Raw genomic sequence first — 72089 nt, forward strand, 5'->3', positions numbered from 1 at the left:
ATTTTGAAACTTTGTTTCAGGGTATCTAAGGAGTTGTATGCTCCAGCACTTGGTGGGATCATGTTGTCAATTGGGATTAAACTTTCTATTCATGATTTTGCTCCTGCAATTAAACGGTATACGTTTTTTTCTCGTTAATTTAATTCCTTTCTTTGAACTGTTGAATGTATTATGTCAATTTGCAAAATTTAGAATCAAGTTCTTTATTTTTTCCATCTGTTGCAGACCTTTACCACTATCTGTTGGGTTTATCGCACAGTATGTGCTCAAACCAGGCCTTGGAGTATTAATTGCAAAGGCATTTGGGATGTCTCAGATGTTCTTTGCGGGTTTTGTCTTAACATCTTGTGTTGCAGGAGCTCAGTTATCCAGCTATGCTAGTTTCTTGAGTAAAGGGGATGTAGCCTTGAGCATTCTCCTTACTAGCTCCACTACCATTGCATCAGTCCTTTTCACACCTCTTTTAACTGGTCTTCTCATTGGCTCTGTAGTTCCTGTTGATGCCATTGCCATGTCAAAGTCAATCTTGCAGGTAATGAGAGCTCTTTACTAACTGATATGTTTTTAGATTCACTATTTTATTTCTCCTCCCTCAAGTTTAACATTAGATTCCCTTTTTTAAGGTTGTCCTTATTCCAGTCGCCCTCGGCCTCGTACTAAATACCTATGCAAAGGAAGTTGTAAATTTACTGAATCCTGTCATGCCATTTGTTGCTATGGTGTGCACTTCACTTTGTATTGGGAGTCCACTAGCAATAAATAGAAGTCAGATTCTTTCCAAAGAGGGTCTCTGGTTGATTTTTCCAGTATTGACATTTCATGCCGTGGCATTCACTTTGGGATATTGGGTCTCAAAAATTCCAGCTTTGAGGTAATTTCATAAATGCATTTTGGGTCGAGTGCATTTTGCAGTTTTAAAATTTAGAATTGATAAAAACCAGTCCTCATTGCCATTTGTCCTGTTTTGTGACCCCGCTTGTTGTGATCCTCATGCAATAGTTGTTCAAGTGATGTTCCCAGTCCCACTGTTATGAACTCCTCCTTTGGTTACTGTGCCAAAGCTATATACACCAATGGACTTGGTGATGGTTATGCTTATGTGGATGTTTGCAAATGTAATTTATTCTGGAAACCTCATATGACCATCTGACCTTCCCCACTGTCAGATTTCACACATTGTTGGTTATTATACTGTTGCTTATTTCTTTCCATTTCTACTGCTTATGTTGGATTTTCAACCCATTCTGCTACATCATTCTGTTTTTCTGAACTTTTTCTTACGAGTGAATATTTTAGAAGCTGAAGTCCCTTAGTGAGAGTTCAACTCATGACCCCCTGCTTTACACGGGAGGCTAATACCAGTTGAACCAAAGGCCAATTGATGTTCCAATGAACTTATAACCTGCCTTTTCCAGTCGCTGCCTCATGCCTTGAGATAATTCAACTTAACTTGAAATTTCTGAGAAGCTATTTGGTCCTGTGTGCTCTACGCAGACGTCGACTAATTCCTGGTAGAAAATTAGAGCAATGTTGGACTCCAGTTATTCTGATTTCTATCTCCTCTTTTGCCAGTTATAGCAACTCCCCTGACCTTTTGTGAATTCCTCAATAAGATGTTTGCTTTTAATATTGGCAATGCTCCTCAGAATAGGCTGAATGAAGGTTTGTGTAACAATCTAGAGCAGTTTATTTGCCCTTTAAAGCAGATTCTAGCAAATGCATGATTGGTTTTTGTTTTTTCATCTTCCTGTACGAACGAGTTAGAATTTTGTATGAAAGGGGATAAGAAGTTAACTTTTGTGGTTATTGTCACAGGCAAGAGGAAGAAGCCAGCAGGACAATTTCATTATGTACAGGAATGCAAAGCTCCACCTTGGCTGGACTTCTAGCTACCCATTTCCTTGGGAGCACACAGGCTGTCCCACCAGCATGCTCTGTAGTTGCCATGGCGATCATGGGTCTTTGTCTTGCCTCTTTCTGGGGTAATGGCTACAGGATAAGAGATATACCATCCTACCTTATCCCTCAATTTGGTTCTGCTGTCAAGGTTTAACATAGCAATTCCCAGGAGTGCTCTGTGGACTATGTGGACTAGGTGGAGCTAATTTCGCACATAAAGAGCACTGAAGGACCCCTGGTACTGATGATTGAACCATCTAAACAAGGTGAAAAATAGCAAGATAGTATACAGGAGCGGGGAGGTGGGTATAGATAGCGATACTGGCAGTGCCTGGTGTTGTATAGTTTAAAAGCTTTTTTCACCAGCTGCATCTTAAAGTTGCTACTATTGTATATATCAGAGGTATATAGATTACAAAATGTAGCGAATGCTTGAGATGCTCTATCTTTCTCTATAGCAATGGTTTGCTCCCTTGACTTTTTTGAGTTTGAATTTAAAAATCAGCATTTAAAGGAATTTATAGGAGGCCGATCTTGGCAACAAACCCTATGATCGTCGAGAAAGTAAAGTTGAACATCTGTTGATGAATAAACTGGTACTTGGCATGTTACCTCGCTTGAAGCCTAAACTTTGACCAAAATATGCAAGGTGTTTGATAGTCTAGGCTGGTCCTACATCCAACGAAAATAATCATCACAATTACCTTGTCCGAAGAAGTGGGGTCCTGAAGTATCGCGAACCAGAAAGAAGGTTGAAAAGATGATAATCATCACAATTAAACACATGGGTGGGCCAAGCCAAATCACTGAAACTATTCTCACAACAGACCATGAATTGCTATAATATGTTTTTATTTTTAGGTTTTTATTTTTTATTATTATTACTACATAGCTAGTTGCTTTCTTTGGGTTGGAAACCATTAGAGAAACTCTCTAAAATGTATGGAAAAACATTGTAGATTTTCTTATAAAATATCATGAATTGCTATAGTGTTTTTTTATATAATTTTTTTTTTAGGTTTTGTTATTATTATTATATTATTGCTACACTATAGCTAGTTGCCCGGGCTTGGAAAGCATTATACTTTCATAAGCAAGATCATGATGGTGCAATAATGCTTTGACAATTTACCAGTGTCTTTTCTTTCTCTGCAATTGAGTCTTTTCTTTTTCTATGCAGTTGAGAGCAAAGTTTTTAAACCCAACCCAGTGGTCGACCCGTCTCAAGTGCTGGGTTCCAGGTTTTGACCGGGTCAATTCTGATTTTTTTAAAAAATCAAAACGACGTCGTTTATTAAAAAAATAAAAGTCAATAGGTTGCAATCGAGTTTTTGACCGGGTCTTGTTGGGTTGCCGGGTCAACCCATCAGGTCAGTCAGGTCACCCCGGGTTTTTACTTCCTCTATTTTTTTAAAACCCGACCCAATTCCAGTCTTGAATCGACCCGTCGGGCCAGGTTTCAAAACAATGGTTAAGAGAGTTGCTTTTCCTGTAGGCTTAGAAAGACTTTGGATTTTCTGAATTCTTAGAGAGGCTTGAAAAAATAGATCACCAGCTTGAAAATAATTAAAGAAACAAGTCAAGAGACAATGAGCTTGCACAACTAATTTTCACGTCTTGGGAGCTGTGTTCAGCAGCGGTTTGGGCATGAGGATAAAATATATGCATAGCTAGCTACCCTGCTTTTCCTTTGGGCTTGGAAAGCATTTGACTTGTACATGCATTGATTTTGATCTTGGCTTTGCTATGGAGTTTGTATCAGGGATTGCGTGTCTATTAAGAATCATTGTGCATTAAATGATTGTGACAGTGACATCATTATACACACATACTTGCCCTCACCTTGGTTTTCTCTGCAGCATTAAAAGGGCTGCTGCCATTTATTTGGGGGCTAACATGAAATTCGTTTGTAACAGGGAATTGCAATGTCACATTTTCCTCTACTATCGTCTAGGTTGTAACCAAACTTCATTATTTCCTGTTCTATTTTGGTTAGTATAGTTGACAAGTCTTTTTTGTTTGTTTTTCATTATATCATTGTATTGGGTGGTGCTCTTCTGGGGTTTTTTTAGTAATTCAATTCTGTCAGCTCCCAACTCCCTCTTCATCGTATATGATAATTTAAGGTTTTTTTGTGCAACTTTTGTTTTTTAGGTTGGGTTAGCTTTTTTTTCGTCATATTTTACACTCTTTCAGAATCAACTGCCCTTGCTATATTTTGTTGCACCAATTTAGTCATCTTTTTTTCGTTGCGTTACCTGTCATGTTTTTCCTTTGTGAGCCTTCTGATTCCCTTATTTTATTTTTTGCATTATGTGGTTCAGGTTGTCTTGGCTTTTGGATTGTTTGGCTGCCTTTGTTGGTGTGTGTTTTTTGGCTTCTGTTGAGGTGAGTTGGACTTTTTATCTTCGTTATTTTTTTGTTTTTTCATGCATAATTGTCATTGTTCATTGAATGAACATGGATGCCCTGCACCAACAAGTAGCGTTTGTTGAGGGTTCAGATGGAATGTGTTTTTTTTAGCATTGAATTCTTTCCATTTATGTCTGCCAGGTTGCGTCTGATTACTTTAATTTTTTCAGCCTTCTGTTTTGCCTTGAGCTTTTCATACTTCTCTCTCAGCTTTTACTTTTTTTTTTCAGTGCAAGCCAGCCATAATTTGTCATGCTTTCCTGTTTTTCATCAGGTCTTTATATTTTTTTCAGGGTTGTCTTTAGCTTCATCTGCTATTTATTTCTCTGCTTTGGATCAACGACTTTACTGTCTCTTTTTGTTGCTACATGTAAGTACCTTTTGCTTTAAAATAAAGCTTTTTTTGTTGCTTGGCTGGCTATCATTATAGTCTATAATTTCTTCCCTTTCAGTGCACTTCAAGGATTTTCATTGGTGATGCTTTTCTTTTAGTTTGCCTTAGTGTTTGGCTCTTTTTTTTTTATTGATCTGCAAATGGACCATCATTGATAGTACCCACTCATTGATTGTTTATAGGATTGCATGTCATCTCTTTTCTCTGATTTTCTAACAAGTTTTTTTAGTTTTTGCCAAGTATTTTGGTTTCTTTGTGATTTTTTAAACTCATTTAGAATTTTTTTTTCATTGCATTGTCATTTTGCTTTCCTATTTCAATAGCTTTTCTTAATTTTAGAATGCAACTGTTCCTTCAGCTAGCCCTATTGTGTGTGCTTATTTTTGTCTTGAAGGGTGCACATGCGTTGTATATTCTGCAACTTCTTGATTTTTTTAACATGATCATGCCTTTTAGGTCCATTCTCTTTCCTTTTCGAGCAATTCCTTGCCATGTTTTTATATGCTTTTCTCTGGTTGCAAGCTTTCCTTTGTTGGTTTCTCATGTTATTATTTGCGTTCGTTTCTCATGCCATTATTTGAGTAGTGATTTTTGTTGATGTCTTGATTTATAACTTGCATGATTTTTTTGTTCAATTTCTTTAGTGTAGTTTTGTGCTTTTGTGATATGGTTATCCAAAGGTAGATTTTGGAGTAATTGGCTGAAATATTTTGCTTTCTTTTTACCATGCATTAGTTCCCAGGTTCTTCATCGTTTCTTCTTTTTTATTTCACTCATAATTGCATATTGGTTTGTTGTCGGTTTTATACATTAGTTTTTTTTTCATTTTCCTATTATTTAGCATCGACTTTTCTTGGTTGCTGCAATTCTTCATTTTCTCCATCAGATTATCTTTCAGGAGAGGACTTAGACTTCAAGGTTAGAACATACCTCTATTTGTTGCTTCTAAGATTGTTGTGAGAAACTATTGTATTCATGTTGTTGTCTGCATCTCAAATTATTGTACATGGGTGGGATGAGAGGGCACATTGTCGCGTTTTGTTTCCATAATACTTGACATGTGGCTTTTGACTTTTAGCAGATAGAAGCTACTGGCTAACTATTTGTTTAACACATGAGGCAATTGTTATGACATGCAAATGTTGCAAGGATTTTATCCTGCCCAGAAAATGTTGGCCGTTTCTTTTGCCCGGTACTGAATCTAGACCATTTATTAGACGTGGGGAAAATAAAGTGACCAATAAAAATTGTTTATTTTAATTATTAAGCCAATATTGATACCATATTTCTATTCTATTTTACAATTTCTGTAATCTAGATATATAAGAACTCGAGTTTTGAGAGTTTCATCATAGTGTCAAAAAAATGAAATAGATTAGAATATACCATGTGATGCTGAGATATATCAAGAATTGAGATACAATAAAATTATACCAACACTATTAAAAAATAAATAAACTGTAGCAATCAAAATAGGATAGAAAAAATTGTCTGCCAAATCAAGACAATCCCCAATAAGAAAAAAATTTGAGTTGCTCTGTATTTTTTAAACCTTTAATTTTAGTCTTCAAGATTTTAATTGCTCTGTATTTTTTAATTTTGTTTTCATTTCTCTATTTCCATGGCAATGCTTTTTTATAAACTCATTTCTTGATTGCCTTTCTTTTTTATGAACTCATATACAATTACATCTTTATTTCTCATTTCTTATTTATCTTCAAGAATCTTTGATGTTTATTTCTTTGAGAATAATTTGTAGCTTACAGTTACATTTATCTCTTGCTGTAGGAAAAAAAACTAGCATTCAATTAATCAATGTTTCTTATCTAGCATTGGACGTCTTTATCACATGCTTTTTTATTGCAACTTGCCATTCATTGACATCCACTTTTCTATATGTATAAGGCATAAAATACTTGGCTCTATGCATTCTTGTTCTGCTTAGATTTAACTGTCTTTACTTAACTTTTGCAATCCACCATCAACTTCATGAATTCCATGTCTTTTACTTCATAATATTTCTAATTATTTTATCATTATCTATTATAATAATTAGAATTAAATTTCACTTAAAACGAACACAGCATCATGCGGGCATCAAAGCTAGGATATATATATATATATATATATATATATATATATATATATATATATGTTTTGTAAGGGTGGCTATTTTTCGGGCTGGTTTGGTTTTTACTTAAAACAATAACCAAACTATTTTTTTTATTTCAAAATTGAAACCGTTCCAAACTAACCAATTTTGGATCGGTTCGATTAATTTATATAAAAATTAGAAAAAACCAACATTAGTTTTTTTTGTCTTCTGCTTCCTGAGAAGAGCCTACTTCAGAATATTCCTGAGAAGACATGTAACAACTGTCACTGATTCATCACCTCTATTAATCTGATCAAAACTCTTATAGTTACTGTCGAGTCCTTCCCATTTCATCTATTTAGTAGCTTCAATCACTTAGTTTTAAAGTGCATAAGAATAGAATCAACAAATAAATCTTTACTGGACCCAATTCATAACTACAAAACCTTCATCAAGAATTAAGATAAAATTGAAAGAACAAAGAAAACTAAACGCACACAAGACACAACCCTATAAGACCGAAACGTTTCTTTCCATGTCCCGCGTTTTAACCCAGGTGGGCATTGGTTGTGTGCCATGAAATGGTCTGAAAATATCAAAAGCAAGCTTTAGAAAAAAACCAATGACTTTTTTACCAGTTTCCCACAGACAACGCCACTAATGAGGTCCCAAAAAATCCAAATAGCCTAAGAATAGGGTTTCTAGATTGGATAATCGGTTAATCAATTGGTCCTAGCAATCTCATCTATCCTTCCTAGCTAAGGTGTTTGATAACATATACTTGGTGCTTAATAGGCCAAGTGGCTTGTGACTAGTGCCTGTAAAGGTTCTTTTTAGTGGAGATGAGGACTCTCCGATGTTTAAATAAGTATCTTTTTAGAGATAGAAAATACAAGAATATTCTAGAAAAAAATGCTTTGAAAATATATATACAGTAAATAATGAAGATTGTGAATAATTGATTTGAAGATTTTATGGTGTATTTATAGCCCACGAGTCTTGTCGTTTTTGTAAAAAAATAGGTATGAAGTGTAATTTTACCATGATAGCATTTAATGAGGTATAAATATCATTTACATCTATATTAATGCTTGATAGAAATATGGTGGGTCCTTGAATGACTTTTATAGACCTAAGAGGTATAGGAAGATTAAGGTTCAAGATGTCAGATGTAGCTAAGCCCATGAAGGTTGAGCTCTTACCTTAGGCTAGACCTAAGAGACGATGGTCATCTCTTTGGACGTGTCCTGGGTAGGATGATCATTCGGTTAGGCGTACCAAGGGAGGATGATCGTTACCTTGAACTTATCAGACTGTCAAGTTCACGTACCTTGAGTTTGACATGTTTGCTAGATCTACGTTATCTTGGACTTGACTGACTATAAAGTCCAAGTGCAATGGACTTGGCAGACTGCAAAGTCTCTGTGCCTTGGATTTGACATGTTTGTTAGGCCCACGTTATCTTGGACTTGGCTGGCTGTCAAGTCCAACTGCAATGGACTTGGCGGACTGCCAAGTCCTTGTGCCTTGGGTCTGACATGTTTGCTAGACTTCCGTTACCTTGGACTTGACAGATGGCCATGTCTAAGTACCTTGAGTCTGCTATATTTGCCAGATCCACGTTATCTTGGACTTGGCACATCGCCAAGCCTAATCACATCTGGGTTTGGCCAGTGCCAAACATAGCATGTCGGGGTTTGACACAATACTAAGCCCAATTGTGTTTGGGTCTGGCTAGAGCCAAACTCAACAGGCTCGGGGCTTGGCACATTATCAAACCTAGTATTCTCGAGACTTGGCACACTACCAAGGCCAATTATCTCTGGGTTTGGTCAGCATCAGAGCCAATGTGCCCAGGGCTTGACACACTACCAAGCCTAGCATACAAGGGTTTGGTCACCGCTAGACCCAGCATGCTTGGGGCTTGGCAGCAGAATGCCTTCACTAAGACGTGCTTGTTTTCCTGAAAATTTATATCTATAAATCTTTTTTGATCCGGTTTGTTTTTGTAAAGTTGTATTGATAAAAACTTATTTCATTAACATGTACATAAGATAAGGGTTGTTTTTATACTCATTAATCAATGTTTTACCAGATTTTCCCAAAATATTCATGGTAGAATGTGATGCTTCTGGAAATGGGTTAGGAGCGGTTTTAATACAGGAAGGGAGGCCTCTAGCTTATTTAAGCGAAGTATTAAAAGGTAAAAATTTGTTCTTATCCACTTATAAAAAAAGATTTTTTGGCTCTTGTATTGGCAATTCAGAAATGAGACATTATCTGTTGGGGCATAGATTTAAAGTAAGGACTGACCTAGCTTTGAAGCACCTTTTGGAGCAAAAGGTTGGAACACCTTTTCAACAAAAAGTGGATAACAAAGCTGTTAGGCTTTGATTTTAGTGTGGAATATCGTAGTGGCAAAGGAAATAGGCAACATATGCTCTCTCCAGGTTACTGGACCATAAGAATAGTTCAGAATTGGAGGGGACTATGACTAATTATGGAGAAGCCAAGGCCATCAACATGGTTACGGTTAATTGATGGGAAGAGCTCCATCAAGTAAATCACAAAATCCCCAGTTGTTACAATTACTCAACTACTACCATCAAGGTGATCTTGATCCCCTCAAGTACCAGGTTAGATGGGGGTTCTTATTCTACAAAGGGAGGCTACACTTAGGAACCTTAAAGGTGCAGCAGGAGCAAGTCATGTATCAATTTCATAGCAACCCCATGTAAGGGCATACTGGTTCACAAAAGACTCACTCCAGGCTCAAGAGGGAATTCTTTTGGCATGACTTGAGAAAGGACATCAGAAAATTCATTAGAGAATGTGAGGTATGCCAAAGAAATAAAACAAAAAACCTCAAACCAGCTGGGGCTTTGCAGCCTCTACCAATACCAAGTAAAGTATGGGTGGATATTAGTATGGACTTCATAAAGGGGTTACCTTTGTCTAAGGGGTATAATGTAATCATGATGATAGTAGACAAGTTCAGCAAGTACAGTAATTTCATACCAATGACATATCCATATACCACAACAACAGTAGCAAAGGCATTCATGAAAAACATATTCAAATTATACGACATACCATAGAGTATAGTCAGTAATCGAGATACAATATTCACAAGCAATTTTTGAAAAGAAATCTTCCATTTAAGTGGAACCAAGTTGTTAATGAGTTCAACCTATCATCCTCAAATGGACGGGCAAACAGAGGTAATGAACAAATGGTTAGAAGGGTACCTCAGGTGTTTTACAAGTGATAGACCCAAAGATTGGGTCTGTTGGCTACCTTTAGCCAAGTGAACATATAATACTTCAGAGCACTGCTCCACAGGGTTTACCTCCTTTGAGATAGTATATGGACAAGAGCCACCACAACTCCTCCCATATGAGCTTGGGACCACGACAGTACAAGCAGTTGAAGACGAAATGAAAAGTCGAGATTGCATCCTTAACTTGGCATGGAAAAACCTGCAAGAAGCTCAAACAAGAATGAAGTTATACGCAGATAAAAAGAGAACAGAAAGGGAATATAGCATGGGGGATTGGGTCTATTTGAGGTTAAGACCCTATAGACAAATGACAATAGCAGTGAGGAAAAGCTTGAAGCTTTCTCCAAGGTATTTCGGGCCTTTCCAGATCATTCAAAAAATTATAAAAGTTGCATACAAGCTTGATCTACCCAAAGACTCCAAGATTTACCTAGTATTTCACATCTCCTGCCTCAAGAAGAAGATTGGAACTCAGTTAAACCCTAACCCTAGACTGCCAACAGTGATGGAAAAAGAAACACTAACCCCCAAACCAGAGAAAATATTAGAAAGAAGGCTCAAGAAAAAAGGAAATTGCGCAGGAGTTGATTTCTTGGTTCAATGAAAAAGAGCTAACGAGAAAGATGCCACCTGGGTGGATGCAGAGGAGCTGCGTAAGACATATCCCGAACTCGTGGGCGAGTTCTTCTAAAAGGAAAGGTTATGTTGCACGCCTAAAATGTTTAAGAGAAATGAAGCTAAGTAAGCTAGGGAATTACTTTAATTATTAAAGGGTATTTTAGGTTATGCATATTGTTACTTTAGTTGTTATGTGATTTATTATTTGGTAATGCACAGTTCGTGCGAAGTGGGTCAATTATTTCCTATTAAAGACTAGTTAAGTGGGTCAGTTATTTCTTATTTATTTGCAAGTCTATAAAACGCCTATTAAAGGCTAAAGCATTAGGAATGAAAGGCATCATTTAAATGTGAATATGTGGAGGTTTCCTAGCTCCTCAAATTGCCAAAATTCATTTATATTAATTCTCTAGGTATAACAGATAGTTGTTGTTGTCTTGCTGGCATGGTGATTATGATCAGTGATGGGGGGCTGTGTGGTGTTAGTATGTTAAAGGAGGCAGTGGTCTGGTGAGAAGGGGGTAGTGGTATGGTCGATTTGGTGGACGGTGAATCTGTTGGTGTTTGAAGGAGATAAGAAGAGTTTGAGGCTAGGGTAAAGGATTGACCTGTGGTTTACTAGGAGCTGTTAGGTAGAGAGGGAGACTGGTTTGGGAGGAAGGAAAAAAATGAAGGGCCGCGGGCTACTAGGGTTTTTTTTTTTATGGCCCCTCACCTTTGTGTGTACGTGCACGCGCGTGTGTGTGGGGCCACCTATTTATAGGTGGAAAAGTTTTGTCTTCTTCCCTCAATTGTTTGGTCCAACATTTGTATTTTGATTTTTTTAAAAAAAGAGTAACATCAATATCGATTTAATAAGAAAAATCAATGATTTTGAAAATGACATGTTAAAAGCTGAATGTGTTGAAAAGACATTTGAAATTTAAATTTTCCTGAGACAGCTGAAAATGACGCAAATACATCAAGAACATAATTGTTTTGAGTTTTTGGTGTTTTTTGCTATTTTATTGGTTTTTTTTCTTAAAAATACTTTAAAAATAGGGTCGGTACAAAAATAAAAGGACCAAATGATCAGAGAAAAGAACCTTGGTGCTAGCAAATTAAACAAATATCTGTGACATGTCGATCCAATAGAGAATTGAATTATACAGTAGAGAAGAAGCAAATGGACTATACTCTACGAGGAATAGAGATGTGGAACAACACTGCAGCATTTAAAGCAGGCCGAGGTCGATCGGTGGCAAAGGTTACAGGTGGAATATTGCATATTGGTGTGACAGCAGTATGGCACATGTAGTATAAATGTACATTTGCCAGATATTTGGTGGGCAGGGCATCGGGGAGAAATACAGAGAAGGGGATGATATTGTAAACAGAGTAGCTGCAAACTTACTGGATACTGCTATTATAACAATAACAGGGGAAGGAAAATGAAAAATTTTGAATGTTTTTTTGTACTCATCTTTTTTGTTTTTTTAAACTATTGATGGGATTGAGAATTAACATCGGCGGCCCCTGCGGCAGACTAGGGCTCCAGCATTTGAAGTGATGACCCCGACCATCGATGAGGACTTGGCCCCTAAGCTTGAGGCCCTGGCATAGCTGGCTGCAGCTCCAGCTCCTGATGGAATGAAGTAGGCTCCGTTTAGCAGGAGGTCGCCTTCTGATCTCCAATTCCAATGACTCCAGACTCCAGTTTCCGTGTCTACCCTTTTTGTCACCTGCCAGTATAAATTTTGTTCTCATGACTGTAATCATCACATGATCATCGCTATCACAAGAAATTGCATGTTCATTTAGTATACCTCTTTGGCAAAAGCGTTGGCAGGGGCAAGATATCTGTTGCCCTGGCTATTAATCGTGGGATTAGCACTCCCTCCAATGGCATACATTTCCCAGTGCGTGTAGTCATTGTTCACTACGTGGAAATACCCATGCCTGCACCTGCAAGGTTTATGAATTGACCTCGTTAAGATCATTCTATAAATCCTACGAGGAAACCGCACAAGGGATACATACATACATACATACATACATGTATGTATGTATGTATGTATGTTGATGGTCAATTACCTGGGCATTCTCTGGATAAGACCTTCACCAAAATGGTTATAGGCAATGGTCACTTGCATCTGCTTATCTCTTTTATAGGAGTCACTGTGGCCTAATAGCATAACCTGTTAATTCATTTTTGAAGAAAAACTCAGTCATTCCACACAGTTATAAGCTCATATAATAATAATAATAATAATAAAAAAAAAACAAGAATTGATGGATAGAAAGCATAATTGACCTCGTTATGGTGAGTGAAATAGTTGTTCGAGATGGTAATGGCGGTGGACCCCATTATAGCATCAATAAGGCCATCGGCGCAATTTGAAAGAGAATTGTGATCGATCCATATGTGGCTTGCTCCAAAAATGGAGATACCATCTCCGTCAGCCATAGTTCTCCACCCGTAATGGCTAGGCGAGCTACGAACCATCGCATTGCCTGTACTCTTACAATCATGTATATGGAGACCATGAATTATGACATTCGAGACAAACTGGATGGTGATGCAAGCCCCGTTGGCAATGTGGACATTGGTTCCACGAGCATCTATGGTCTTGAAGCTGTTCAAGATAAGCTCTTGCTTGAGGGTAATCACCATGTCCCTCTTGAACACAATCCACAAAGGCTGGTCTTGAATGACAGCATGGCGTAGAGTCCCTGGTCTTGGGTTAACAGGGTCATCATCGCCAGGGTTGCTAACAACATAGTATTTTCCATCGCGACCTCCGACAGCATTGCGTCCAAAACCAATGCCACAGTTAGCAAGGCGCTTTCTGTGGAGTTGCCAATGGGGATCACATCGCCAACAATCATCAATAGGATTGCCAGTTACGCATGAGAAAAATCCCAATTTCCTCCTTTCAGTGCTGTTGCGTATGCTCCTGGTAAAAACAGAAATCACGGTTATGAAATTGCTATCACCGTCGTCTAATTAATCAAGTTGTTCCTTTCCTTTTCCAATGAGTTGACACGCGAGTTACTAATTATCCACGAGTAACCAGTCTGAAGTCCAAGTTAAAGCACGTGTAGCAGAAAAATAAGAACGAAAAGGCAAACAGTAATGTACATTTATCGCAACAACATTAGATGTGTTCAAAGTCGCGGACCAATATAGTGCAAGTATTTAATCAAACACTTGGAAGTTAAAGCAGGCTGTCCCGCTTCAAGATGTGTAGGCCATGTGATGGGAGATGGATACGGTGCGTACGGAAAAGCGTGTGATTCTCTCCCTCAATTTGCTGTGTAAGAAATAAATGCAAGACTGGGGGAACGAATTCCTGTCTGGTACTTGGTGTGTCGGTGGACAATAAAAATGTGGACATTTAGTGAGTTCATGGTGGCCCTATTGGGTAAATTGAGCAGCTGCTGGATCAACAAAAAGGACTTGGACAAAGGCATACGGTATGAAGCCAGATCTGTGCTATGTGACCTGTATCTACTGTCTCTTGACAGGCTGGAGAACAGGAGCAGAATCTAAGTTGTCTTCCCCACCTGGTCTTTTTACAGGGCGATGTATGTAATTAATACAGTTCCAATAAATCTAAAATGTGAATTTTAGCCTTGCTGGAAAAATTTATGAATTTATAATGGTGTGAAAGAATAACAACAGCTCAATTCTTTAGAAGTGGGACAGAACTTGAGTGAAATTGATTGTAGAATTTAGTGGCAACTGGAGGTGGAATCCTATATTATATATAAACAACGCAGATTAGCACCCATAATTTGATTCAAGAAACTAACTTATCAGAAAAATTAGAAGACTCAATGCAAAAAGATATAAACTCTACCATCAGAAGGGTTTGGTATGCTAGATATCCTGCAATCTGGTAAAAGCAAAAGTCAGCATGCAAAACGGCATCTCCCCTGAATATTTTTTTTTCTCTCGTTTAATGTACACTCAAACTCAACAATGACTTCTTAAAAGGCATTAAAAAGACCATTAAATAATCACAGGCGCATTTGATATAAAGCTAGTGTACTTGTGAATGAGATTTGGACTGGGAAAGAAGAGGAGGACAGGAAATAAATTAAGGGCGTGGTGCGCGGATCTCAGGACATGTGCATGTGCATAAACTGGCAGCAAGATTAAAAGGTAGAAGGAGAGAACGCAACAGTAGAGAACATGGTTGTTGATTAATCCTCAAACGATAGATGGGAGCTTCTTGAACAATAATTTAAAGGGTTTTTTATTTATCACAAAAACCGACAGTAACAGAGAACCAAAAGCGCATAGACATTACCATGGATGAAGCAAAACAGCTAGAAATTATCCTTAGATTTAAACAAGCCCTCTCTTACCTTTTCCCTTTTTTTTTCCCACCTGATTAGTAGTTAGTAACGCCTTTTTCTCAAATTAATTTGACGTATCCTGTATTGAGGATTCATATATACCATTTGTCATTGACTCTTTTGACTGAAACTTCAACACCAGTGAGGTAAAAAATACATCTAACGTTCCGAAAGACCAGTAGAGACTATGCTTGATATACATATCCTATATTTATTTATTTATTTATTTTTTCCCCTTAATATTTCCAACAACAGGACTCTTCTCCAACAAATATAGCTTCAAACTAGCCACATCATTTGTCGTTGACTCTTTAGTGTTTGGCAGGAATTTCAGCACCAGCGAGGTGAGAATGACATCTAATGTTCCAAAAGAGCAGTAAGAACTAAAAACTATACTTAATGTTAAATAAAGAAGACTAGATCAGGGTTTACTTTTGAGTTTAAATATGCACTAGTCATGTGGTCTCTTCGTAGCTCTAAAATTTAAGAAGTTCATTCAATGGAATCACGAGATTTATGGAAATAGAACGGCATGAGCCCAATAAAATAATAACTTAGCATGCATTAGACTTGCTCTTAGTAATTCTCATGGGAAGAGGGATCCAAAATAAATAAATTAAAAAACAAAAAACAAACCAGAGAGAAGGAGAGAGGCACTCACTCATCAACCATTGCAGCCACCTCCTCTGAATCCTCTACAGTATGCTCGTTCCATGCATCATCAGACCTGAAAACATACAAGTAAAACTGAATTTTAATTCAAAATGAAGACATTTTCACATATTTGATGACTAATTTAGCCCCACAAAATCCTGTTACTCGAGTAAGGTCATTTTCGTACATTAAAAAAAACCCAAAGAGTGCGATTCTAACAAATCTAAGCATAACGAATTAACGATCGGTCCGGATTAATTTTCCGGGCGCGATCTCAATGGCTTAAAATTAACGGATGTTAGATAGATTCCGCTCGATTTCATCCAACGGTCCGAGTCCCACCATTTTCAACGTTTACGATTGGGACCTCTGTTCAGATTTTTAACTTGTCTGTTACTCACCACTCTGCCATCGACGAGTTCTTTGACCTTAGCAACTCCTGCGTTTCCTTCAACCTGATAGAATAAATACAAAATATCATGACGACTCTGCGTTGAAAACTAACATTTTCTTCTTAATTCATTCAATGCACTAGACATTAAGCAAATAGAAAATGCTCGTATACGGAGATTCTTTTGGAGCTTGCAATGAAGATCACGGTGATTCAAATGTGAAAAAAAATGCACCTCTGTTTCCATTAATTCCTACTGCAGTCTTCTATATTGAATGAATTCTCATCAAGATGTACCTCAATTTCAGCTCGTCTTTCTCTTCCGCAGCGTTTACACTGAGAAACATAACTAGAACCAGCAATGTCCATGTACAAAAGCATCTTAGCGAAACCGCCATTGTTGAATCAAAGAACACACACTCTCTTATAATTGCTCTTTCTATTCTCTCTTTCTCTAGAAAAGAGAAAATCTCTCTGTTTCTTTTTCTGTGCACTGATGAAGAAGAAGGAGAAGAAGAAGAAGAAGAAGATGGAGTCAGAGAAGAGGTGAAGCTGAGCTCTCTTTTTTATAGTGAAAATTAAACGTCTGTCAAGCCTATATCACTTGCCTAACTTTTTTATTTAACCCTCCTTTTTAACTCTAGTTAAGTTAATTGACCCTCTAATATTAACCACATTTAACCGCCACCCTACCTCCCTAACCGCTACTAACTGATTTCTTCTCTCTCTCCCAAAGAAAGAGTGAGAGAGAGAGAGAGAGCCTTTAAGTCTCCACGTCTCATGTGTGTCGGTCCATCACGTGCCTGATCACCTCCTCTCTGACACATCAGCTCACAATCACTGGGGACCACCGTGGCCTTGTCAGCTTATTTATTTTGATTTACTGGTATTTGGTACTCGCTTTTGACGTTGGGTTATTGATACTCGCTAGTAATGTTTGCCACGCTGTCACATGTTTTTAGAATCCGGTTTCGTACGAATTTGTCTGTTGATTGCAAGATGTACGTCGTTGACAGCTGTCCAGCTCATGAGTACGGTAAAAGGGGTCTATGCTCTTCAAGGTTACTGGTTCTTCCGGTTTGTGTCTCTGTGCAAATCCCCGCGTAAAATGTTTCCCGCTAGTTTACCGCGCTTCTCCTTCTCCTTTCTTCCTTTCTCAATACAAATTTGTCCAGTTTTGACTCGTGTGTTAGGCTTGCTTTTATGTATAGTTATTACTGGTTAGGTGTACTGTGCTATACAGTGGGCTTTTTTTTTCATAAAAAAATCTTAAAAACCTTAAAATTTAAAAGTGTTGAGTTTCTTAATGAAAGAAAATCTAAGAGATTGGGTATCGTTACTTGCCAAATCTAATAATAATATTTATAATAATATATAACTTCTCTTATCCAAGTTTATATATTTTTTAATTTATTAAAAAAAATTATGGTTTTTTTTCATAATAATAATATTTTTAAAAAAATTAATAATAATAATAATAATTTTTAAATTTACCTTTTAAATCAAATTTATGGTTGTTTTTCAAATTTATTAATTCTTATATTAATAATATTAATTATAATAAAAATAAGAATATTTTTAATACAAATAATAATATTTTTAATATTAATAACAATATTAAACTAGAAAAATTTATTTCTCGTTAAATATTATTAGAAAAAATTAACTTTTTAGCCCATTCTCTCCACAAGAGATAAGACTCATTGGTTATATATTCCTCATTTAATGCATAAATATTTTCAAAGTATCTCTTTTTAAAATATCATTATGTTCTTTCTTTAAAAATATGCTTATTTAAGTATATAAGAGTCCCTAAATTTAAAGTTTCCAACCACATTAGCTTACTTAGTACTAGGTACAGGCTACTAATCACCTTAACTAGAAAAAATGAATCAGATTGTTAGAATCATGAGATTAACCGATTATCCAATAAATAAGTTTTGTTTCTAAGTTACTTGGATTTTATTAGAACATTATTATTGACACCGTATATAAAAACCTAATAAAAAGCACTCTTCAGGGGGATGGGTTAAAGGACTCTCTAAAAAAAACCCAACAAATCATCTCGGATACACTATCATTGATAGAAAGTGAATTTATTTTAAAAATAAAATAATTGTATTTTTAATATCAATAAAATTAATCGATTATCTAATATATAAATTTTATTTGTAAATTACTTGAATTTTTTAAAATATTATGATCTACGAAGATTTGAATGTTAATGTATCTCAACTTGAAATATATATATATATATATATATATATATATATATATATATATATATATATATATATATGAAGCTATTATAAACAGAATTTGACAAGAAAAGAGGTGTCAATCTCAAATCTGGCTTGGCTTCAATAAAAATAAAATCATTGCATCCTTTTTCTTGTCTTTTTTTTTGTTCTAGCAACAGTATGATTAGACATTCAATGTACAGTGCCCATAACGTGAGATGGGTCTGTCTGCATTTGTCTTTCCCAGTACGCATGTGGATTCAAATGGTCCATTAATTAATTAGTTTTCTCAGCTGGAGAGCTCTTACAGATCTAATATCACATCCTTGCTATTCTAAAATAATTTTAAAAAATAAAAAAACATTATTTTAATATATTTTAAAATTATAAAAATTATTTTAAAAAATAACCGCTATAACACTGTCAAACATAATTTGAATCTAGAATCCTTCTTGTTGCTGGAACACATCACTGACATAAGATGAGCTTATTAAAAAATAAAATAAAAAGAACAAACCTCCACCCCTTTCCTTTGTTTGTCAAAATTAGGGCAGACAACAATTGCCACTTATGTTCATAATCATGAGAGTTTGCGTCCCTGCTAAGTAATAATCGCTGTGACTAGTTCGAAAAAGTAACAATGGCTATAATCATCAATATAAGGAGTGATTACCTCTACTTTTTTTCCTTTTCTTTTTTAATTTATATACTATATTGTTGAAATTTAAGCATATTAATTAATATTGAGCTGCTAGTCGTCTAAAGGCAGATCATCCATGAAAAAGCCACCTCAATCAATTTAATGTTTTCCCAGTCTGGACCCTTAACCTTAAAGGCTTTTGATAGTCAAAGCAAGTAGTGTTCATCAATCAATCATTTTAGAGTCTAAATTACTAGTTTAAACTCTTGAATTAAGGTTGTTTTTTAATATAATATTAGATTCTCTTTGACCAAATATTACAAATTCAAATCCTTCTATTTTCGTTATTTCTAATTAAATTTTAGGATAAACACTTGTACAAGTTTTAAATTTATAAAAATTTATTTAAGAATTTGTGTTATAATATAAAATCATTTTAAATATCTCGCATATCATGTAAAGTTTTGTGTTGGAAGAATATTTTTTTTATATTATATTTACTGTCACTTTTATATCTTGCATTTATATATATATATAATTAACAAAAAAAAATGTAAATTAATTGGTCAGGTTTTGAGTTTGCTCTATAGAGATTATCAGTTCAAGTTTTACAAACTTCAGAGCCACTAGATACTTTTACATGGTTGTTAACTTCAGAACTCATAGAATTAGTTAAAATACGCACAAATTGATCCAAACAATCATTTTAATTTTTTTTTAAAAAAACATATACAATCACTTCATCAAACGTGCATGTCCTTGCAAAATTTAGATGGAACCCCGCATATTAGCTAGCCAATCCCTTGAGATGCAAGCCAGGCTAGATTGGCCCCCATGAAGGCTTGATGTTTCGCTACCCCCACCAAAACCTCACTCACTTTGATGTTTCCGCTTCTGTACGATCTGTAGTGTTAAATTGAGGGAGAAGGTACAACGCAGACAGCAGTATTGTTGAAGCAATATTAATTGTCTTGCTGTCAGAAATTAATTAAAGTAAGCTTGATAACTTAATCGGCTTCCTTAATCACACAAGAACTTAATTGACATAAAATTATGGAGCATGTCTTGGACTCTGCACGCCATTGATCTTGAGTTCCTGAATCATAAACATAACAAAAAACTCTTACAAGGATATATAATAAAAGCCTCTCAACGTCTGTTATTACTCGAATTAGAAAAAACTCTTGACAAGGCACTTGTTTAATTAATGCTACTTTCAGTACTTGGATTGTCTAAAGAGAAAATAAACAAATAAAAAAAAAAAATACTTGCATTGACTGTGCACAACATAGCAAGGGCATACGGCAGCCGTGGTTGATTTCTTGTTCCAAAATGATGGTGAAAGAGAGACTTTTGGACTTTTGCTCTAGCACCGTTTCGTTGCTTTATTCACCTACCTCTCGTGATGATTTGCAAATGTCATCAACTCAAAATTCTGTTCTAAATCATTGTTTTATTGCGATTCGTCTGTGTTAATGGTGCGGGAGGGTCAACGTCACTTCATGTTTGTGTCTGCTGCTGCACTGGGAGGAGGGGGGATCCGTCAAGAATGTTCTCATTGAATCTCTGGAAATTGCTTCAAAATCCAAGAATTGTGAAATAATTAAGATACATAACACACAATTTTGTAGTTGTAATGAACGTGGACCACCATGCATTTCATTCAATTCAAAGCTCCACGAAAACTTTGACCAGCTAATTGTACGTACTGATCAACTCAAGTTTGGTGGTGAAGTGAACCACCCACAAGAACCATATTGAAATGGCACTCACCATGTTTATAGCGCATTCCATTTTCTAATTGCTCGAAGCAATGCCTGGCCATAATTAATAATCAGTGTGTCTGTACGAATATATATATATATATATATATATCCATCCATTGAATTAATGGCATTATTTCAGTGTTGCCTGCGCATCAGCATGCATGCATGTTCCCTTATTTTGTCAATTATACGTCTTCTAAGTTGTAGTTAACGTGTTACAAGAGGTTTCAGGGGGGCGTTTCCGACCAACTTCACTGGTAAAATTGAATATTGATCAGAATCGAACTGGGGTTGGTGGGGGTTAGCAGCTGGTTTGTTTATTAGGCGTGTGAATTCTTCGTTGCCGGCACAACTCGAGGGAAAAAAAAAAGGTCGCATGTCTTTTCCCCGCTAATCAGGGGAGCTAGAGCCTGTTAATTGATTCCTTCCTGAATACGAAATACTAATCCCACCAATTTCTTCATCTCTTTGATAAAACAAAAGGGGGTTATGAAACTTGTGGGAGTTCATATTGACTCATTTGTGTTTGAAACTGTGGTGTACGTGTTTTTTAAAATAGTTTTTTATTTAAAAATGAATTAAGTGATTTTTTTATTATTAATTTGATATATTTTCAAATAAAAAACACTTAAAAACAGTTAGAAATATACTCTCAGACACCCAATTGTAATTTGTGTTGATAGGTGTTAAAGAATCATCTCAACCCAATAGCTTAAACTGTTATATGAGATTCCAGGATATGATTTATATTATTCTCTAACGCACCCCCTCAAGTGAAAGTTTTTTGGGTTTGAAACTTACACATACCCACATTACCTTGTGTTTAATTTTTATCAAATAAATGGAGATGGTGAGATTCGAACTCGTGACCGCTTGGTCATCAAGGCTCTGATACCATGTCAGAGAACCATCACAATCCAATAATTTAAGCTGTTAGATAAGGTTTTAGGATATGATTTATATTATTTTTTAATAATAGGTAAAAGGAAATGACAGTGATCAGTTGCTTATATATCTCCACCAACTCCTTGCTAAATTAGTCGCTTCTCCACATACAAAACATATGATGAGAAGCCATTATTGACTCGACAAAATGGCAAGCACATGATCTATTATGCTTGAATCAAACACCCGCAAGTGATCAATTGTTAATTGCTCCTGTCCTCCTTCCACAGCAAATGACAGAAGTCGTCGTCCTTGCAAAGATTGATGGATCGACTTCACATTAAACAAACAAATAATTAATGAGTGTGGAGAGTGACTAATTGTAGTTGTCATGGTTCCACAGTACTGTCCATTCCTATCAAAGAAAAACCAGCAGAAAGAGGGAGCAGCCAAGACGATCATGTCATAAACACAACATCTTTGGTTTGACAATTTAATGTCAAAGAATCATTTATATATAAGGTTTTACAAATAGTTTTATAGTAATATTTTCACAGTATATTAGCCCGAATTCAAGATAAAACTACCTTGTAAAGAAAATTGAGTTTTTTCTTTCCCAGCCGAATCATAAGTTGGGATTGACCTTAGGGAGAAGGGCGGGCGCCAGTTCTCTTGGACTTCTTTGTGTCGTTAGGTTGATCAAATTAGTCGAGAAACTAAGTTACAATTCATCATAGTTATGAAGTGAAACCAAACCCAATACTCTGCCATAGTCATGCATGATGAGCGGAGGTCAAACTTCTAGATGTTTTTGGAAGATGAAATTAAGATCAATGTGGTAATTCAACACCGGAACTGCAGGTTGGGGACGACGACATAATTTTAGCTTGTTAAATATTAACTCATTAAAGCCAAATAATTATATGCATGTTCTTATCAGGCCAAGATCCACAGCTTAACAGAGAGGGTTTGTCCATTTGGACCAAGACCCATTCCATTGGTAAACAACCTTATCCACTTAATGGATAGACCTAATTTATTGATTGGAATGCGGTCACCTAAATCTTTCTCTCTTCTCTTCCGTTTCCAATGATTCTCACTCTCTTCTCTCAACATCTGAGACCTAAACATAAGAAAAATAAAGTTTATGATTAAAACATTAACAAAAACCTAAAGCCCGTGAGAAAAGTATTATGGAGAGGGCTTGATTTATTGTTTTTAAAAAAGTAAATTGTTTATTAGGGGTTTCCTAGATCGAATGAGATTGAGATGTATTTGGGATAAATCATAAAATTATGATTTGAAAGGGTTCAAGGGTTACCATCTAGTATTATGGTTACTAGAAAACCTAATGGTCCGCGAGAGTCTGGGTAAGAGTACTGGTTGAGTAAGGGAAAAACGTATCACCCCTAGTATACCCTGCATATGGTAAGCTACATTATTGATTATTCAAAGTCATGTTTCTATTCGTTAGCCAGCTAAGATTTAAGAAAAGTCTTCCTCAGTAAAGAGATCATTATATTATCAGGTTAAAACCTAATCATTCTAAATTCCAAAAAAAAAATTGTTTGAGGTTTAAGAAAAGTTCTCCTTAGTAAGGAGATTTTTATCTCATCAGGTTAAACACTAACCATTCTAAAGCCCACAAAATAAAATAAAAATGGTTTTTTATTTGAAATTATGATCAAATCCTAATGGATAATCACAAACTTGTTATGATACCCATTAAATTTTGTGTTTTTCAAAGTATGAAAAATTGCAATTTATATATTGTTTTTTTATGAAATATGCATAAAAATTTTAAAAGTTTGCCGTATGCACGCAAAATAAAATATATTTTTGTATTTTTTAAATGAGAATTTGTTTTAGAATTTTTGAAATTTTAGAAAAAAACGGGTATTTTTAATACTAGGTCCGTATCTTACAATATAAGTCTATAGCCCAGATATTAAGTGAAATTGTTGGAAACATATGCGAGGGACTCACAAATAATTTTAAAATGATCCCTGGATTTTTTCAGGATTTTTGAAAATTATTTGAGGGTTTATTTGGAAAAAACACAAAAAATAAGAATATAAACATTGTTCGAAAATCAGTAAGGCTTGTTTGCCAAACACGTTTTCGACTAAAATTTGAACGCTTAAAAAATATTTTAAGGACGGGTTTTACAAACATAACTTAAGACCAAAATATTGTATTTTTTCTTTGATAAAAATGATTATGTCAAACATTGCCTTACTGAAAAATGGGCTCAGCCCAACCACGTAGATTGGGCTTCCTGGCCCAAATACCCAAACCTATAAACACGACCTAAAACCAAAATAAAAAAATAAAGATAAAGGGGGAAAACATTTGACTTTTCTCAAAAACTTACGAAGAAACCCAAAAACAAATATTCAAAACATAGACTAGGTCAAATCGAAATAAAGACACATAGACATACAAACACATTATTCAAATAAGAATCTGAAACTGAATCATCACGATAATCAAACAAATATCATGATTATTTGACTTTATGCAAAAAATAAAACAAAAGAAATGAAGATAAAAAAAAACCCCTTTTAAATCGGTGTTTTTAAGTCATAAAAAACTTAAATTAAAGATTAACAAGCATGCGAACGCACATGTAAGAACTATCAATCGACCAAAATAACTCAGAGAACAACAACCTAAGTAAAGTTCAATGGATAAATGTCAACCCAAAAAAGTCAGCAAACCCAAAAGGCCAACAAAAGATCTAAACCCAGAAAATTGCAATAAAACTATATATAAAAAAAAAAAACCTAAACCTAGCAACCTAAGCTTAAGCATGCTTACCATAAATTATTGGAATCATCAAAACAATAAAAAAAACAAAAGATTAAAGGCAAAAACAGAAAGCAAGAACCATAATGACAACAAGTAAAAAAAGCTTTTCTCTATGCATAAACATTGTTCCATTAATCATAGAAAATGTATATCTACCATGGAGATCAAATCTCATTTGATTTGAAGGTTCAAAACTCCACATTCATTGATCGGAAAGTGAGCTCTCAATAAACTTAAAACCGTCAAATGCAGGGGAAGCTTATCAGGAACAAGATGTTGTTGAGTTCATTGAGTCAAAGGAGGTATAAACATGCGTTGAGGATAACTGATCCTTGTAGATGAGGTGTTTCTCATTCCATTAATGGTGGTTTGAGTCTCTAAGGTAGTTGGAGATACCTTGTTCATTCGCCTGAAGGTGGCAATCCAATTAGCCTTCTCGGTTGAAGAAGATGACATACAAGGACTAGATAACGTGTCAATCATCTCTTCATTAAAGATGAGTGACATGTCGTTCAGATTAAACTCTAGAAATTAGGGTTTTCTAATTGGGAATTCGCAAACTTCAATTTGGTCTTTGTTGTTTCAATTCTAGCATATGCACTCTCAATTGACCCTCAAATTTTTTAATTTTTGCAATCGCACCCTTGAAAACAACTTTGATTTGACTCCTTTGATTTGAGCGTCTTTTTCAAATTGGTCCTTGGTTTCTAATTTTTTTAATTTGACCACTATCAACTATCAAACTTTCAATTTCTTTCAAGATGACCCCTGATTTTAATTGATTGTAGTCCCCGAACTTACACGTCTTTTGCACTTTGGTCCTTGATTTTGAGATTCTTCAATTTAGCTTTTAATTGACCCATGAACTTTGATTTTCTTGCAATTTAAACCCTGATTTCATCTCATTAAGCTTGTAAAAATTAAATATGGTCCTTCAAAATTTAAATCTTATCAATTAAGCTCAAATTAAGCTTCCAAACTTAATTTATCACCAATTAATTCTTTAATAAAATTAATTTGACCCATTAAAAGTCTAATTAAGTCCTTGCACTTAATTAATCATTTTAATTTGACCTAAATTAATTTATAAACTTAATTAAACATTTAAGTATACCTATGATTAAATCAAATTACCTTATTAAAAATCTAATTAGGTTTAAGTTAACCTTGAATTTTTATGTAAATTCATCCAATTTGTTTTTAAGTTAACCTTGAAATTGAATTTACACTGCCTTTTATATTTACATCCTTTAATGGTGCAATTGAATTTTTAAATAAAATCAAAGATCTAATTTGGTACTTCCATCTCTCATTTATGCATATAAATCATTCTTCAACTTGTTTTTGCCAATCTAATTAGGTCTTCTTATATTTTTTTCCAACCTTTTTTTTCTTTTTTTATTTTATTTAAAAGAAAATGATAATTTTGGGGGAATCTAAAATTAGGTTATGATAGGGGTCATTGAGTCATTTCACAAGGATCATTTGTCATTTTATATTTGAGCAAGGACAACTTGGTCTTTTTAATTTTTTTGCACAATATAATTACTTAATTACCCTTAAAAAAAAACATAGTAAAATGACTTTGTTGCTTTTGAAATCAAAGTTTCCTTACCTTGCCTCCAAAGGCTTATTCATACTTTTATTTTGGTGTTTTTGACTTTTTGTAATTATCATTTGGTCTTAAGAGAAATTTGATATTTTAATAATTATAAAAAAGAGAAGTTGTTGGCATATGCGAGTAAGCCGCTCTATTTTGCTCAAACAACACGAACAGTGGCTTGTGATGGTTAAAAATAGAATTCTTTGGTGTTTTTTGATTCATCATCGCAGGGCCTACTCCACAGGCGGCTTGTGTGATGTGATTCTCTTCGGTTTGATTCCTCATTAATTTTTGCACCTAACTTTCTAAAACTTCAGAACAACCCCTCAATTGTTTTTCCTTTGGATTTGATTCTTATTCTTTTAATTAATTTTTTTAATTTGAATTATTTATAGATTTAAAAAAAATTAATCTCATCCTCCTTTAATATTTTAATTTGACATATTTCGTCTTCATTGTTTTGATTGCTTTCAATTGATATTTTTTATTTGAATTATTTTGTATAATTAAATTTTTTTTTCAATTTCGTCCTTTTTAAATTTTTCTTAATATGTTTAATTCGGTCCTCATTCTTTTATTGCTATTTATTTTATTTGAGATCATTTTTAAAATTTTTTTTGTTTACAATTTCATCCTCCATTTTTTATTGCTACTTTTTACTTTGACAAATTTTCTAAATTGATATTTTTTTTATTTTATTTTTTAACATTGAATTGAACTTCTTAATTAAGCTCAAGTATATGATTTAATGGATTATGAATTTTGGAGATTACCCCGGATTTAGGAGATTTATTTGGTTCATTTATTTTTTTTAAATAAATTTTCAATTTCATCCTTCAATATTTGATTTGATTAAAGACTAGGAACCACTATTTTTTTTATTTACTTTCTATAGGATTTTTCACTAATTTTTAAAATAAATCTAGTTATCTTTTTTTATTTGTCAATCTTTGTTAAATTTAGCTTTTTTAAAAAGAAATTCTTGTTTTGAATTAAATTAAATCAATTGCTTAAATATAAGTGTCGCACGTGGACGGCGTCGCGGCGATCATCCTCCACACTCAATGTGTGTGTGTGTGTATCTGGAAAATATGGGGAGACAAGGAGTTCTTTTCTTTTTATTAGTGGAAAAAAAAGAATGGGAGTCGCCACCTAGTATTCTGGTCACTAGAAACCATAACTGGTCTCAGAGATCGGGTACGGAGACTGGTTGCGTAAAGGGAAGGTATTAGCACCCCAAATACGCTCTACCTAAGGTAAGCTGCATTGTTTTATTGTCTGATAAAAATCTAAGGTCTTGTCATGTTTTTTAATTGTTGGTCCGTCTATGGTTCAAGAAAAGCCCTCCTCAGTAAGGAAGTTCTTATCTTATGGGGCAAAGCCTAACAATTCTAATGTCTATAAAAGAAAACTATCTTTTTAATATCGGGAGTACGTTTTACGTATAAATTCATAATCCCTGATATTAAGAAAACAAAATAATTTTTTTGGAATTTTTGAAATATTGGTCAAGTTCTCGTGACTTTAATAAACTAGTTATTAAAGCCAAAATGCATGCTAAAACATTTTTTTTGAAGTTTTCTTTGTTGTATGAAAATATGATGTAATTTTTTTCTTTGAGAGACTTGGCCATATGCATGAAAACAAAACACTTTTTTTTGAAGACTTGACGAAAACCGGGTATTTTAATACCAGATTTGTATCTTTACAATATAAAAATACAAACTGATATTGATCAAAATGCAGTAACGAAATTGCGGAAAATCACAGATTTTTTAAAAGGTTTTTTTGGAAATTTGAAATTTGTTTTTTACTGAACCAGACCCGGCCCAAAAGGGACTGGGCTGAAATCGGCCCAAAATAAAACGGGCCTACTTTCTACAGGGCTGGACTCAGCCCAGCCGCATGGGCTGGGCTGATGTTCCAGCCCGAAATGAACATAGACTGGTTATTGTGCATGAGCACAGTAATCAGTTAATTAATTAGCCGGTTACTGTGCACCTGCACAGTAACCAGCTAATTAATTTCTTGCTTGCAGATTGTGCACAGTGCACGTTCTGCATGCAAGAAGATGAACAACCGAAGGTGATAAGGGAAAGAATTACCTGTGATGATGAGCCTGGATAGATGGGCTGACGGTGGTGCTGGTGGCTGATTTGGCGGTGGTGTTGCTGCGGCCTTCTTCCTTCTCTTCTCTGCGTTTTTCTTCAGCTCTGTTCGCCTCTGTTTTCGTTTCTTCCTTCTGCTTCTCACGGGGCTGTTGTCGACTGGGAGGGCAATGGCAGCTGGCGGTGATGCTGGTGGCGGTGGAGAGGAATCCGACGATGCCTCACGGTGGTTATGAAGGTGGTAGTGGCTGGGAAGCTCGATGACAGCAGCGGTTTTCTTCTTCTTCTTCCCCGTGCAGAGGCGCAGGTTGCTGCCTTTTCTTTAATGGTGCAGCAACGGGTGGGAGGAAGATGATGAGCTGAGGAAGGCTGACTATGGCGTGGGCAGTGCTGCTGTGTTGTGCTCCTGGTGGCGTTGGTGTCGCGGCAGCCGGCTGTGGTCACTCTTCCTCTTCTCTTCTGTCGTTGCTTCTTCTCTCTGTTTCTGTCACCTTGTTTCTCTCCAAACAATTCTCTGTCTCTCTCTCTCGGTTTCCCCTTCTTTTCCTTTTCTCCCCCCTGTATTTATAGGCAGCCGGGGGAGAGGTTCACCATACCCTGTCCAAGTGCAGGGCATGACCTTCCTCTTCCTTCGTCGTGGTGGCAGGGCATGCGGGTATGGGTGGTGTCAGTGAGTGGTCAAGTCGGGGGAGAGAGAAGGAGAGGGTGAGTGGGAAAAAGATTTCAAAAATCTTCTTCTCCCCTGTCTCTGCATTTGCAGGGGAGAAGAAGCTGCATCGTGCCGTTCAAAACAGCACCGTGCAGGTTTTTTTTTTTGAAGAAAAGAAAAAAAAAATTGGAAGTTACCCAAAAATGGGTTATGACAATATGCATGTTATGCTCACTTTACGATATTTTTGTTTACTTAGATATAGCTTTTTTTGTGTACTTTTTAAAAAAAAAATTCTTTTTTGGCCTTTAGTATATGGTTGGTTAGAACTGAGCTCCCTATTTTGTTTAGATTTATATTTCATGGGGTTATCACGACCTCATGCCCCGACCTCATGCCCCAGATCACAGGTTTCGCAAGTGAACCATGATTTTGGTCTGGATCAAGTTAATGTGTTGTAATCTCAACCAATATATCATCATCTCAATACCTTAAAAGTGTTTCATCTAGTATGCATTGAATTTTTTACTTTATATAACATCTTTAGAATTTTTTGTAAGGTTACAAAAAAACAATCTAACTTGTGGCATAATACAAGCTAAGAATCTAGTAAATAACTAAAACTCAAAGGACCAAAATAATTTTTTTGCGACATCTAAGGGTTGAAACGTGAGGGAATTCATCTCTGCCCTTTTAATTCATAATATAGCCTTGGTTAGTTTTAGGAGTTTAAATTTAACCTATTTCTCTTTTTTTTTCCAGTGACTTTCTCTCTTATCCCTTTAACATATAAGGATTAAATGCAAATAAAATAAAGAAAATGTAGGACGTAACCATAAAGTCCTCAAATAATAGGATCAAATATGCATAAATTTAAAACTTTAGGGACCACACTATTGTTTTCTAAGCCTTACGAATAATGAAAATACATGTTTATTTTTGTTAATTTTAATCCTTGTTTTTTTCAATTATTTCCTAAGCAATATTTTTATTTATTTATAAAATTGATGGTTAATACATTCGAGAAACACACTAACCTCAAGCATGCAATAAAATGCAAATGAAAGTGAATCATGATATATAAAATTGATGCAAACATCAAGCATAAAGATGAAATAAAAAAAAAATTAAAGGATAATTTTTTTAAAAAAAAAATTACACTTTATTGGAGTTATTTATAAAATTTTCATTTTATTTCAATTAATAACTAAAAAAATCGTGCTCCACCTAGACCCTAACCACCATTTTTTACCATACTTGCATTGGCCACCTAGACCCGAACAAAAACTTATAGATCATCAAAATCAATTTACAGATGTATCTACGGAGACCGATGAACAAATGCCAAAACAAATAAAAGACCCAAATTTCAAAGCAATTGAAAATGGGAACTAAATTCTCAGAGATGCATACTGTGAAAGAACAACCAAGATTTCACTGAGTTGCCCTTTGGCCACTGCCTGTCTCACTTGTTTCCCTAAAAATCATGTCCTCATCTCCGACTTTATCTTCGATAATCTTTCACGAAATGAATCGTCAAGCTGATAATTAAACATTATGGAATTCTTGTCACTCGTTTCATCAAGCCAGCCGTAAGCCAGCGACTGGAGAGGCAGCTGAAGCGCCCAATTGGGTTCACTCTAACATCGATGGAAGCCAGCCTTAGTGACCCAGTTAAGAGCGGCCCAATAATTTTCAAGCTTGTTGCTACAAAAGAACTTAATCTCGATTAACATATAAACCAGTCTGATGATTAGTTTACCACAGACAAAAGATTAAAAATGTCTGGAGGTCAAGAACCTTCCTTCATGGCCACCATATGAAGAACAAATGATAAAGATAATTGAAAATTAGGTACTCTACAATTACCTTTATTCCATAACTAAAAGTTAATTAGTTCTCAAGCTTGTTGCTACAAAAGTTAATCCAGCCCACTCGGCCAAGGTCATTATCTTACCATATTTTTCTTCATAAATGAAGAGTCAAATCAAGTTTCTGATCTTTATCATTCCTGATCCCCATGTTGGGATTGCCGTTCACCCTTGAAAGATATTGGTTGGACCCACCTTCGTTGAATCCATTGAATCTTACGCTTCTTTGCCAATTCAAGAAACTCTGCTCATCTTCTTGATCATATTGACGATACCTACTGCTCCCATAAAACAGCACATTATCAAACCTGGCTGCATTATTGGATCCAAAACGATCGGAAAACTGGTGAGTAGGAGGACACGGGAGGGTGGCTGCATGAGCAGTTCTGTACAATGAAGGGTGCAAGAGCCCTAAATGATGACTAGGAGCAAACATAATTGGGAATGTTGGTGGTGGGAATATTTCAGATGCTCTTTTTGCCTTCCTTGCTGCATTTCTCTCCTTCTTGTGAGCATTTTGGTGGCCTCCTAAGGCTTGAGAACTGTAAAACTTTCTTGAACAGAATAAACAAGGAAACACTCGTGCTGTTGTGTCTTCTCCTGCGTTGATTGGACAGACCTCTTCTTCGGGTTCCATGTCTGCTACCAGGAGAAAAAAGAAATCATCGAAGGTTAACTTTCATCATGAAATAAAAGTCACAAAATGGACTGTAGTGAGACTAAAACGAAAGAGAAACCTTTCTTTTTGTTAAATTTATTTTATTGATCATGAACGTTGAGAGGACACAAGGTAAGACCTTGAAGAAGAATAGCAGATAAAACGCTTGAAAAGAATGGCAGAAGGACGAAATACCCAAATGTGCTGACTTGGTGTTTGATATATACTTTGATCTGATAAAAGAAGAGAGTTCAGAAGCTAAGTTATCAAGAGTTGGAATATGTGAGGAGTCTGTGTAACATTATTAAATAGGATGCTGTACGGGCTTGGGAACAGAAGAGATGAGAGAGAGAGAGAGAGAGAAGTGGGGAAGTTTCTGCTAAGGTGAAGAGAGCTACCGGAGGAAAGATTAGCCTGGATTGGGAAGTGGAATCTCTCTCTCTTCCTCTCTGACAATGATCAGTTTCATGGGCAAATGCATTTCATCTTGGAAGGAGTTTTAACTCTTTGTTTCGTTCGTCCACTGTAAAGTTTATTGTCACAAGTGAAGGGCAGTGAGAACTTAATCCTCTGGTTTATCTTTGGATTAATCAGGTTCCCACAGGTTTCAATGCACAGTTCTCCCACTCAAGCAAGGGCTACACTCTCCGATAAGGAGCATTCGATAAAGCGATTTGTTTTTTTTCTTGTCAAGAAATTGAAATGGTCAAGATGGATAGCCTAATCAGTTTTGGAGAAAGAGGAGAGTCAGATTTGTCAGAGAAGCTGCGCTCGGACGATCAGCTTTGTGATCTTCAATGGCCAACGTCGTAGGATCGTTTGACTTAGAAGCTAAAACCAGTGGCCCACTTGGTCTGAACCGCAGTAATTGGTTGTGTTAAATGCTCTGTCCATGCAAAAGGCTGTTTTTTTCCTCTGCTTTCTATAAATAATAGTTATGGGGCTAAAAGCCACTCGTCCTGCATTCTCCACCGCCATTTCCGTGCAATCTGTCACCTTTTTCTTCCTCTTCTGGCATGCACCGAAGCCTCCTTGTCATGCCCCCGACCAGGGAGAACCCAGAGCTTCGCTTCCAGTACATCGCCTCCTCACACGTGGCAACCATTAAGAACTTCAATTAAGATCATCTTGATTCGGCGGTGATTATTCACACGGTTTCGATACAATACTAGTTACATGACCGGAATGCTGCGGGTAAATGTTTTATTTTTTTAAAATTTTTTAAAATAATAAGAAATAAATTTTATAAATTAAAAAGTTGAATGAGAATAAAATTAAAAAAGAAATATGATTTCATAAATTATCTCAAATAAAATAAATAATAATCAAAATAATAGAGATCAAATCTGAATGAGAATAAAATTAAAAAAAAATATATAATTTCATAAATTATCTCAAATAAAATAAATAATAATCAAAATAATAAAGATCAAATCTAAAAAAAAAAATGAAAAAATTAAAATAATAATAATTAACATTTCATAAATTATTTCAAAAAAAATAAATAACAATCAAAAGAATAAGAACCAAATTTGATAGATAAAATATTTCAAAAAAAATAATAAGAAAAAAAATAACAATTATAAAAATAAAAACCAAAGTTAAATAAAATAAAATTTTAAAAAATGAAATTGAAAAATAAATATTCAAAACAAAATATATATATATATATATATATATATATATATATCAATTAAAAAGTTTGAGTATCAAATTTGATATAATCAGCAAATAATATGATATTTTTAAATTTTTCATGAAAATATTTTTAAAAAAATTAAGTTCAATTTTTTTTTACTAGAAAATGTTTTTCATTAATCAATTTTTTTAATATCAACCAAACACAAAAAAAATTAAAAAACAATTTTCTGGAAAGTAAATTCCAAAAACAAAAAGCATAGCCTGATATCATCTTGATTCGGCGGTGATTATTCACACGGTTTCGATACAATATAAAGGGAACGATGGCCAGATTTAAGGCAACATGGGACCCACTCCGATTAGACAAGGACTGCAAATAGACATTCATCTGCAGGGAAGCGACATAAAAATGTCAAGCAAAAGACGCCGCCTATATTCAGTTTTCGAATTTCTAGACAACGCCACAAACATAAACCACAAATTCAGAATCCACCTGGGCAGGTGACGCCGAGAGAGAGAGAGAGAGAGAGAGACCCCTAATCATGACCCACCATCCCATGAAACCTAAAGGAATCGAAAACGGTGAAGCTATACACAAACGAACATACAAAGTACAAACTCTATGAAACGGCTCAACTGTTGCACCGAGTACGTACCTACTGACCGCAATAAATGGAGATAATTACAATTTATCAAGTATGGTCGAAAATTCCTCTGGCGGTTCACGAAACAGGTATATTCTATCTCGGTTAGTACTCAGTTGACACACCACCACCGAGGAATCTTATCATGCTATACAGGTAGGTGAGTACACCTCCACCAAGTCCAGATGGATCCAGTTGAGATTCAGGGACAACCAAAACATTTACTGAAGGAGAAAATACTTGATGGTTCCGTTGACGGCTCTGACTCGGGCTCAGGCTCGGGCTTTTTTCGAGGGAGATGCTTGAAGAATGCTTTTACAGCTCCATCAACACCATCCTCATTCTCCATGTCTTTGGCAAGCTCCACCGCGCGCTCCTTCACCTGACATGTTAAATTCATCGGGTAAATCCCTCGCCTAGAATCCGTTGCAAAAATATATAGTTTCTTCTAGTTCTAAATGACAGTAATCCTACTCTTGCGGCGACTGGAATTGATGTGGAGGGAAAGCTTACGGTTTGCTTTTTTAGCTCAAAATAACTATAAGTGTTTTTAAAGCCACATGAGTAAATATCAAAGCTTGAGCTCCCTGATGGCAGCTGAGCCATAAACTGTATCTTTTTGCCAAGATTAGAAAGTTCATAGATGGATCATGTTTTTAATTCCAGATCAAAAGGAGATTGCCCAAGTTCAAACTCTCTTAATGCCCTTCATACATGATGAAGTGAACTTAAGCCCATCAAAAGGAGTTCCCTGGATGAGTAAATAAATATAAGGAGGTCCGCACATGCATTTTTTCCCCTTCCCAAAATGAACTTGAGCTTCTCAAAAAGAGTTCCTTGTCAAGCTTTTCGCAAGATTATGAATTCTGCCTCGCCAGAAAGGAAAGGAGGACTGTGCATGTGGATTGTAGATTTTGACCTTTTTTTTTTCTTTTTATCCTCAGCTAGTATATGTCCAGTGATTTGACATTACCTTGGGATCTAGCATGAAATGTATCGCCTCAACCAACTTGGTAAGTGAGAACTCATCAACAGGTATGGGTGGAGGACCTACTCCTCTCGCATGCAACCGCTCACCCCAGAAGGGTTGGTCACCAAAGAAAGGCACAATGGTTGTAGGGCACTACATTCACGAAAGAAGAAGGATAAAGAAAAAAGACATAAAGGACAGGATACAGAAATCTACAATACAAACAAGCCGCAGCTATTACCGCAGCTTTAAGACCAGCAGCTGTTGTTCCAGCACCTCCATGATGAACCTACAGCAAAGTGCAAGCTAACAACAATGGGACAACAAGATTGACAAAGGAAACACAAAAATTGAAGAACCCAATCAACATCATCATCAACTACTCAAACTTTTCACCTCCCAACTCTTTCGCATTTTATAGATTTTGATGAGTGACAGTTGTTTCTCAAGTATTATATCCAACTGACAAAAGCTGAAAAATTAAGCCTTACCACTGCCTTGCATTGCAAGAATAGCCAATCATGAGGACAGTTATCCAGTAGGTATATAAAGTCCTTCGGTTCTGCCACTGAGAGGAACCAAAATTAAGCTAAATAGATAGTGTACGAAAACCTAAAGATGCATATGCTGTGCTCACGGACAGTGCAACAGGAAAAAGAAACAGCTAGTAAACATACTAAACTCTAAAGGGGGGACCGGAAACTTACAGTTGCCCAGGCCACCCCAGCCTTTATTAATGATGCCCCTCTGCCCAGTTTGCTCCAGTGCTTCAACAATTGTTTGGGTCATTTTTTCTGGTTCTTGGACAGGCTGACATGAATAAGAAGACCGTAAGGACAACATCTAAAAAAATTGTGAGTGAACTGAGAAAATAAATTAAGAAAATGGAGGGGAAAAAAGAGCATGTATGATAGCAACTAGTGTAATCCTATTGCAGAGTCGATCTTCTTGGTATCAACTCCGCGCTCAATTATTGGGCACTGACACTTTGATGTGGACCAAATACGCAATTATGATTATATCTCAATTCACACACTAATCCACACATAGTGGAGACATCAGCGCGCTAACAAATTATTACATATAAGATCAGTTATGTCCCTGGGAGGAAACAACAGGTTTCAAGTCCTATGAAAACAATATGGACTATTTCTATCACATGAGACACCCAGCAGATTACATCAAATGGTAGTATCTGAACAGAAAAGGTTCCACCGCAGTTGATTCTTTTTGAACTGCAGTTGCTTAAACTTCAACAATAATCCACTTCAAACAAGCCAAATATGAACAAATAGGAACTCTTTATGTTCAAGAGTCTCTCTCATGCCCATGTCAGAACAACATAAGATATAAGAATTATGTTCAGATTCCATAATGCGCATGTCAGAACATACATTTACAATTCTTGAGTAATGTTTGGATAGAAAATAGACCTTAAATTTCCTTTAAATAACAAAATCAAAGAAAGAACTAGGAAATGAACTCACAAGACTACCAAATCCAATATAAATAGGTTTCTGACCAGCCTCAAGCCATTTCAAAAGCGGTTCAGGAGGTTCATAATTTGATGCTAGGTCAAGAAAGCAGAAGCCTACCACATCAATTTTAGGCCCCCAATCTGCACCCAAGAAAAAAAATGCAAACTATAAATTAGAATCTTTCCATTAAAAGTCATGCCAGCTTGCATACCAGCTTGCTTAATATGAAATCACACATAATATGAAATAAACCATCCGTAAACAGCATGAATCATGACTGATAAAAACTCATTTGTGATCAGTTATGAATACTAACAAACTCACTCAAACGTGACCTCAAACTTGTTCAGTAAAGGATCGAAGCTTGGATAAGACTAGGTTCTACAGTTTTAGATTTGCAAGGATCAAGAACAAACTATTTATATGCCCCATCTCAGGATCATTTTATAGATCCCTGTAAACATTGATTTATCTTAGTTATATCCATTAAAGCCATTTGAATTAAAAAAAAAATTCACCGCTGCAGAGGGAATCATCCTCAAAACATTCTATGATTTGTTATATTAGGCGACAGCATATGCAAGTCTTCTATTTTAGAGTATATGATTCCAAGCTAGTTAATGAGATGATATGAGTTTTGAGTTCAGCTATTAAATCATAGATTATTTCAAATAGAATTTGGGATAGCTCTTATAAACTCAAGTGGAGATTCATTCAAGCTCAAACTCAAAAAAGATTTTACCAAACCCAGTGTGAGCAGTCCAAAGCGTTACTTTGACTTGTTGCAACCTTACGAAGGAAAAAAGGTTACCTTGATGCTTGGCTAATAGCACAAGTTTCTTATTTTTTTTCAAAAGTTTATAAAGGCAAAGCATTTAGTGGCCAAAAAAATCATTCCAAGACATAACTTTCAAGCATATCAAGAAAAGACACTAGATGCTCAGAGCAAAGTGAAGAAATTAGAAGCTCGCTGACCACAAACACCCTAATCCAATTACCTAAGAGGATACAATTAGTTATCACAAACAAAACATTTTAAGGTTCAGGTGCTACCAAATAATCATTCTTCTGTCAAAAACAATAACCCTGGTTGTGTAAAATTCATAAAGACACACGAGCGGACATGGTAGAAAACAGTCTAAAGTATACAAAAGGGATATGGGGGAGATATGCAAGCATCAAGGCACACGCCATAATTTGGTGGGATAAAGGAGAGGACTCCTTGTGGGAGTTGGTTTAAGTTTCTGATGTTGTTTAGTTCCAACAGAGCTGCATCAAAGTTGTCCAGGGCAATTCTATAATTTTACTGAATTGCTGGAATTTTGATAGGAGTCTGTTGTTTTATTTTTCCTGTTCAGATACTTTATTTAGTCCTTAAAAAAGTGGACTTGTTTATGTTTCTTATATTGGAATCCTTATGTTTTCCTACATAGGAATCCAAGTCCCGTCAGGATTAGGAGTCATTCGAGCATTATAAATATGCTTGTAGTATTTTGATTTCTAGTAGAGAATTTTTCTATTGAATAAATTGCAGCTTTTGCTAGGCTATGTGAGAGTGAGGCTTCCAATCTAGAAGTGAATCCTAAACCTTTTAGTGTGAGGGTAGAAGTTTTATTCTCTGTTCTGTTTTTCTATTCCTAAAGCCCTAAAACTTCATATTATGCAACCTAACCTAATAAACATCCAGCTACGAACATTCCCCTATATTTGTCCTGCAACAGGAAAAGCACTCAATATGAAATGTTAGCTATAATTATTTAGCATGGCAGAAGATTAGCAGAAGCAGGTAAAACTGCAATGCCAACTTTCGACATTCTCCCTGTATGCAGCACCTTTGGGTTTAGGGGCAAGGTGAGGACTCCATATGTATCCATATGGCACGTCAGAATCAGATCCCTGTGAACCACTGAGATAAGTGACAGGTCGTAGCTTCAACTTTTTTTTCCTTAAATCATTTATCATGTCCCGTATTCCCAGCCAAATCATCGAATCGACTATTTGATATGAAAGCTACAGAAATTGCACGTGGCCAAAAGTAAGTCAGAAATAACCAGATATTTTAAAGAAATCGATGCAACAAGGAGAGCTAAAAGGGAAAAAAATCCAGTGGGCTTACTCGATATCCAGCTGATTGCTTGACACGCGACAAGGGATGAGGAAATTCACTAGTTGGCCTGGCAAGAAATGATAAAAAAAAAAATTGCTTAAAACAGTTGAGGATTTACCCATTGAAGAGAATTATATATGTCAACATTGACACAGTAAGAATGTTGAAGCTACATCCTACTAATCAAGATTCCATTACCCAGGGAAGACTTACGTCCATGGCATGGTGAAGAATATATGAAGTGGTACTTTTAGGGCCTCTGCCACATGAGTATGCCCTAAAGAAAACATTACAAGGGTAAGTTGAAGAATATTGAACATGAAAATATAAATACAGGTTGAATGTATCTATGTAAGAAACAAACAGAGATGTTCCATGCAAAAGAAAAATACACATGCCACATCTGCATAATTTGGTAAGAGCAGACACACACAAGAGAGAGAAATGTAGAGGTGGAAGAGAAAATGATGCAAAACAGCAAAGAACAGCAATATAATGGCCAAAACTTGAAGAAAACTGAGAGAGAGAGAGAGAGAGAGAGAGAGAGAGAGAGAGAGAGGATGCACATCCAAGGAATTTACAAAATATTACCACAGGAGGAACAAGAGCAAGAGGATTGCCCTTTCCTAAAACAAAATTGAGTGAACATAGAAATATAAGAATCATTTCACAAACCAAAAAAACACTCCCATGCCTCAACCCCCACTTCAAAATAAAAGGGAGAACAATGCCAAATGAGGGAGTTAAAAAATAAATGCTTCAATTACCTTGATCTTCGTGTATTAGGAAAGCAATTTTAGACATAACAAGTGAGATGCCAGATATGAAACCAAAAATTGATAAAGAACGGAAAAAATTCGAGATTGAATAAACGAAGGGAAATGAGGAATTTATCCTAAGGTACAGTGACGCACCACCATTTACAAAATCATGATCCCATTTAATGGAAGAACAAGTACAATTAGGGTTTATGTCGAACAGTTAATTATAGTCAGGAAGAGTGACAGAGGTGCTGGAAACTCAGCAGAGGATTAAGAAAAAAGGTAATGCATGAATATTACAGCAGATTTCAACTGAAGCACAAAACATTATGAGTTTCAGAAGAAGTTTTACCATATGCTGGAGGATTGGCAATGATAGCATCTGCCCTAAAAGGGATTTTGGAATCAATATCAGGATCCTTGCAGGCAGGAAGTAAGGAGTATATAATTTCTTTTATTTGATTTCGTTGAATGGATACCTCAGAAGGCCCTGATGGCAAGAATCCTTTATTTTTTACCATGTCTGCTCATTAAAGCCAAACAAAACATGAAAGTTAGTGAAGGAACTTAAATTCTGAATTTGCAAGCATCCAATAAAAGGATAAACTCTAGTAAATCAGACTCGCAATCGACAATGTAATCTTTTGGAGAATCAGTCTCAAATATATTTGAAGAAATTTGTAACAGAAACTTGTACACAAAGCAACTTACTGGGGCTAGAAAGCTGTCTTGAAAGAAAAATTAAATGTTTCAGATAAACTCCAAAATTCTCCAGTCAAAACTTTTGCAATAAAAAATTTGTCTATAGCACTCTTTTGAACATACAGAAATAAATACAAAGACAAAAGTATGCATTATCTGTTGCTAGTCAGACCGGATTACTATTATTGTTGAAGTATAACTTAAAACTTTTTGTCCATGCTGAGTAATCCACAGGTAGAATCCTACAAATTTGGCAAAAGATCATCCGAATTTCACTTTGTTATAATAAACCAACAGTGCATTTTGCACAAAAAGAATGGTTCATAGGCTGCAGCATGAACAATGAAAACCATTTCCTGGAATTCTTTCAATGACTTAAGAGATATGGAACTATTCCAAAAGACTAAAACATAAAGACTGAGGGGGGGAAAGAGCCCAATAACTTAAAAGAAGTGGCATTTCTAAATACATACAACCAGCAAGAACTTTAGGATCTCCACCCAAAGGAAAAAACTCCAACCCAGCTGTCAAGACAAATTCTCTAAAATTTGAATGAGTTGCCAGTCTAACACGATGGCCATAATCCTGCACAAAAAGCCCTTGTAAATGAACCGATATTTGCAAATGATTAAGTCTTGAAAACAAAATAGTTGATAATAATCTGACCTTATATTTACTAACGCTTTCATTGTAAACAATACAGTGAACAAAATGGAACTTTAGATTTTCTTTGTTCACAAAACATAGCAAGAAGCAAGCTTTTTCTTTGTTCACACAATCAGCATTGTAGATAAATAAAACCATTAGAAAGATGAGCCAAAAATGATGGGGGTGATCAAATGCAGCAAAAGAATGAATAATGGCTAAGTCAACCCAACCTTCATATTTTTTTAAAGCTTCTGTGGAATAAATAGCAAACATATTACACATGCTTAAATTTGACGATTAAAACTTCAAACAACTGTTCATGAATAGGGCTCCCATTGAAAAGCTGATAATAAGAATCATCGACTAACCTGTAGACGTTTACCTATCGCAATAAATGGCTGCACATCTCCTCGCGTGCCAACAATGAGTATTACTATTTGCAGTGGCGGTATATACTGGTCTGTTGCATCAAGAGGCTCGTCATCAGCAACTGTATTACATGCATAATCAGATCCGACCCCAAGAGTTCGGGGTTCGACATCCCCTGGAACCACAACTTCTACAGTTCCATTATCTTTGACAGTTGCCATTCTGTTCAACAATATACGCTGCATATTTAAAAAAAAAATCAAATAAAAACTCTAACCATGGTTCCATCATCTTCAACAACTTAAAACGCCACAATTATAGGAAATAAAAACCTAAATCAACTAGGAACAACTAATCACTGTCCCAAAATTAACTAAAATTATTCCACATCTTGAATAGCCATCGTAATTAGGAATTGGAGACCGAATATTAGCAGAAGGCTAATAATACCTTCTCCTGATCAGGAAGCTTGTCATCGTAAATTTTTGCAGCCTCTTCAGCAAGTATATTTTGATGCCTTTGCCCCTCAGTTTTGGATCTTTCTAACTTAAGCCGACTCGGAGTTGATTCTGATTTGTAGACACCAGGCTTTTCAGCCATTGAAGTGTTTGATGTCCCGCCGCCGCTGATTCCTAAACAAAGAAATCTATAAGCCCATAAAACCAAGAAATGAGGCAAACACAATAAGAAACAAACTGTCAACAGAAATTTCTCATCCCTATGCTCAACAATGTTATCAGAATCTACTAATTAGAAACGAACTACAGAATTCTGTTTTTGACAACGGAATTAAATTCAACAACTTGACGAATTACCGTTACTAACTGAAGCAACATCAACTGCCTCTCTGCTCTCCAATTCATTACCATCACCGCTGGTTTCAACACCAATGCTGATTTCCCCTTCGATTCTTACCGAGATTTCGCCGGAACTCGAAGAAGACGAAGAAGAAGACGAACTCCGTTGCTGCGACTCCGCCATCGCAGCAACCGGCTCCGGCGAGCTCTTCTTGTTCTGATCCAGATCTGACGGTAGATTCTAGAGAGAACAAAGAGAGCGTTTAGTGCGTGGGAGAGTGTGCTTGGATTTTGGAGGGATTTTTTTTTTCTTTTTCTTTTTCTTTTTTCTTTTTTCTTTTTGAGCTGTGGGGAATTAAAGTGCAAAAGGATGCCAGAGAGAGAGAGGAGAGGCACGTTCGATGGAGTGGGTTACGGGCCGCTAATATTATGGTGACACGTGTGTATTTTAATTTGCCGGCCCTTTTATGATCGATGCGAATTACGGTTCTGTTATTTGTCTTTGCTCGTGGTGTCTGTCTTCTGTGTTGGGAAGCGCAGTTGGGACGGCTTTTATCAATGTGCCTCTTGGGTATTCGGTTTTTTTAAAAAATATATTTCTCTTTAAAAATAGTATTTTTTTTAATATTTTGATGTGTTAAATAAAAATAAAAAATTTATTTTAATATATTTTTAAATAAAAAATATTATCAAATATATATATATATATAGATGAATTAAAGCACGTGATATTTTGTATCGCGGGTGAAGGAAATGGCTGCAGACACATCATTGATCCTTGATGCGCTGCGGGGTTCTAGACCAATGGGAAGTGCAGGTCTGAATAATACTCTTCTCCTATTGACTTTATGTTTTTTTTTCTTTTTACTGGGGGTACGTGCTGCCTGCGATTAATCTGGAATTTTGCGATAAGATCCCTAGTTTATCATCAAGATTGAGCTTCATATTTCTTATAAATTGGTTTTTAAGGTTTTTTTATTTTTGTTATTTATTTTTGTATTTTAAAAATATTTTAAAAAAAAATTAATTTTTTTTATTTTATTTTTTCAACTTAATATTTTTTTAATGTTTGAAATCATTTTAATATACCGGTTTCAAAAATAATTTTTTTAAAAAATATTAATATAATATATTTTTAAATAAAAAATACTTTAAAAAACAACTATAACTACATTCATATTTTCAAACACTACTAATTATCAGATTTGGGATGGGATTTTGACAAATGTTATGCAAGTTGTTACGAGGTATTTCTTCAATTATAGCTCAGCATTGAATGGAGCCACATTGATAGCCTTGAACTTCGGAGCCTCGGGTGCCTGATTCCGATAGTAAATTAACATGTTTCGAGTGCTTAATTATTCTGAAGAAGATAGCGAAAGTGATTTCTCAAACTGATTATTCGGATTGTGTCTCTATTAGCAGTTTTAACTTAAAAATATATTAAAATAAATTTTTTTTATTTTTTAAAAATTATTTTTTACATTAATACATCAAAACGATCTGAAAATATATAAAAAAATTCTTTTTAAACAAAAAAAAATTCAATTTTTTTAGGAATAGAGTCCAAATATGCTCTAAATCTTCTTCTTGCAATACGATCAACACTACTAAGAAATTATCAAATGGAGATATCGATACCTTGTAGGGTAATGAGAAGTTGTCTTCTAACAAAAATAATTTCTAAATTAAGAGGAAAATATTTAAGATTATTAATTCAATTTATTTTCATAAGTATTACAAATAATATAATTGAATGCAATTATATGGCTTAGTATTTTATCTCAAACATAAAAATTATATTAAGTTATCAAAATATGCTTATAAGTTCAATTCAATTTAGTATATAATTTAGTTCCAAACAAGTCTTTACAAAATATCAATTTCATTGGAATTGGATGGATATTGGTTTGAATTGTATAATATTTTATAGATAGATCGAGTTCATGATGGTTACACTCATAGTTTGTTGATAAGTATTTTACCGACGAGCTCATAAATAAAAACCATCAATTGGCAAAACTCTTGTCGGTAATTGCATGCCAAAAAAATTTACCCGCTTCATTCCGCTATTATTTCCCTTGAGATGTTTGTCATGTAATTAACAAAATACCGTATACAATTCCATTAGTATTTTTATTTGTTTGTCGGTATATCCGTCGGTAAATGTAACATATCACCAAAAGAATATCATCTATAATTCAATCAGAGAGTTAACCATAACAATGACATTTGTAATAATTATTTTCCAACTCTTTGAAATATACCTACGGAAGTGTTTTGTCGGTAACCCCGTCAATAATAAATTATAATATTTTTAAAAATATATATATTGACCAAAAGTAGAAGAATAATTAAAAAAAATTAAAATTAAATACATAAAATAATATAAAAATAATATAAAAATTAATTATTTATTACAAATTTAAACATTTGTACTTTCAAATATTGTAATCACCCAACAAAAAAAGGGGTAAAGCCAGAAACGACTCCACCATCGCTGCTGACTTCTTAATCGGCAGCGACACGGTTTTCATTGTCGATTTCTGAATCGGCAGTGACATAGTTTTTCATTGCCGATTTTTGAATCAGCAGCGACATAGTTGTCGTTGACGACTTCTAAGTCAACAGGGGCTGTGTGCGCTGATGAATCCATGCGTCAGCTTTGAAATCAGTTTCGTTGATGATTTCTGAGTCGGCAGCAGCTCCGTTTTCGTTGACAATTTCTTAAGTCAACAGTGGCTAGGTGCGCTGATGAATCCATGCATTTTGTAAAACCTGACAATTCTTGTCTTTGGCCAAACCATACTAGGAAGAATTAAAGGGTGAAAAACCAGCCAACTTTGGAGAAAAAAATGAAATCCTAACAAAAACTTGAACAAAAGGCCGACCAACACTAAATAAAATTAAAGGGACCAAACTGGTTTACTCCTGAGAGACCTTGGGAAGGGGAAAAACCAGTTCTGGGATAACTTAATGAGGAACAAGGATAAGGTAGAACAACCCTCAAACACCCCAGTACACTTATAGGGGCTATAAATACAAGGAGAGAAAAAGGGTGTAAACCCTGAGAAAAATAAATAAATAAAATTGAAGAAATTCATGCATACGGTTAAATAACAACAGAAATTCAGAAATTTTTGAATATAAATTTCCGGGTGAAATAATTCGAGACATTATAATAAACCCGGTACTGTTGAGGGTTGGATTTAATTAAAGAGAACAATACACTTAAAGGAAAAGGGGGGCTAAATGCAAACAAGGGAAAATATAGAGTATAAGTACTCTATCCTCACCAAAAATCTGCAGGAACCATAAAGAGAGAAAATAAGGAGTTTTATACCCATTCTTGTGAAATCAAGAGAGAAACACTAAAATTTCAAGAACCTATCCAAAATTAAGGGTTTATAGATGGGATAAACACTTGAGAGCAAGGGATTACCAAGAAATTGAACAAGAAGAAAAGAAAGGAGGGAGTTAAAAATCTTCAACTGGTTGAAGATCAAAATCTTAATTCGTACCGGGTAAGGTGTTCTAAACATGATCTTAAAATTTCATTTTAAATTCGATAATGAATTGATGTCTTTATATTGAATCATAGGTTAGGGTTCTTAGAAATGAATTGGGGAAAAAGTACTTATTGTTAAGATTAAGTTAATTCATGTGTGTGGTATGTAGTTTATGAAAGTATTGTGTGAAGGGAAGGAGGAGACGAATCTGGACAGACTTGTCTCCTAACTTTCAGTGAGATTTCAGGTAGGAGGATGGGGGGAATTAGGATCTGATTCCTTCATAGAAATTGTAGATTTGAATGTTAGTTAACCAAGGAAACTAGTCTTGCTCAATTTGGAGATGTAGAACTCCAGTTATGGGTTACCAACCGAGACTGAGTCGTGACTGATTATGTAGGGCAGTAGGACTGATTAATTGATGAGTAATTTTAACTATCTTGGAGGAAGAATTGGGTTCTCCTTCCTTCAGAGAACTAGTAGTCTTGTGTCTTAACTTTCTAACGAGATCAATCTCACTTAAAATGGAGTTTTAGAACTTTAGATATAGTTAAAAATCTGTTGAGTGTTCAGACAGTAACAGTTCAATGTCTAGACAGTAACAGTTGGACAGTAACAGTTCAAATGTCTAGACAGTAACAGTTCAAAGTTAGACAGTAACGGTTGGACAGTAACAGTATGTAGACAGTAACAGTTCAAATGTCTAGACAGTAACGGTTGGACAGTAACAGTTCAATGTGTAGACAGTAACAGTAGACTTTCACGTGAATACTATATATAAGAATATAAAAGAATTGAATCATACGAACACTTGCACATTGAGATACTAACTCTAAAAATATACATGATATATGTATGTATGTTATTATGAGAAAATGAACATGCATAGAAAGTAACATATGAGTAATGGATGAATATGGATTCTCTATAATATTGGCTTAAAGGAATCATAACCAAAAACTTCCTTGTGATTCAAAAGGAGCAACCAGGATTGGATCTTCTATTAGGGGAGGTCGCGAGACAGGCGAAGCAGGTGCATGATTTTCCCTCCTATTTGCACTTATACAATTTAAAATTCTTCTGGTGAATGTAATTATAATAAATATCGTGTTCAAAGTAAATAAGGCCTAGCGTATTTACAAGATTAGCTTCGGCTAATGGCATTCGTGATAGGTTTGTCGGGAGATGAATTACAAGATTAGCTTCGGCTAATGGCATCCGTGATAGGAATGCCAGGAGATGAATTACAAGATTAGCTTCGGCTAATGGTATCCGTGATAGGATTGCCGGGAGTTGAATTACAAGATTAGCTTCGGCTAATGGCATCCATGATAGGATTTCAAGATTAGACTTTGCAAGGTCACTCAGTTCACGCAAGTAAATAAGAGTATCCAAATTAAGAATATGCAAATGAGTGTTAATTGGGTTTAAAAGATTTACAAGCAATATATATAAGTTCTATTTTAGAATTCTTATGGATCCGATAAAAAATTAATACTTCATTCGTATACATTACATGAGCATATATATATATATATATATATATATATATATATCAACATAATGGTATGTTTATTTATGTATCAGGTCCATCAAATATCCAGGGAGATCATTAGTTTAAGACTCTATTTTGTCAAGCTTATGTAAATATTTAACTTAAACAAAAGGGATCTTTTAACAATGAGCAAGTTGTACAGTCTGACTGTTACAAAGAGGGACCCTTCCTCTTCCCAAAGACCAGTTGCAGCAGCTACATGTGTCCAACTGCATGCTCTTACTCCTCAAACTCTTCTATACAAAAAACAAGACCCAATCTAGCTGCATGTCCCCTTCATTGATTGTGTGAGTAAAAGAAGAGCTTGAGAGTGAGGTTAATGGCTGAAATCAAGGAAAGAGATGGGGTGTAACTAGCTGGCTGGACAACAGGTGAGAAAGGGAAGAAACTTAAGCAATGTTTCAACCAAAGCATGGAAAAAAGGGTTTAAATTCATTTCATTTAATTGACATGAAAAGTAGTTTGTATGTTGTTCTTTTATATGAAAAATTAGTGGTTAAAGTGCCAAATGTAAATCTAAAGAAGAAAACTACACCCTCCTCTAGAGAGAAGGTTTCAGTCTAAGGTGTGGATATAGGGTTTAAATTTGTTTGATGAAGTTGTTATCAAATTGTGTTATGATTGTATTCATTTGCATGAAAAATAAGTAAAGAATGTATCAATTATAGAAAATCAAACAATAATTCATACATTCTTTGTTTTGTATGGTTCAACAAAAAAGATTAAAGAAGAATTGAAATTTTCAAATTGAAATGATCTAGAATTTTACATTAATTGATGCTATCAAAAGTAAAGGAAAGGTAGGCAAATGACTACATTGTCTAAAAATCAAAAGGGAATTCGTTCCTTTATTTTGTTTGGTTTAAAATTTGAAATAAAGACGAATCAAATTGGTTAAAATAATCATGGAAATTGAATTAAATCATGTTTAAATAAGTGTAAAATGAAAGATTTTGATTGATTTAAATGTGTAAAAGCAAAGGGAACCCCTACGTTCCAATAAGTATAATTTGATCAAAATGACCATAAAAGAGAAGGAATAAAGTATTGTAACCATGACTGTGATGGTTGTAGAAATGTGTTTTTCTTTGAAAACATATTTATTCTCTATTGTTGATCATCAATCAAGAGAAAATAAAAGGATGATTAAGGATAATGTTGTTGGTTATTTGGTCGAGATTTGATAATGCAGGTGTTGTTATCCATTTTTGGGTCCCCACACAAAAAAAAATACAAAAATATCAAAAGAAATATTCGAAAGAAAACAAAAAATATGTATAGTAGTGAGAAGAGGATGCCAGAGTGCCCAGAAAATAGCCAAAAATTGGTTGAGGAGGTTTAAAAATACAAAATTGAAATTTGATAGTATATTATTGATTGATGAGAGCCTTGTTGATAAAGAAAATTCAATTTGAGAAAGAAATGTCCAAAATCAAATGTTTATGGACTCAATTAAATTTTATTGAAGGTTTAATTGAATTTATGAAGGGTTTGATTGCAAGAAAAATTAATTTTTAAGTCAATTTAGGTTTTAATTGGATGAAATTAAAGTTCAGGGGTTAAATTATAATTTTTAATAGTTAATTTGATCAAATCAGGGCTTAATTGCATATATATTGAAATTTGATAGCCAATTAGGGACTTGATTGAAGAAATCCAAAGCCAAAGACCAAACTGAAAAAGGCGCGTAAATAGAGGGGCTGGAATTGATTGAATTTAATTGAGTTCAGGGGCTAAATTGAATGCATTTCGCCGCGACCAATTAGGGACTTGATTGAAGAAATCCAAGAGTTGATGCATTTTGCCGCGACGCCGCACACGTGCGACAACAAGGATTAAATGATTTCAATTGGATTGTTATAAGATGTTAATATATTAAATAAATTTGTGTTACTTTTGGACCCAGGTATGGATACAAAATTAATATAATGATGGTAGTGTGATAATCCTGTTTGACAGGGCATATTGTTATGGTCAGACCCTAGGGTGTTGGACGTACAAGATTAGCACACCAGATAGACAATCCTACACTTTGATATATTTAAATTGATTTGCTTAAATTATGTTAGTTGTAGTTTCTTTAAAAATACAATTCATGATCGATAAACAAAAAAGTAATAAGGAGAAAGAAAATATGGAAATTGTGAACTTGATTAGTTGTCCAAGGAAGTTTGGAAGCTAATGATATCAATTTGATACATTATTGTCGGCATTTACTTGAATAAGAACTTGATTATTTATTCCATAATATGAAGACTAATGATGTTAATAGGATTTAATTGACATCGGCAATCTACCAAAAGTATGGAAAAGAAAATGTTGAGCGTAACTTGATTGGCCTTTCGGGTCGTGAATGCTAATGATACCAACATTATTATGTTGGCATCGGCCATTAGATGGACTTAATTAGTCATTTTGAGTCATGAAGGATAATGATGTCAGTAAGGTTACATTTGTGTCGACATCATCTGAAAATTTAATTAGTTATCCTTGAAGTAAAAGCTAATAATATCGGGAAAATTGGTATTGACATATCCTTGATTTGTTGTCATTGAGATGATGATTAATGATATCGATTTGGAATTGATATCGGTGTTGATTTGGTTGGCCCAGATTATGGGTGATAAAGGACATTAAGGTGTCTAATATTGAAAATTACATTTACGTATAAGATGTAATAAAAATAAAAAGATGTACCACATCAAGTTATTGCGATGCAATGATTTACATTCTTTTTGTTGAAGTTAAGTAAGTAACATTAATATTTATAAACTTCATTGTGTCTATGTTTGCTTACAAGTTCATCTCATTCGAGTCAGTATTGGTCTCCTATTTAGTCCGAACCATCCCAAAACACAAGTTAATTTACATCAACACCTTAATTGACTTAGGAAGATAGAGAGGGTAATTAATTATACGTCGATACTAGAGGAGCTACAGGATGACTGACCCATTTTGTAAAAGATATATATATATATATATAAAGAGAGAAAAGAGCAAGGAAACAAGTTAAATAATAACTGTAGAGTTTAAGAAAAATGAAGGAACTTGTGAAAGTAAATTTAAATGGTTAAAGGTTAGGAATAGAAAGATAATAACCTAACCAGGACCATATTGAAAGTACAAAGAGAGGAAACTAAGTAGCCTAAACAAGTGTAATTAAGGGACAAAAAAAAAGAAGCCAATCCTCTCTTAAGGAGAAAGGCCGACAACTAGAAAGGAAGAAACTTCCATCTTCTTTCAGTTTATTAGAGCTACACTGCCTAAATCAACCTTGCATGTCACCCCTATACCTTTAAAGAGAGAAAAACAATAAGAGAAAAGGGCTAGAAACCTAGAATGGAAACTTGAGCTGCCACAAAGAAGAAATGAAGGACTAGTTGAGCTTAATAAAAGAGGAACATAGGGAGTAAGAAGAAAATGTGACAAAAAACGGGGGGTTTAAGAGAGCTAAAAACACAAACTAAAGTGTTTTTGGGCATCTTCTGAATAGAGATTGTAAGTTTGATATAAAAATTTCAAATTTGTCTTAGTTAGGGTTCTTGAACCAATTTGGGAGAAATGTAAAAACTCCATGATTTTATCAATTAGAAGACTAATAACTTAGGAAAATGACCTTATTATTCAGAAATAATAAAGAAATGTGTAACAACCCCAAAATTTATGTTCAAAACAAAGAGCAAGGACATAATAAATCAGTTAAGATTAGGATAATTTTTTTATTGTAATCAATCAAAAATTCGGCAGAGTTTACTTTGTATTTTTAGATACCAAGTTATCGACTCTTCTTTCACCATTCCTAATTATCAAATTTCTTATTCGTCGTGTCATCCAGAACTTCCTCCTCTCATTACATTACCATTTCTCAATAATCAAAATCACCCATGTTTAAACAATTCAATATAATATATTTACATAGATGCAATTCAATGAATTATTCTACAATTATAATTAAAGTACATTACAAATTCAAAAATTTACAAATAAGGACCATCAACCAAATTATAATTGAAATAAGTACATAATTAAAGAAGAAACTCATAATTAAAATTATACTACAAAAAAAAAACTTTTGATAAATTATTGACGCGTTAAATTCTGAAAATTTTATTACATAACAAAATAATAAATTCATTCATTACAAAATGGTACCTAACAAAATATAAGGAAAACTAATCTATTGTTCAGTCTAATACGAAGATGTGCTTAAAAATTGATTTAATATAATAATTCAATTAGACAGATGAAATAAAATATCAATAAATTCTTTCTTACTTTCTTTTTTTTTTTTTTTTAAATTTGCTCATAAGATCATTAAATTAATTCGTTCATCTAGTATTATATTTCAATTAAATTTTTGAATAGTCCTCAGTTTGAACATTAACCAAAAATATAATTCTTCTTATCGCCCATTAACCCAAGCATTAGTTCCACTAATAGGTGATTAATTTCTCGCTCATCCATTCAACAAGCACTAATTCCATCAACCCGAAAAATTAGTTCAACGATTCACCCATTTATCAAGGTAGTAATTTCATTAATTAGGGAATTAATTCCTCATCATGTCCATTCGCAAGGACACTAATTCCATTAAACTAGGAATTAGTTCAACGATTTACCTATTGATCAGGGTACTAATCACATTAACCAGGGAATTAATTCCTTATCACACTCATTCACTAGGGCACTAATTCTATTAGTCCAGGAATTAGTTCAGCAATTTGCCCATTTATCACAACACTAATTCCATTAATCCAGGAATTAGTTCATTGCATCATATATTTTATTTCCTCAAGTAAACAATATAACAACTACTAATTTATTACCCACAATTAATCAAATAAAAATATATATTGACCAATAATAAATTCAAGCACTGCATAATTACATAACGACTGAGCTCGAGTTGAAGTTCCCTGCCGTTGTGTCGGCTTGGCAGTAACAAGTATATCACATCATTTCCTTTTACATCTACTCTCTCTCTCTCTCTCTCTCTCTCTCTCTCTCTCTCTATATATATATATATATATATATATATATATATATATATAGGGCATGAAGATTCAAGCCCACCTTCCCACTTAAGAACACTTGGTTAAGAGCATTTTGGGTGACAAAAAATAAAAAAAAGGTGGGTTTCAAGTTTCGAGACTTTAGATAAAAGGATTCTTTAATAACAATCAATACATCATCAAAACTAATTTGTAATCAACATTACTTTTAAAAGCAAATATGCTTAAAAAAACTATAAATTATGCCACTGCTATCAAGCAACAATTCATCCACGCAAAAAAAAAAACTCTTCATAATCAGAACCCGAAAAATAATTAATGGTTCAACAAATAATTGAATATCAATAAAGGAACCATGACCAAGGCTAAAAAAAAAGGAAAAGAGAAAATAACGAACCTATAATAGAAAAACTCCAAAAATAAAATAAATATTCCCAACATGGAAAGCCCAGGAGAAGCAGTAGCATGTTGGAGTAAAGAAATCCAATTAAACAAGAATTAAAATGACAACATATCAAATTAAGGTTGATAAAAAGACAAACTACACTAGAACAATAGAAAAACATCACAAACCTGCTGAGAACCAATTAGCTTAATAACACAAATGAGAAATCAATTGCTTAGATGCAAGTAAATGTCCAATCTCACCCAGTACACATCAACTTTTCTAATGTTGCAGGAGCACAGACCCATCTAAGTGGGTAGTGCATTAAATGTATTATCATCGTTATGAGCCATCTTTTCCAAGCCAAAATCTATAATCGAATGAAAATGAACACATCCATAACAACAATAAAGGATCCTTTTAATCCCCAAGTCATTATAAAATCCTAGAAACATTGCTTTAAAGGAGTTTAAATAGACCAAAAAAAAACCCAACCCAGCTCACCCAAACCCCATAAGAAAACTAAGAGAGATAGGTGCAAATGACTCTTTTTAGTCAGAACAAACCAAATGCAATCATAAGAATCTTCACCAGCCAAAGCTTAGAGAAGAGAAAGCAAGTCCCAACCAAAACCCTCCAAAATCAAATCACATTGCAGCCAAGAGAGAATCGACTTATGTCCTGGAAAGTGAAGAGGTATGAAGACCCATTATGTAAGTCTATAGTTTATTGAATCTTGATACATAATATCAACACAATAAGAAGGTGTTTGGTGTTGCGGTCATGGGTGAGGTTGTGTTAAAACACAAAAATTTGATGTTTAGTTACTCATAAACCTTTTTTTATGTGGGTCCCACCAAAAACAGAGGTTGAACCTTAATTTTTTAAAAGTAACTCATACCTGCTTTACCTCTTTCTCACCTCTTCACTGACAGCTTGAAGACCTCTCTTTCACCTCTCAACAGGAAAAAAAAAAGCCATAAAATTATGGAGAAATTAATTGTTGGAAAAAATTCCAAAACAACCCTTAGCAGATCTAAAAATCTTGCCTTACCACCATTGTTAACCACTGTTTGAGATTTATCATCTCATTCCAAAAAACTTTTAGCCTTGTTATTCCTTTTTATTCTCTTCTCTCCTTTTGATATTTTTTTCTTGCTTCCTCATTCTATTTCTTTGAGATTACCTTGCCAGATTCATTCTATAAAAGGTAATTTTCAGTGGTTATGTAAGCTCATTTATCAAAAAAATAAGCACTGTAATGATATTTTTTATAAATTCAAATTTGATATTCTTGCACCCCCTTCTTCATTTTTCTTCAAATCAAATCAAATTTAACTTAAATTTGCCTATGATGTTTCTGATATTGCTTTTTTTTTCTTTTGCATAAATAAACAATAGATTTGTAATGGGGAAACTCAAACACCAACAAGTAAAGGTGTTGGTAAACCTATTCTCTCATAACAAATACTGACTATGAGTTCTTCCTTATCTCCATCCAAAAATTTGTTTTAATTAACTATAAATTTTAATTTTTATGATTTTTGATTAATTTATGTTTCTTTAGTCATGTATATATTTCTTAAATAAACTACAACACTTGCATGTAACCGAGATATATTGTTTACCACTACCTTTTACAATTGATATTCAAATTTGTTCTTGAAGGTGGGTAATTTTTTTTTAAAAATTTTGTTTGCTTTTTTTTTTTGGCTTAATGCTTGGATTTAGCTGCTGCTTTTTTATTTTATTTTTGTATATAGCTAAAAGGAAATGGAATATTTTGTTTTGTATGAATTGAATTAGGGTGTTGTATAATTGATGAAGTTTTGATTTTTTTTTTCAAAAAGAGAAGTAAATAATCATCTTGTTTATAAGAGACGAAGTCTTGAATTGCGTATTGGGTTTCATTTATAAAAAGCAGTGTTTGTTGTAACTGGGTAACCTGGTTAGGATTGAATTAAAGAAGGGAAAGTTGCAAGAAATTTAAGCATTTCTCTTGAAAAAAAAGTCTAATGCCCCCATCCTTTTTGAACTTTAGACCTTGTATGTACTATATTACTTTGTTGTTAGCCCTTCTATAAGTTGTTCATGCTTTTAGTTTGCACTTTAAAGGGGGAAATATAGCACTGTAAAAGGCATTCGATGGTAAAAGCAAGCATGTGACGTGCTTTTATTCATCTTTATACTTGTCCCCCACAGTTTGATGTTTTTGTTTTGTTTTTTCATACAAATTATTAAAACTACATTGCATTAACACCTCATACTTTTAGTTTTCCTTAAAAAAGGGTTCTTAACGCAGTCCAATGTTTTTTCATAATATTGATTTTGAAGGGTTTTTTTTCTTTTCGTTTTAATAATAGAGAATACCATTTTGTTCTCACTTTTACTAATGATTTTTGATGAACTATAAGGGTTTTATTACTCAACACCTTTCTCAATAACTTGTTACTCTCTCATCTTCTGAATTGATAAAGTTGTTTTAGACAGTGAGTGCTCTTTCTTGACTCTTTAATTGTTATACTAAATAACATTTAGTTTAGTCTTTATTGTTGTTTTAGGTCTCTTAGTTTTCCTCATTTTCTTTCCATTCTTATTAATCTCTTCCCTTTGAATTTGTTTATTCTACAGCCTAGTTTAACACTTTTTAATGACTGGATTTTGTTGAATAATTTGAAACATTATATTTCAGCAATTATTTAAATTATTAGGGGTTTTTAAGGTATCTAAATTATGTATGTCAATGTTACTTTCAATTACTTTCCAGTATCCATTTCAGCTAACTATAACTGGAGATGAGCAATATACATGCTTATATTCATCATATGTTATGTTGATATAGGTTTTGAAGTTGCTTACTAAAATTATGCATGTTAAATTTGGTTATTAATTCGTGCAAAGACTTTCAAAGCTGGCACTAGTTAAGATTGGAAAATTATGATAACAATAACAATTTTAATCATGGTCTTGAAATTGATGTTGCCTTGTCAATTATTTAATAACTAAAGTATTCCATAACATGCATTTTATGTTATTCAATTTGTCTTATTATTTATAATAAGTATTCAATGTTTGTGATAATGTTGAATTTTGCATATAAGCATGATATCGTTGGTTGTTTCCTTTGTTAAATGTTTTAAAAGATACAATGGAAGGTCTTGAATCTATGGATAAGGTTACTTGGACAAAGAAAATGTTGCATAAATGTTATGCATTAAGGCAATTGACATGAGAATGAGACCTAATACTCATTTCAATAAAACTGGTTGGAAATTTCTTATAACATCATTCAAAGAACAAACCGGTCATGCATTCACCAAAACACAATTGAAAAACAAATGGGATTGATGCAAAAAGGATTGGAGGATATGAACAAAATTTATTTCTAAAACTGGTGTAAGCTGGAGTAGTGAATTAGAAACAATATGGGCTAGTGATGAGTGGTGGGAAATGAAAATTCAGGTTATTTTTCATGATCTTAACTATTTCATTTGTTGTTGTCATGTTTTTTAAATTTCTATACTATTTAATATTGCATTAATTACGTGTAATTCTTTTATGTAAGAAATAAGATGAGCAAAAAAATTCAAAAATGTTGGTATTGAGTCGTCTTTGAAATTCAAATTTGACCGAATATACTTCAACATTGTTACTACTTGAGAGTATGCGTGGGCACCATCGTTAGGAGTTTTTGGTGGCCATGATGGTGTTGATGCTAGCATTAGCAATGCCAACATTGATAAGGATGATTTGAAAGAAGAAAACGGTGATTCAGATGAGATATGATTCCAAATTTCAAGAATGACATTTCTCGAATAGTTAGTGGAGTTAATATGTTGAACAACAACAACACAAGGAATAGTGACAAGAAAAAAGAAAAAGATCATTCAGAGATTCGAGCTGGAATGAAGAAGACTTCTAAAATTGGTTTACAACTATTATCGAGGTGGGATCAGCTTGTTGAGAGCATGTCAACCAGAAGTGATTCCACATCTTTGTATATGGATCGAAAAGGATGTAGTATCTTAAAGGTTATGGCTGAGTTACACTCAATTCCAAGAGTCACAATTGAAGATGATTTTCATGACTTCGTTACTGAGTATCTGAGTTTAAAAAGGAAGAGAGAAATGCGGTAAAGTATGAAAAATCTTGAAAACAAGTTCAAATGGCTGCAAAGAATGTATACACAGATGGAGTCAATGGGCTTAGCTAACATGATATGCTCTTTTTTTTTCTTGATGCATCAATTTATTTATTCTTTTGAAATGTTAGCTAAATTCATTATGTTATGTTGTTTACACATGTTTACACTTGTAGAATATTGAGCTAGCAATTTTGAGAAGATTAATTGCCATTTAATGAATCCTTAAAGTTGGTCTGTATTATTTTTCAACATCTCAACTTGTGAGTTATGGACATTTCCATTTCAGTTGGTTATCATTGCATTATTTCTTTATTGAAATGTTATTGAAGTTATGAGCTTGTTACATGAGTTATTTTATTGCAGGGTTGCATGTGTTTGTTTGTATTCGAATTGTAATTTAAGAGAATAGCTATTAGTTTTAGACAAATTCATCTTTTATTGATGTTGTATTAATGTATTGTTAGGTGAACTTTGTTTAATTAACCTTAGACATGTAATATATTAGTGAGTATAACTATTTCAAAATAAACTTGAAATAAAATAGAGCATCGATTAGTTTGAGGATTAAATTTTAATTCAACCTAAATTTTCATTTTTATGTATATTGGTTTCAATAACTCAATTTGTATTTCTATTGTGAAATTTGGTGAAAATAATATGATAAATTAGAACATTTTATATTATCAAATACCATAAAAAGAAAAAGAAAACAAAAAAAGAAAATAGAGAAAGAAGCAATTGTTGATCACACAATCTAGCATAACAAGAAAAATGATGCTAAAAAAATGAAATAAAGAAAGAAGCAAAACTTTATGACACAATCTGTCAAACTACAAAATTAGACAAAGAAGAAGAAAAACAAAATACAGAAATATACAAAAGAGGATGACACAACCTGCAATGAATGCATCTTTAACAAAAGAAAATAAAAAAGTTGAGGAGCTACATTCTTTGGGGACTTACATGTGAATATAAAGCATATGATAATGTTATATTTTTTTTATATATATATAGATGTACCTGACAATGCATGCATAAATAGTCCAAAATTGTAAAGGTTTGGTCTCATGAAAAATAAAGAATGAATAATAACTTGGCAGAAATCACATGAAAAAAAAAAAGAAGAGAAGTTTTATATGATAGGACACTGAAATATAATTTTTCCAACTCATAAACATAAGTTGTGCAGACAATTATTTGCAATGAAAAATATATACAGAAGATACATAAATAATAATTCATCAATGTCGGCAAATAATTTCAAATGTTTCATGCTATGTTACATTTCCTTTTTTATATATATAAGGGGAAGGCTTCTATTATGTATTGTGATAAAAAAATCTATCTTCACAATGAACATCTCAATTAAAATAGTTATCAGCAAGTAAATCAACTTTTTTGGTTTTGCTAGGTTAGTCATAAAGTCATTCGTTCCAAGTCTTTAATTAATTTTTTCAAGGATGCATATTTTTTTTAATTATGCTATTCTATTAAAAAACTATTAATGTTTCTATTTACATGTCATTGAAGATATGAAAATACATGGTTTAATGCTATGTTTAATGAAGATTTTGATGACTATTATAAAAATATAATGAAAGGCATTGTAGACCACATTAATTATCGTGGTTGTGAAGGAAATGATGCCTTGGTAAGGGATGGTGATTCTAGAGTTGGCGATGATGAAAACGACAGCAACAACAACGACAACGACAATGATGACGACAACAATGACGACGACGACAATGACAGTGATGAGGATGATTAATCTTTTATAAGGAGACAATTTGATATACATAAATTAATTTTATGCATAGCTGGAGTTATAAACATGTATTATATTAATTATATGCATAAAGAACCTTGTATGGTTTCATACAACACAGACATGCGTTGGTTGAACGAAGTTTTTAGAGGTCATTGGAAATGATGTGTTAACATGTTCAGGATGAACACAATGACTTTATTGAGCCTGTGTAATGATTTAGAAACACAATATGGGTTAAAACCTTTAAAAAGGATGAGCGTTAGTGAAAATGTGACAATGTTTTTATATATAATAGCATTAGGGGCTTTGAATAGGGAAGTGCAGAAGAAATTTCAATATTCAAGTAAAACTGTTAGTAGATACATAAAGGAAGTCCTTATAGTAGTCTGTTTGTTTGTTATATATGTCATAAAATTAGTAGATTCTGAATTTACAAACACCTTAAGAGAAATTGCAATGAATCCAAGATTTATGCCACATTTCAAGGTAAGATATATTTTATTTATTGTTGGTACAATCAATCTTAATTGTTTTAATGAATGTTTGTAATTATTTACAATCTAAATGTGTTTTTTTACATGCAGAATTGTGTCGGTGCAATTGATGGCACACATGTTCGTGCCTGCATATCATTTAAAAATCAAATTCCATTTATTGAAAGAAAAGATGTACCAACACAAAACATTATGGCTGCTTGTGACATGCCGTTCAAGTTTGTGTGGGCAGGATGAGAAAGCATCGCACACAATACATGTATTTTTCTTGAGGTTATTTACAATAGCAGTATAAAATTTTCTAAACCACCGAAAGGTATTGATATGATATAAATTGAAGAACAACTACTGTAAGTTTAATAAAATGCTTTTTTAGTTATTGATTTTTTAATGAAAAACTTATCATGTTGTTCTCAATTGTAGGTAAATACTATTTAATTGATGCTGGATATCCCAACGAGTATGGGTATTTAGATCCATATAAATGTGAGAAGTATCACTTACAGGATTTTAGGTATCGTGGACAACCAGGAGGCAAGGAAAAAGTGTTTAATCGTGCACTCTCATAACTACGTAATGTAATAGAATGTTTTTTTAGAGTATGGAAACAGAGGTGGAGAATTTTACAAAACATGTCTGCTTATCCATACAAAACACAAGTTCAGATTATAGCTGCATCAATGGCGCTACATAACTATATTAGAAGGAGATCACAAGATGATGTGACTCTTGCAGAATATGATCGCAGTCCCAATTTTGTCCTTGATGATTTTTTACCAGATGTTGTTACTCGCTCAAATAGCCAAGGATTGTAGAGGCCTTCACGTATGGATTTTATACGCAATGAAATTACAAATAGTTTGATGGGTCAATAAAAAGAGAACCTTCTAAATGGATTATTAATTTAATTATGTAATAATAATTAAATCTACAATATTTAAATTGAAAATGTCCAATATTATTATATGTCATTTTAAGTAATTTCATTTCCAAATCTCAATACGAGAAGCATATTAACCAAACACATTAAATTGTTTTTTGTTCAAAATCAATCTCAATTACAGTTTTAACTAAACACTTAAATTTATAAAACAATCCTCAACTAAAAATGATTTTTATAAAACTGATTTTTTCAAACCACAACCACAAAAGCTATCACAATGTCAAACATAACTAGTAAATTTCCCAACTGTTTTAGAGTTTTTGTTATCAATATTTCTATTTGTGAGCTTTATGGATATTATTTTTTAGTTCTTATAGGTTATAGTTATATTTTCATTTAATTCATTTAACAAGACAAGAACAACTAATTTATAATTTACTAGTTTTATCTCGTACTTAGAAGTGTTTTAAAATATCATGATTTGTTTTTTAAATTTAGAAAAGAAACACATGTTATTTACATTGCAAGTAAGATTTCAAGTCAAATTTTAATGCAGTAGAATGTTAATGTTACAAATATGTTTTATTGTATCATTTTTTTTAATTGAGAAAACAAAGATCTTATTTGTGCTTTAAAAATAAATTATAAAAATATATGTATCTATAAACTATGAAAGAGTTGTTAATATTAATTGAATACTTAAATAAAAAGCTAATCTTTCTCCTAAAAGCAAAAGACAACTTGATACGCAAATATTTAACCCTGGAAATTCTCTTTAATTTATATATATATATTTTTAATCTTAGAAGTTGTTTTTTTTTAACCCTGAACACATGAATTTTATTTTTTATAAATACATCATGAAAATAAATTCTATTTATATCAAATATAAAAGAAAAAATAATATATTTGAAAACATTATAAAAATATAAGATAATTTATAAAATAACTACTATTTAAAAAATATAAACTAAAAACTTCAAAGATTAGAGAGAGAAGGTATTGATTTAAATTCAAATAAAAAAAATTCATGATCCAATAAATTGAGAAATAGTTATTAATATTATTTAAAAGCTATATAGAAAATTAATCTTTCTTTTAAAAGACAAATATACACGAGAGTATGCAAACATTTAACCATAACGTTTTCTTTTAATTTATGCATTTTTGTTTTTATCTTAGATGATAGATTTTTATTTTTATAAATACATTATGCAAATATAATTCTATTTATATCAAATATAAAAGAAAACAATTTAAAATATAAATTAGATCAATATTTTTGAAATATTATAAAAATACAAAATAATTAAAAAAATTACTACTATTTAAAAAAAATGAACAATAAAATTTAAAAGATTAAAGAGAAAAATGATATTAATTGAAATTTAAATAAAAAATTAATAAAAAAACACACTAAAGTATAGAGGATATTAATTATTTTTTTGTTGTTGAAAAACTAACAAAAATAAATAAATAAATAAATTAGATGCTATTGGCTAGGCCTTCAAAGCCCAGGCCAACACCTAGTTTTCTTATTCTCAAGAGCCTGTCATCTCTTTTATTTTGTTGAACTAGACTATATGTTGCACAGTTTAACGTTTTCTGGTTATTTTTTATTATAAAAAAAATCAGGGTTTAGACTCTAAATACTTAATTTTACAAGTTGTTTATACATGAAAAATACTAAAAAATGCCATAAAATCCTTTACAAACCATTTATCAATTCCAAAACACTCTAAAATTAATAAAAAAAACAAAAATCTAATGAATCAAAAGAATTTAAATAGACTATCAAAATTATTTTGTTGCGAGCTTGTAAAGTTTATTTTGAGTTCCGATTTAAGTTTTAGAAATGTTTATAGAAAAAATTAGTATTATTGAACTTTTTTTATTAAATAAAAGACACTAATATTAATATTTTTTTTGTTAAAATATGATTTTTTCTTTCTCTTAAATCTAAGAACCATCAAATTATGTATCAAAAGAAAAATTCTAAAAACTTTAAGATTGGTTATATATATATTTTTTGTATTTTATGTTGTGATTTTTTATCTTATAATTTTATTTTTTTATTATAATTTGAAACTTTATCTTATTAAATTAGGTTGAATAAAAAAAACTTGGATGATGAAATTTTTAAAAATAAAATAAAAAAAAGAAACAGCTGAGAAAATACCCAAATCTTATAGTAAATTGGTTAATCTCACCATTTGGTTGGATGATTCATTTCGGCCGAGGACGGTCAGCAGTGTCTTCGGGATGAAATTGAAATCTCTAATTTCTCTTGGACAAGATTAAGAATTTCTTAGAACATGAGTGGCTAAAACAAACTTATATTTTTATTTTGGTTTTAAGGAAGAAAAAAAACCCGTACAAGAAGTGAAAACTACTGCGAAAGAAAGAAAGAAGGAAAAGGAAAGAATAGGAACGCAGAGAGGAGGAGGCGAGGAGTGATCCGTTGGAACCTGCGAATCGAATCGGAAAAATATTGGGCGATGGGGGAGTTCGTCGAGCTTGAAGCTCAGGACGGCGTGAGAATGCCGTGGAACGTACTGCCGGGCACCAAGCAAGAATCGAGCAACTGTGTGGTCCCTGTCTCCGCCATTTACACTCCGATCAAGCCCTTCCCTAACATGCCCGTTCTCCCCTACTCTCCCCTACGCTGCCGCGCCTGCCGCTCCATCCTCAATCCATTCTGCACCGTTGATTTCTCTGCCAAGATCTGGATCTGCCCCTTCTGTTTTCAACGTAACCAGTTCCCTCCTCACTATGCCTCCATCTCCGACGATAACCTCCCCGCCGAGCTCTTCTCTCAGTACACTACTATCGAGTTCGAGGACCCTCAGACGATCTCTTCCTCCGCTCCGTCACCGATGATATTCATGTTCGTGGTGGACACGTGTATGATCGAGGAGGAGATGGCTTTCCTCAAGTCGGCCCTGTCTCAGGCCATCGAACTCCTCCATGAGAACTCCCTGGTGGGTCTGATCACATTTGGTACTCTGGTCCACGTTCACGAGCTTGGCTTTGGTGAAATCACCAAGACCTACGTTTTTAAGGGCTCCAAGGATGTCTCCAAGGAGCAGCTTCTCGAGCAGATGGGATTCTTTCTTAAGAAACCCAAGCCCCCTACTGGTGTCATTGCCGGCGCTAAGGATGGTCTCTCTGCCGATAGCATTTCCCGCTTCCTCTTGCCTGCCTCCCAATGCGAATTTACGCTCAATTCCGTACTTTTCAATTCCTATTTACACTGCATTTTGTGATAATTACAGTATAATCTTCTTATGGAGTTGTTTAATTAATTTGATAAATTTATTAAATTGAAAAAAGGTGCTGGAGGAACTGCAGAAAGATCCTTGGCCTGTTCCTCCCGATCAGCGGGCTAGCAGGTGCACCAGCACTGCACTCAGTGTTGCTGCTTGTTTGTTAGGAGCTTGTGTTCCTGGTTCCGGTGCTAGAATCTTGGCTTTCATTGGTGGTCCATCCACTGAAGGACTTGGTGCTGTAAGGACTTTGTTTCCTTTGATTTACTGTTTTATTTATCTAATACCTCACCATGTTTGTTGGTTCAAAATTCTAATTCTAAACTGGACTTCTGCTTGCTTACATGGATCTTACATGATTTCGCTGCGTCTAAACTTGTGTTTCTCAGTTCTAACTCGTACATTACAGTATAGTCAATTACCCAGATACTGCTTCCATGTTTGCTCGTAGTTAGTTATCCCATTTTCCATTGTAATGTTTCTACTTCATCTCTTGTAACTTTTATGAGTATATTCATGCATTACCTTTTCTTATATTGCATCCTCAATTTTTCTGTTCTTTTTATGTCTTTTTTACCGGCATTTATTTTTTTATTTATTGCTCATGAATTTCTTCTAGATTGTGTCAAAGAATCTCTCTGAACCAATTCGTTCTCACAAGGACCTCGATAAGGACTCTGCTCCTTATCATCATAAAGCTGTCAAGTTCTATGAGGGACTTGCTAAGCAGCTTGTACATCAAGGCCATGTGCTCGATCTTTTTGCTTGTGCACTTGACCAGGTAATATTCAACTCTTACATGAAGCACTTACTGGTCTAGTGTGTGTGTAACTTTATGAGTACATTGTATCTATATGTATGGATGGAAGAAAGAAGGGGAATTTTACAATCCATATGATGCTATACATGTATCCTTTTTTGTATTCCTTTTGCAAATATCTTGACGAAAGGGCACTCACAAAGTAAAGCACAACTTTCTAGTTTACCTTTTTACTGAAACTGTTTGAATGGATTTTGTAGTTTTAGAAATATTTTTTGTTGTTGGAACAAGATGCGGCAACATGGTTATAAGACTCGACCCGGGGGTCAACCCGGTCCAAGGCTCGTGTCTCAGGTTGGGTGGGTTGACCACGGCTCAACTCGAGCTTTAAATTTTTTTAAAAACCGTGAAACAACATCATTTCATTTTTTTTTAATGGTTTTTTGGTAAAAACCCAAAATGACTTTGTGTTGGTAAAAAATCCAGGTTTTTCCACTAACTTGGCCCAGGCCAAGCCCTAGGTCGGCGGGTCACTAGGTTGACCTGCTAGGCTGAGTCGAGTCTTATAACATGGTGCTGTAGAGCTATATTGCATGTCAAAAAACTTAATGTCAACAACTGGGCCATAAGCTTTTTTGTGTCAAATACATAAATAACTTTGTATACTACAGTTGCTCCATGGTTGAGTACTTATTCACTAGACATCTATTCATTGAGCTCTTTGCTATCCATCTTTTTTGGTCTAACTTTTCTGGATAGCGTGGCAGTCATAATGCTTTCTTTGTCACTCTTCCTTTGGGCTCTCTAATTATTTTTGTTCTTAGCCATTTGGGGAACAGAGTCAGTATGATGTTGCGATGTTTTTGGTCCCTACACGCATTTGATATGCTGCCTTGTGATTTTTAAATATTTATTCTCATCATAATCATTGTTATAGTTGCAACTTTCTTGAATGCTATATGGATTGAAAATCATGATGCGCTTCTTTTGCTTGTCTGTCTTCCTAGGTGGGAGTTGCTGAGCTTAAAGTTGCCGTTGAAAAAACTGGTGGGCTTGTTGTGCTTGCAGAAAGCTTTGGCCATTCAGTCTTTAAGGATTCTCTTAGACGTATTTTCCAGTCGGGTGACCATGATCTTGGACTATCATCAAAGTGAGATTTCTTCAATCTCCTTTTATGTTTATCTATGGAGTTTCACATTATCATTTTTGAGATTTCTTAAACTCTGCAATTCTCCTGTCACTTGCCAAACTTTTGGCTTTACTTTAAAGCAACTATAAATCTGGTCATTGTGAGTATGGCCTCGTGCATGTGCTTGATGTGTTATTGTTGCTGTATGTGATTTTTGTTTTTTAGTCTGACTTAATTTTATGGAGATCAAGCAATTAGATTCACATTAGCTGGTGCAAGTAATCGAACCTTTTGACAAAGCATAAGCACTGGATTTCGAAGAAAAATGAACTCCTACATGTTCACAAGTTCTTAACTGGATAATACATTTCTAAGCTTGTTTAAGTTTCTGAGTTTTCATTGCCATAACCTTGATAGCAATCAATCTTATCCACCATGGCCAACGAGCTCAAAAACACAAATTAAACGACAAAATATTACTATGATGCAGCCAAAGCCAAGGATGTTCCTTAATTCCTTGTTTTGATATTTAATTCTGTATTTTCTTTTTTTCTTTTCTTTTGTTCTTTCATTGTTTGGTAACATACCTTACTTGGGAATCTTTTTACAATTTAGGAAACTACAGTACTCCTTAATTATGAGTTTTCTATTAGTTGTAGTTTCCTTTTCGTATTCAGTTTTTGATTTGCTTCTTAGTTTAAGTCAACAAGGGCTTATTTTGCCTTAAAATGTAGAATTATTCTATGTAATTGTAAGGATTCTGAATAGATTATAAGTATTTTGGTTTGATTTAACAGTTTTGGCCTTGCTTATCCTCTTCTTTTTTCTCTAAGCACTATTTTTCTTCTTTGTCTTCCTTTTCTTCCTTTTTTTCTTGTTTCAGTAATTGGTTACTATTCCTAACTGCAATAAAACCCCTAATTTCTTCCTAGAATTCCTAATTCTCAATTCTCAGAACCTAGGTCACCATGACTCCTTTGTGGGATGGTAATCCAAAGTTGTCCTACATCATAACACTGAACCTACAATGCAATTATACATGAAAATTTGAGTTAGCTATGAATATAGCATACTGTAGTGTCGTGATTTGTAGCAGTAACAGTAGCATGGACATTAATAAACTGCTGAAACTCCCCCTTATATTCTGAACAAAATAGGAAATAACTTTAGTTTTAGTATTCCTTTATGCAAATAAAACCAAAAGGTAATAAAACCATAGTTTTCTTGGGCATGAGTGGCCAACTGACTATGCATCACTCCATCAAACAACCTAGGTTTGAATTTAAGGAGGAACAAGAGTGTTCATGACTTTATTGGGGTGACTGAATTTTCAGCTTGGAGGAAATTCTGCAGTGGCGACATGCATTTTGTTAGTGTTGATTCGATGATTGAAGTAGTGAACAACTAGGGAAATATGTGTGGGGTTTAGTCTAAGCCCAAGGATATATGTTCAGTTTTGGATGAAATAAATCAACTTGTAACTGAAAACTCATTTGTCAATCTTCTAATAATTTGTGAATCTAATCCATAAGGATTAGAAACTAACTAATGTAGGAAAAAATTGGTTTAGTGACATACCTAGGGTTTGTGGTGATGCGGTACAGATTAGGGGCTGTTCTGAATCTAAGTTTCAGAGGCTGTTTAGGCTGTGTTGATGTAGATTTCTTGTGGATTATGAGGAAGCATGTGGATGGATTTCTAGGAGTCACACCTAGAGGATAGCAAAACCTAAGATTCACACCTAGGGCTCTTATGAGTAACACCGAAGGCAGATTGAGTCACTTAATCAAAAGAAAATTGCTGAAATTTTATTCAGAAACTTCAATTAATAATATTGAAAGACTACATGCTTATTTATAGAGTTTTAGTAGTCCAAATCCCTAAAGGATTTAGATTCCTAAATAAGAAAATACTAGGTCTATGTAGAACGGGAAAAACCTAATAAAGCTAATTCCTCCTAGGACTTATCAAGTTGTAACTACTATAAGTTACAGCTTGGTCCCACTAAAACAGATGCCATGTCATTAAATAATCAAGCCACATCATTAAAAAAACACTCTCTCTCTCTTGCCCTTCAACAGACTCTTTCTCTCCATCTCTAGCTTGGTCCCTTCCTTTCCACCCTTCTCTGTTTCAACAAACCCTTTCTGTTGATTTAAAAGTGGTACGCGTGTTTTGATTTGATGCACAAATAGTAGAAAGAAGGAATATCAATCAATAAATTAGTATAAAGTACAAAACTTTGACGAAGAAAAACGAGTTTTGTTTAGTTTAGCATTTTGTTTGGTATAAAGTATGAAAAACCAAGAATTGAAATCAAAGCTATAAACTTTTTAGGGTTTTCTTGTTGATTAATAAAAGGAGTGAATTAGGAGTTGGATTTGCAAAGGTAAAGGGAGAGTTACAATCAAAACTTTTTATCTTTTCTGATTTTTTTGTTAGTTTTTTTAATCTCTTAATCAAGCATAATTAAATAACTTGATAATTTGTTTTAGTGAAGTAAAATTCAGATTCTAATGGGCATAAAGGAAGTTTGTATTGTTTTTTTTCTTCCCTTTCTCTCTTTTTTCTGTCTTTTTTGAAAGAGATGGAGAGAAAGAGTCTGCGGAAAGAGGGATAGAAAGAGTATGCTGAGAGAGAGTGTGTTTTTTTTTTTAAAAATTCTTTTTTTTATGAAGTGACATTATTTTCAATTATTTAATGATGTGGCATTTGTTATATGGACCAAGCTATAACTTTTAGGATTTGACTGGCTGCAACTTGAGTACCATAAAATGTCTCCTAATAAAATACTAAATAGAAAATAAAACCTAGACTTAGACAAATTTCCAAATTTTCTAGAAATTTCAAAAAATACCCTTGTCAAAAAAATCCACTAGTTCTGCTTCCTTTGTTGTCCGCATCACATGGTTAGGTAGGATTGGAGAATTATGGATTTCACAAACAAATTAGGGTTAGGGTTTGATGTATGTGGAATTGGGATTGATTAAGGATGTGTTTTAGAGTGATTTCGGATTTTTACAATTTCTGAGAATAAGAATCCGTATCAAGAAGAAATATGAGAGGATTAAGGAGAAAACACTGCTTAAGAGAAAAGAGAAGAGGAAGAAACAAAGCAAGATGTTTTAGCCCTTAAACTAAATCAACTACTCATAATTCCTTTATTCAAAGTCCGGGATTGCATAGAATATGCTCCTTTTCTATGTGTACCAAAAATGTAGTAGCCTTAATTTAAATAGGAAATAGAAGTCCAAGTAGGAAAACTAAGAGCTCCCAATTAATATTCTAGTTCCTAAATAAACCAAGTTTCCTAAATAATATTCGCATGCAACAGAAATTTCTCAACAGTCTAGTCTTACAAATTGTAGAAGAATTAAAAATGAAAATGATGTAATTCATTAACTTCTATGTCTTTGGCTGCTTCACTTACTTATTATGATCGTAAATAAGGAAACCTGACATAAGGTCCATTGTAATATAACTGAGGCCCATCCCTACAAAATAAAAATTTACCAAATGCTAAATCTAGTGAAGCATAAATTGAAGACAATGTCCCTCAGACCAAATTGTTTTCTTAGCTGTATGATCTGCATGTCGAACTCTAATCATAAGTGTTTTTAAGTGTATACTGTATCTAACCAAACAATAGATATTTACTAGGTTGTTCTGTTATGGTATATTTTTGATTACTTGGACTGCAAAACTATATTAAGAAATTATTTTTCTCACATGCAATGTAGTGGTATATTTGAGGTAAACTGCTCAAAGGATATCAAAGTTCAAGGCATTATTGGTCCTTGTGCATCACTTGAAAAGGTATAATCCAATGGATCTTTGAGTGGTTTTCCTTTTCTTCCTGGTTTTTTTCAATGTTTACTTGTCCGTGAATTTGTGCAGAAAGGTCCTTTGTGCTCAGACACAGTTGTAGGGCAGGGAAATACAAGTGCATGGAAGATGTGTGGCCTGGACAAAGCTACAACTTTATGTCTAATATTTGAAATTGCAAAGAAGGACAGCCCAGATGCTACTGCTCAACAACCCTCAAGCTATCAATTCTACTTCCAATTTTTGACTTAGTATGCCAAGCTTATGATTTTTTGAGTGGTCAGTTACCTGATATTTTTTTTCTTGGAAAAGATGGATGGACCTCTGACTTATTAATGGTAATTTGCTACAGCTATCAGCACAGTAGTGGTCAAATGAGACTTCGTGTAACAACCCTCTCAAGAAGATGGGTTGCTGGACCTGGAAGTGCTCAGGCAAGCTCTGCTGCCCTCTTATATGTGAAGCATTGTTGTTCCATCTGTTTTTCTTGGACTAGTTAATCCTATTAGAGCTTAAAACAAGCAGGGATGCTCTTTAATATAATAAAAGACAATCTCATTAATAATCAGGGCTCATTTATGAAATAAAAAAGTAACTAGTATATTTCTGGGTGTTTGACTAGAAAGAGGAAAGTCCTGGGTGGCCAAGAATTTTAGACATCAATCTAAGAGACATAATATACTTAATATTCTTACCATGCCATTATTACTAAATTTGTAATTTTTTCATTTGTGTACATGTTGCTTTATTAAAGAGAATATTAATTGTATTTATGAAAAATCTGAGTCCAAAAAGTATTTCTGATCTTATACTTCTCCTATGTATTGTTTTCCTGCCAGCCGTTCCTATAGAACTGGGATATATGTGGGAGAAGAATAGAAGTGAAGAAATTATGTTATGAACTTATTTTATGTGCCACACCTATCTGCCTTCTTGCGTGATGAGCTGTTATATCTCAAATCCATGAATAGTAGGAAAACAGGTTGCCTTAACAAAACTGTGGCTTACTGAGCTATTCTGACCATACCATACCTGTCCCTCTGTCGCACAAAAATAAAATAAAATAATAAAAAAAACTGCTTTCAGGTGACATGGGGAAATGGGTTTTCCTATTCTTTTTCTCTGAATATAGTAGTTCTCCTTTTCATATTTGTTACCGGGAGCTCGAAATTCCCATATGCTTTTAGTGAATTGCGGTGATACTCTCTCTTTATATATTAGCAACAAAGTGCCATCTTGACTTGATCTAGCAATGAAAGGTTATCACATGGTATTATAGGAGATCAGTGTGTTGACAGGCAGTATGTCATGCAGAATAAAATACTGTCAAGCTTCTCAACCTATCTGCCTTCTTGCGTGATGAGCTGTGATATCTCAAATCCATGAATAGTAGGAAAACAGATTGCCTTAATAAAACTGTGGCCTACTGAGCTATTCTGACCATACCATACCTGTCTCTCTGTCACAAAAAAATAAAATAAAATAATAAAAAAAACTGCATTCAGGTGACATGGGGAAATGGGTTTTCCTAATCTTTTTCTCTGAATATAGTAGTTCTCCTTTTCATATTTGTTACCGGGAGCTCGAAATTCCCATACATGTTTAATGAATTGTGGTGATACTCTCTCTTTATATATTAGCAACAAAGTGCCGTCTTGACTTGATCTAGTGATGAAAGGTGATCACATGGTATTATAGGAGATTAGTGCGTTGACAGGCAGTATGTCATGCAGAATAAAATACTGTCAAGCTTCTCAACCTCTTGTCCCTAAATATATATTTTATTAACAATATCTCCTGTGATCTTCCAGAACAACATGGGCTTCTCAATTATGCTTTTTAATATTGTGTGTGAAAATGCTTAAGGATAGAAGGCCGTGCACATGTTATTTCAGGTTACTAAAAGTTTGGTCAGGTAATGGGCGTGTTGACCACACAAATATATCTATTGGTGCTTTAAATCATATTCAATATTTGGTTTACTGTTTGCTCTTTCCACAAATTAATGGAATAGAAATGCTAAGGGGCTCATTCTTTCATCTAATGAAGGGTATGGATCATTTTTTCCCCGCCCTTTTCTTCCAAGTGATTGTGAATTTTTATTTGTAACTCAATCTATTTTTATATGCTTTAGGATTTGATTGCTGGATTTGACCAAGAAGCAGCTGCTGTAGCTATGGCACGCCTAGTGTCTTTCAAAATGGAAAATGAGGTAACTATAAAATCTTTGATGGCTTTTGAATATTTTTGGATATGAAATAGTGAGACCCAAAGCATGTGCAAGCATTCTTTTTACCATATATGTTGGTATCTGAATATATTGGATTTGCTCTCATTCTAGTAACTGAGGATTTCTTTTACAAGTTTTAAAGGAGTGTGTAATGATTTATGCTGAGAATTTCTCATAGTTTTTTCTTCTAGGATCCCCTTAGCATCAGAAATTTTAAGCTCTCTGTTGTGCAGAAAGACGCGCACGACTACATTTAGAAAGAAACAGTGATTGATCAAGTCTAGTGAGTGGCTTATGAAACACTAAAATATTAGAATAAGAACCACTCTTTATTTGTTTTTGTAAGTACCACTTATTTGATGGTTTGTGAAGATAAGAATGAGTTAATTGAGAATATGCCACTTCCCAGTTTTAGGGAACCTTCAAACCGTTTTTTTTTTTTTCATGAGGAAGTTATTTTAGCTTCTTCCCTTCTGTTGCTAGCATAATAGAGTGGAACTTTCTTGCTGATTAGTTTCAAAGGGAAATTTTTTTTCATGGAAGACTACATCCCTAGAGACAGATAATGTTTGATTTTCAAGATAAAAAAAAATGTTGATTTTCTAGATCAAAAACTTTTCCATCTTTTCTGAGGATGTGGATAAAATAGGAAAAAGCATTTTCATGCTCGGGGGTCAAATTTTGAGTGATTGTATGCAAGAGTGCTGACATATAAGAGAATTCCAAAAACTCGTGTGAATATGAAGGTTTTGCATGAAAACGAGCTTCTTATGGACTATGTCCAGATAATAAGGGTGCGTGCACGATTAATAATATAAATTGCTGTAACTGCACGCTCCCTCCCTCCCAAAAGGAAGAGGTAAATTGGCTTGGAATCTTCAAGGCATGAGCAACATTTAAAACATGTCAGATGCTTTCACTCCACCACACCATTTTGTTGTGGAGGGTCAACACAGTTTTGAAAGAACCTTCCATCTTTGAAAGTCAGGGTTTCTTTTTTCATGAAATTGTTTTAGCTTTTGTTTTGTTGCTAGCATATTTTAAGGGGTGATCAAAACAGTTGACTGGAAGATACTGATACATGCCTAAGTTATGACAGGTGGAAAAAGGGTCAATTTGTTATATAGGCTTGCCTTATTAAAAGAGTAATATGTATTTGAAATTTTAACCATTCTGCCATTGCATTATTTGATGATACGTGGCAAGCAGGCTGAGTTTGATCCCATAAGATGGCTAGACAAAGCTTTGATACATATATGTGCTCGATTTGGAGACTATCAGAAGGATAGTCCATCTTCTTTCAGCCTATCTTCTCGGCTTTCAATATTTCCTCAATTTATGTTTCATCTACGACGTTCTCAGTTTGTCCAGGTAATATTATGAATTCAAGGTTTATCTGCTAAGCACTTACCCTTAAAAAAATTCACCAGTTAGGTCCATTGAAATCCTCATATGCTCCAGTTAATATTATTCTACAGGTCTTCAACAACAGCCCAGACGAGACAGCATACTTCAGAGTGATATTGAATCGTGAAAATGTTGCCAATTCAGCTGTGATGATACAGCCTTCATTGATATCTTATTCGTTTCATTCAGGACCAGAACCAGCACTTCTTGACGTGGCTGCCATTGCAGCTGATAGAATTCTGCTTCTGGACTCTTATTTCACTGTTGTCATTTTTCATGGGGCAACT

The 72089-nt window shown here is 34.0% G+C and overlaps 5 protein-coding genes and 1 long non-coding RNA gene across 6 annotated transcripts in view; 3 read left to right on the plus strand and 3 right to left on the minus strand.

Moving 5' to 3' along the window:
- The window catches only part of LOC7469381 (probable sodium/metabolite cotransporter BASS3, chloroplastic), a 3470-nt gene extending 1090 nt beyond the window's left edge, over positions 1-2380 (plus strand). The window contains exons 2-5 of the mRNA XM_002320537.4: positions 21-116; positions 226-532; positions 624-871; positions 1816-2380. Coding sequence (XP_002320573.1) covers positions 21-116; positions 226-532; positions 624-871; positions 1816-2053 — 889 coding nt within the window. The 3' untranslated portion in view covers positions 2054-2380. The remainder of the gene's footprint in view (positions 1-20; positions 117-225; positions 533-623; positions 872-1815) is intronic.
- Positions 2381-11769: 9389 nt separating this feature from the next.
- On the minus strand, positions 11770-16653 carry LOC7469382 (probable pectate lyase 8). Its single transcript, XM_002321206.4, has 7 exons — positions 16385-16653; positions 16098-16151; positions 15704-15769; positions 12992-13634; positions 12772-12875; positions 12504-12642; positions 11770-12419 (listed from the first exon to the last, which is right to left on the minus strand). Exons 1-7 carry the CDS (start codon positions 16483-16485, stop codon positions 12198-12200), a joined length of 1329 nt encoding a protein of 442 aa, XP_002321242.3. The 5' UTR covers positions 16486-16653; the 3' UTR covers positions 11770-12197.
- A 14104-nt stretch (positions 16654-30757) lies between these two features.
- On the minus strand, positions 30758-31297 carry LOC7463381 (protein LATE FLOWERING). The gene has a single exon (XM_024585814.1). It carries the CDS (start codon positions 31295-31297, stop codon positions 30758-30760), a length of 540 nt encoding a protein of 179 aa, XP_024441582.1.
- Positions 31298-33369: 2072 nt separating this feature from the next.
- LOC7463382 (sterol 3-beta-glucosyltransferase UGT80A2) lies at positions 33370-41858 on the minus strand. The gene is made up of 14 exons (XM_002321208.4): positions 41454-41858; positions 41089-41270; positions 40638-40877; positions 40095-40206; positions 39272-39442; positions 38372-38435; positions 38168-38225; positions 37884-38061; positions 36061-36191; positions 35281-35383; positions 35065-35141; positions 34815-34862; positions 34577-34726; positions 33370-33985 (listed from the first exon to the last, which is right to left on the minus strand). The coding sequence occupies exons 1-14, from the start codon at positions 41617-41619 to the stop codon at positions 33806-33808; spliced, it is 1860 nt and encodes a 619-aa protein (XP_002321244.2). The 5' UTR covers positions 41620-41858; the 3' UTR covers positions 33370-33805.
- On the plus strand, positions 33870-35091 carry LOC112324141 (uncharacterized). Its single transcript, XR_002977838.2, has 2 exons — positions 33870-34006; positions 34548-35091. It is a non-coding gene; the product is annotated as an uncharacterized LOC112324141 (long non-coding RNA).
- A 19705-nt stretch (positions 41859-61563) lies between the features above and the next one.
- LOC7463384 (protein transport protein SEC23) overlaps positions 61564-72089 on the plus strand; it is a 13074-nt gene continuing 2548 nt past the window's right edge. Inside the window, exons 1-10 of the mRNA XM_006375548.3 lie at positions 61564-62415; positions 62519-62692; positions 63071-63232; positions 64219-64361; positions 68081-68156; positions 68238-68416; positions 68518-68599; positions 70300-70377; positions 71605-71766; positions 71874-72089. The exon at positions 71874-72089 is cut by the window's right edge and continues 48 nt beyond it. Coding sequence (XP_006375610.1) covers positions 61684-62415; positions 62519-62692; positions 63071-63232; positions 64219-64361; positions 68081-68156; positions 68238-68416; positions 68518-68599; positions 70300-70377; positions 71605-71766; positions 71874-72089 — 2004 coding nt within the window. The 5' untranslated portion in view covers positions 61564-61683. The remainder of the gene's footprint in view (positions 62416-62518; positions 62693-63070; positions 63233-64218; positions 64362-68080; positions 68157-68237; positions 68417-68517; positions 68600-70299; positions 70378-71604; positions 71767-71873) is intronic.

Source organism: Populus trichocarpa, chromosome 14, assembly GCF_000002775.5.
Source record: "Populus trichocarpa isolate Nisqually-1 chromosome 14, P.trichocarpa_v4.1, whole genome shotgun sequence".
Taxonomy (NCBI): Eukaryota; Viridiplantae; Streptophyta; class Magnoliopsida; order Malpighiales; family Salicaceae; genus Populus; species Populus trichocarpa.

Coding starts and splice junctions, on each gene's coding strand:
- LOC7469382 (XM_002321206.4), bottom strand. CDS start 16,485: ATGGCGGTTTCGCTAAGATGCTTTTGTACATGGACATTGCTGGTTCTA. Junction 16,152..16,384: donor AAAGACGAGCTGAAATTGAG/GTACATCTTGAT, acceptor TTATTCTATCAG/GTTGAAGGAAACGCAGGAGT. Junction 13,635..15,703: donor GTGGCTGCAATGGTTGATGA/GTGAGTGCCTCT, acceptor TGTTTTTACCAG/GAGCATACGCAACAGCACTG.
- LOC7463381 (XM_024585814.1), bottom strand. CDS start 31,297: ATGGAACCCGAAGAAGAGGTCTGTCCAATCAACGCAGGAGAAGACACA.
- LOC7463382 (XM_002321208.4), bottom strand. CDS start 41,619: ATGGCGGAGTCGCAGCAACGGAGTTCGTCTTCTTCTTCGTCTTCTTCG. Junction 41,271..41,453: donor TGTTGCTTCAGTTAGTAACG/GTAATTCGTCAA, acceptor TTCTTTGTTTAG/GAATCAGCGGCGGCGGGACA. Junction 38,436..39,271: donor TGCCAATCCTCCAGCATATG/GTAAAACTTCTT, acceptor TGTTTTCTTTAG/GGCATACTCATGTGGCAGAG.